Raw genomic sequence first — 72,089 nt, 5'->3', positions numbered from 1 at the left:
GCTCAAAATTCAGTTACCACAGTATATTAAATACTAGTAATTGAATTAAGCACAAACTGTACTAGTAGCTCACCATTCTATGAAAGACAGTGGAAATAATAAATGTGCAATCAGTAACCAATGACATCAATGATCAACCACAACACTTCTTTCAAAGCTTGTCAGTGACTACTAATTCCATGCACAGAGAGCAAATTGTGTACAGCTGGCGCTTGAATAATGTGATTTGAGCTACATGACTCCACTTATAGCTGATTTTTTTCAGTTAATACAGTCTACAGTACTACATGATCAGAGGTCAACTGAATCTGCACATGTAGAACTGTGGTTTTGGAGAGCCAACTGTGAAGTTATACATGGATTTTCAACTGCAGAAAGAGTTGGCCCCCTAACTCCAGATTGTTTCAGAGTCAACTGTACCCACATTATTTCTTTGTATTCCAATAATAAATCCATGTGGCATTTATATGGATTGTAGCATGTCAGGCTTTCCTGTCCTTCACTATATCTTTTGCTATCAAAATTTTCAAATTAATGTGCACAGATCAAAGTATATAGAATGCCATCAAAAAATTTTTAAGTATTTCAAGGTGCTTGTCAATTATATTTTTCACACAGGGTGATACTATCATATACCTGATGTTTCAAATCATTTTTGTCTGTATTCAGCTTTTGTAGCTATGTATGATTTATATAATTCCTTCCCAATCATCTCATGTACTAAGCTAGCTATTCAACACACACACACAAAAAAAAATGTTTTATGTATTTATAAATACATAAATCTAATAATTATGATTACCTGGCTCATATCTGAGATGATGTCATCAAATCATAGTGGAAAATATTTAGCATTTCTTACCTTATTTAAAATTGCTTGGTTTGGACTTCCCTGGTGCTCCAGTGGTTAAGACTCTGTGCTCCCAATGCAAGGGGCCTGGGTTCAATCGCTGGTCAGAGAACTAGGTCCCACATGCCATAACTAAGACTTGGTAAAGCCAAAGAAATAAATATTTTAAAATTTTAAAAATTGCTTGATCTATAACATCTACCATAATTTCAATGGATGGTTTCATATTTCATCCCCTAAATAATGTGCTACTATATTATTTGTTGTAAATGTTAGTCTTCTGCATAAATGTTCTATCATACTGATAGTGTTGGCATAATTTACATAATATCTGCCAAATGAAGAGAATGCTAATACATTTTCTTGGGTGGTGCTCTGAACGCTTGATTTTGTCCTATCAAGCATTCGATCATGCGTATGATGTATTCATTTACAGCATGTCGATATTTTCAAAATAGGCATAGTCCCACAGCGCTTCTAGTTTCACAATTGATCATATTTCATTTTGAATATTTATTATGTATTCAAACATTGTTAAGGAGTTTTAACTTCCTTTTGCTATTAACATGATAACTCTGCTGATCATCTACTCATTCCCTTTATTAGATAATTTTTTCATCACTAAAAGATTTTCAGTATAAATTTTAAAATAATAATAAAGAAATACATATAGGATTTTAGAAAACAGAATCTAGTTATTTTTCACCAATTGAAAAATTTGTGTTAATTGATGTTATGTTTATATATATATATAGTCATATACTGACTATACTCACTGTAGTCACTATATTGAGTGGTGAACACCACTAAGCCATAAAAAAGAATGAAATAATGCCATTTGAAGCAACATGGAAGGAACTAGAGATTGCCATACTAAGTGAAGTAAGTCAGAAAAAAGAAAATCAAACATCATATGATATCACTTACATGTGGAATCTAAAAATGACTGAAATGAATGTATCTGCAAGGCGGAAGCAGAATCATGGACATAGAGAACAAACTGTAGCTGCCAAGGTAGAGAGATGGAATGGGAGGTTGGAGTTAGCAGATATAAGCTTTTATTTAAAGAGCTTTCCATTCTACATATAAAACAAGGTCCTACTATATAGCCCAGAGACCTATAGTCAATATCTTACAATAAATATTTTTAATATTGCATATATATGAATAACTGAATCACTTTATTGTATCTCAATAAGTAACACAACATTGTAAATCAACTATACTTCAATTAAAGGAAGAAGGAAGAATTTTTTTTTTATTTTTTTGAAAAGCGTCATATCTTTCTTAATCTTTTTACTGAGCATTCAAAAATGTACCCAATCATACAGTTCATTGATATATCACAAATAGAACACATCTATATTATGCAATTCAGATCAACAAGTAGAATATCACTACTCCTGGGAAGACTCCATATGTCACTCCTTACTGCATCTCTCATTCCTAAACATAACCACTATTTTGACTTTTAACATCATAATTAGTTTTTCTCTCCCACTGTAGTATCTTCTGCCTAAAGAATATGCTTCAACATTTCCTTTTCTGATAACAAATTGCTTCAGTTTGCTCTTGTCTAAAACTAAGAACAGTATTTACCTTCAGTTTTGATGGATAGTCTCATTGACTACAGATTTCTAGATTTTCAATTTTATTGTCTTAGAACTCCGAAAACAGTATTGCATGCAATTCTGGCATACATTGTTTTCTTTGAGATGTCAGATGCTAGTTTAGTGATAGAAAACTAGTCTCTAGTCTCTGGCTATTATTAAAATATTCTCTTTGTTTTTGGTTTTTGGTAGTTTTACTGTGATGTATGTGGTATGATTATACACAGGAGGTGATGAATAGATTCACAGATTAGATCTGGTAGACGAGTGCCTAAAGAAGTTTGGATGGAACTTTGTAACATTCTACCCAGGCAGAGACCAAAATCATCCCAAAGAAAAAGAAATGCAAGAAGGCAAAGTGGTGGTCTGAGGAGGCTTTACAAATACCTGAAGAAAGAAGAGAAGCGAAAGGCAAGGGATACAGGGAAAGATATACTCAACTGAATGCAGAGTTCCAGAGAATAGCAAGCAGAGAGAGATAAGAAGGCCTTCTTCAATGACCAATGCAAAAATTAGAGAAAAACAATAGAATGAGAAAGATTAGAAATCTCTTCAAGAAAATTGGATGTAACAAGGGGACATTTCATGCAAAGATCAGCATGATAGAGTACAGAAACGATAAGGACCTAACAGAAACAGAAGATTTTAAGAAGCGGTGAGAAGAATACACAGAAAAACTATACAAAAAAGACCTTAATGACTCAGATAACCACAATGGTGCGATCACTCACCTACAGTCAGACATCCTGGAATGTGAAGTCAAGTGGGCCTTAGGAAGCATCACTACGAACAAAGCTAGTGAAGGTGATGGAATTCCAGCTGAGTTATTTCAAATCCTAAAAGATGATGCTTGAAAGTGCTGCACTCAATATGCCAGCAAATTTGGAAAACTCAGCAGTGTCCACATGACTGGAAAATGTCAGTTTTCATTCCAGTCCCAAAGAAAGGCAATGCCAAAGAAATTTGTATGGAGATCAAGAAGAAACAGTTGGAGCTCAATATGGAACAATGGACTGGTTCAAAATTGGGAAAGGAGAGTGAAAAGGCTGTATATTGTCACCCTACTTATTTAACTTCTATGCAGAGTACATCATGCAAAATGCCAGGCTGGATGAATCACAAGTTGGAATCCAGATTTCCAGGTGAAATGTCAACAACCTCAGATATGTAGATGATACCACTGTAATGGCAGGAAATGAAGAGTGCCGGGGTCCAGCCCCCGCAGGTTCTAGGGAAACCTGAAGGAAAAACCGTGTTGGTGGATGATTTAGAGAGAGATAAGGAAAGAATACTGTAGACAAGAAAATAGAGGCAAGAAAGAGGCTGATATTCCTTGGTTTACATAGAAAGCTAATAAAGTCTTAGAAGCCCAGGCAGAAAAGTGAATGCAGAGAGCCTCTGTGTTCCAAGGGATCAGCCTGAAAAAGAAAGTAAGAGAGCAAAAAAGAAAAACATGGGGTGACCAAGCTTCTTCAAGCGAGGCCCAATAGCTTTATTTTTAAAGGCATTTTTATACCTTGTCTTATACATAGAGGGAAATGAAAGATGCAAAGGCATACAGAGTCAGCCCAAACATTACATCTGTTTTGTCTTTATTGAAACCAGGGTTGGTTTTTTTTTTGTTTGTTTGTTTGTTTGTTTTCTTTTTGCAATCCTTTCCCATAGGTAATGTTGTGTACATTATCTTCTGGCCTTGGAGGCCTGTGGACATTTTATGACCCTCTTTTGATAAAGGCTGCTCAACCAGAAAACTTATTTTCCCTCAAAGTGTTTTTTCTTTGTATTTCTAATCTGTGTCAACCTCAGAAAGTATTAAACAAGTTACATTTCTCACGGAGCAAAAGTGCAGTGAGTTACAAGAAAGAACCAATTAGCTCAAAGTCTGATGTAGTTAATTTCAAGGCTGCACTTGTTTTTCTTACTTTCCAACTATGTTAACTAATGCACTCCCAGGTGCACAGTGGATAAGAGATATGGGAACTTAGCAACAAGCATTGGCCTAATAATGAAATCCTATGCCAGCACTACTCTAATAAATTTTAACTCTTTAAAAGGCTCTATGTTTTAGGCTTTCCATGCCTCTCATAGTTGGGAGGCTGTAAATAATCATATGCGTATCTGCAAGAGTCTGGATATACCTGCCAAGTAAGCTGGAATGCTAACAGAGGGATTTTGATTGGAAATATTCCTCTCATGTCCAGGAGACTTAGTAGCTATAGCCCTAAGTTAATTTTCTCCAGGGAAAGGTGGTCAGGAATAGCCCCCTGTTAACGTCAGAGGAATTGGTGAAAGTCATGAAATAGTAAAACAGACAGATTCTGGTTTTGGGGTAGTTGCTCGAGAAAGCCTAGGGAGCCCCTTGAGTTCTGAAGCCTTGCTTAACAGTTCTCTTCCACATGACCTTGTCAAGGGTGGGATCTCCCATGGTGGCTCCCGACATCTACCCCTTTTTTATTTTTTAAGACAGATGTAATTTGTCATGAGCTTTTGAGTGTTCTGTTGAAGAGTTTTGACAACACAAGGAAGAATATTTATGAGAAGCAGAATAAAAACGGCTAGTGCAGCATAACTAAAGACAGTAGACAGAATATTTTTTCCAGAAATGAAATTAGAAAATGTATGGGAAAAGGTCACTTGTTGCTTTTGTGGCAGTAAAATTTAATCCAGAGTGTTCCAAGGTCTCTACCTGACCGTTATGTTTTCCCAAATCTAAACTAATGTTGGAGCCGTTCCATACCCTGGAAACGAGACTTTTACTTCCCTCTTAGCTACAAATCTATCTCGTTTACCCTCAGGGGTGTCACATAAATTTACTGCAGTTGGCTCGACAGGGCAATGTCAACTCTACTTTTAAAACCTACAATTCAGGGGGCGGTCCTAAGATGTCAGAGGAATAGGATGGGGAGACCACTTTCTCCCTCACAAATTCATCAAAAGAACACTTCAACGCTGAGTAAATTCCACAAAACAACTTCTGAATGCTGGCAGAGGACATCAGGCACCCAGAAAAGCAGATTATTGTCTTCAAAAACAGGTAGGAAAAAATATAAAAGATGAAAAAAGAGACAAAGGAGGTAGGGAGGATGCTCCATCCCAGGAAGGGAGTCCCGTCCTCAGAAAAGACTCTTAAGAAGAGAGGTTTCCAAACACCAGGAAACATTCTCACTGCTGAGTCTGTGGCGAGCCTTGGAAGCACAGAGGGCAACATAACAGAAAGGGAAAATAAATAAATAATTAAAACCAACAGATTACAAGCCCAACAGTCACTCCCCCAGTGGAAAAGCAGTGCATATGCCTGCATCTGCCATTAGCAAGTGGGGGCTGGACAGGGAGGCCCAGGAGGTGCAGGCTGCAGTGCTTTTTTAAGAATCCGGCCGGAATACCTTGCGCATGACCAGAGCAAACTAACTTCGGCTAGCAAATCAGACTGTGGGATAGCTACCACCCAAAACACTCAAACATAAGACACCGCCAGGACCGCGCACAGAACAAAGGATGGAACGGAAATAGCCTGCTGCAGAACATCCCCCTCCGGTGACAGGCAGCCAGAGCCTTAAGGGCTGGAAGGGGGCAATCGCAGCCCAAGAGAGACATTACCTACCAAAATGTAAGCAGGCTTCTTTACTAACTAAGACTTCTGGGGGTTCTGGACAGTCATCATCTGCCTAAAAAGGAACACCGGTGGTACATCCAGAAAACTGAGCAGCAGGGAAAGGTGATAAGTCGCAGTGACTGCGCTCACCTAACTCCTAAGCTACTCGGACATGGGAAGGGCACAAAACGCAGGCCCAACCAAATCTGCATCTCTGAGGGCTACCTGAGCGCCGAGCCTGAGCGGCTTAGACCAGGGAGGTGCATGAAGCCTAGGGCAGGCCTCAGATGGTTCCCGAGGTCCCTGGTGGAGCAACATAGAGCCTGAGCGGTGTGTGCTGCGAGCAGAGGCAAGCCCAGCATGGATGAGACACTGCAAGTACACACCAGTAATATTTGTTTGCAGCATCCCTCCCTCCCCACAGCACAACTGAACAAGTGAGCCTAAAAAAAAAAGAAAAGTGTCCACCACCACCTCCCTGAGTCAAGACGGAAATCAGACGCTGAAGAGACCAGCAAACAGAAGAAATTAAACAGAGGGAACCGCCTTGGAAGTGACCCCACACTGCCCACAACACCAGGGAAAGGGCCAGATATATCTTTACTATTTTTACGATCATTCTTTTTTTTTTATGTTGATGTTGTTGCGTGATTGTTTTTTCTTCTTTTCTTTTTCCTCTTCTTTTTTTTAACTTTCTTAAATTTTTAAGTCCTCTACTTCTCTAATTTTTATTTTCATAACCTACTATTACTTTTCAAAAAAAAAAGACATTATTTTTAAAGCAAACCCGTACATAGTCTTTTTGTGGTTGATGTTATTGTTTTTTAATAATTCTTGTGGCTTGTTTTTTTCTTCTTCTTCTTCTTCTTTTCCTTAATATTGTATTTCTGAAAATCCAATCTCTACTCCAGATTTTTAATCTTTGCTTTTTTGGTTTTTGTTGTCAATTTTGTACATTTAAAATCCCAATCTTTAGTACCCAATTTTACCTGAGAGTGAGATTACTGGCTTGACCACTTTCTCCTCCTTTCGACTCTCCTTTTTCTTCACCAGGTGGCCTCTGTCTCTTCTCGCCCCCTTCTCTTCTCTGCCCAACTCTGTGAATCTCTGTGTGTTCCAGACGGTGGAAAACACTCAGGGAACAGGTTACTGGCCGGATCTGTCTCTCTCCTTTTCATTTCCCTCTTTTATCCTCCTGGCCACCTCTGTCTACTTCCTCCCCCTCCTCTTCCCTGTATAACTCTGTTAACACCACTGAGCAGTCCAGACTGTGGAGTGCACATAAGGAAATGATTACTGGCTAGCTTGCTCTCTCCTCTTTCTTTTTTTTATTTTTTTTATTTTTACTTTATTTTACTTTACAATACTGTATTGGTTTTGCCATACATTGACATGAATCCACCACGGGTGTACATGCAATCCCAAACATGAACCCCCCTCCCACCTCCTTCCCCACAACATCCCTCTGGGTCATCCCTGTGCACGAGCCCCAAGAATGCTGTATCCTGCATTGGACATAGACTGGTGATTTGATTCTTACATGATATTATACATGTTTCAATGCCATTCTCCCAAATCATCCCACCCTCTCCCTCTCCCTCAGAGTCCAGAAGTCTGCTATACACATCTGTGTCTTTTTTGCTGTCTTGCATACAGGGTCATCATTGCCATCTTTCTAAATTCCATATATATGTGTTAGTATACTGTATTGGTGTCTTTCCTTCTGGCTTACTTCACTCTGTATAATCGGCTCCAGTTTTATCCATCTCATCAGGACTGATTCAAATGTATTCTTTTTAATGGCTGAGTAATACTCCATTGTGTATATGTACCACAGCTTTCTTATCCATTCATCTGCTGATGGACATCTAGGTTGTTTCCATGTCCTGGCTATTATAAACAGTGCTGTGATGAACATTGGGGTACATGTGTCTCTTTCAATTCTGGTTTCCTCGGTGTGTATGCCCAGCAGTGGGATTGCTGGGTCATAAGGCAGTTCTATTTGCAATTATTTTTAAGGAATCTCCACACTGTTTTCCATAGTGGTTGTACTAGTTTGCATTCCCACCAACAGTGTAGGAGGGTTCCCTTTTCTCCACACCCTCTCCAGCATTTATTGCTTGCTGACTGGTGTGAAATGGTACCTCATTGTGGTTTTGATTTGCATTTCTCTAATAATGAGTGATGTTGTTGCTCTCTCCTCTTTGATCCCACCTCATCTCATTCCAGTCACCTCTAACTACCCCCTACCTCTTCTCTTCTCCATGTAACTCAGTGAACCTCTCTGGGTGTCCCTCAATGTGGAGACACCTTTCATCTTTAACCTAGATGTTTTATCATCGGTGCTGTATAGATGGAGAAGTCTTGAGGCTATCGTAAAAATAAAACTGAAAACCAGAGCAGGAAGCTTAAGTCCAAATCCTGAGAATATCAGAGAAATCTTGAATCCAGGGAACATTAATCTATAGGAGCTCATAAAATGCCTCCATAACTACACTGAAACCAAGCACCACCCAAGGGCCAACAACTTCCAGAGAAAGACATACCACGCAAATTCTCCAGCAACACAGGAACACACCCCTGAGCTTCAATATACAGGCAGCTCAAAGTTATTCCAGAACAATTGACGTCTCATAACCCATTACTGGACACTTCATAGCACTCCAGAGAGAAGAAATCCAGCTCTACCCACCAGAACTCCACACAAGCCTCCTTAACCAAGACACCTTGACAAGCCACTGATACAACCCCACCCACATTGAGGAAACTCCATAATGAAGAGAACTCTACAAGTTCCCAGAATATAGAAAGGCCACCTCAAATGCAGCAATATAACCAAGATGAAGAGAGAGAGGAATATCCAGCGGGTAAATAAACAGGAGAAATGCCCACCAAATCAAACAAAAGAGGAAGAGATAGGGAATCTACCTGAGAAAGAATTCCGAATATTGATAGTGAAAATGATCCAAAATCTTGAAATCAAAATGCAATCACAGATAAATAGTCTGGAGTCAAGGATTGAGAAGATGCAAGAAAGGTTTAACAAGGATGTAGAAGAAATAAAAAAGAGTCAATATATAATGAATAATGCAATAAATGAGATCAGAAACACTCTGGAGGCAACCAATAGTAGAATAATGGAGGCAGAAGATAGGATTAGTGAAATAGAAGATAGAATGGTAGAAATAAATGAATCAGAGAGGAGAAAAGAAAAACGAATTAAAAGAAATGAGGACAATCTCAGAGATCCCCAGGACAATATGAAACGCTCCAACATTCGAATTATAGGAGTCCCAGAAGAAGAAGACAAAAGAAAGGCCATGAGAAAATACTTGAGGAGATAATAGCTGAAAACTTCCCTAAAATGGAGAAGGAAATAATCACCCAAGTCCAAGAAACCCAGAGAGTTCCAAACAGGATAAACCCAAGGCAAAACACCCCAAGACATATATTAATCAAATTAACAAAGACCAAACACAAAGAACAAATATTAAAAGCAGCAAGGGGAAAATAACACACAAGGGGATTCCCATAAGGATAACAGCTGATCTTTCAATAGAAATTCTTCAGACCAGGAGGGAATGGCAAGACATACTTAAAGTGATGCAAGAAAATAACCTACAGCCCAGATTACTGTACCCAGCAAGGATCTCATTCAAATACGAAGGGGAAATCAAAAGCTTTCCAGACAAGCAAAAGCTGAGAGAATTCAGCACCACCAAACCAGCTCTCCAACAAATGCTAAAGGATAATCTTTACACAGGAAACACAAAAAGGGCGTATAAACCCGAATCCAAAACAACAACGTAAATGGTAACGGGATCATACTTATCAATAATTACCTTCAACATAAGTGGGTTGAATGCCCCAACCAAAAGACAAAGACTGGCTGAATGGATACAAAAACAAGATCCCTATATATGCTGCCTACAAGAGACCCACCTCAAAACAAGGGACACATACAGACTGAAAGTGAAGGGCTGGAAAAAGATATTCCATGTAAATAGAGACCAAAAGAAAGCAGGAGTAGCAATACTCATATCCTATAGAATAAACTTTAAAGCAAAGGCTGTGAAAAGAGACAAAGAAAGCCACTACATAATGATCAAAGGATCAATCCAAGAAGAAAATATAACAATTATAAATATATATGCACCCAACATAGAAGCACCACAATATGTAAGACAAATGCTAACAAGTATGAAAGGGGAAATTAACAATAACACAATAATAGTGGGAGACTTCAATACCCCACTCACACCTATGGACAGATCAACTAAACAGAAAATTAACAAAGAAATGCAAACTTTAAATGATACATTAGACCAGTTAGACCTAATTGATATCTATAGGACATTTCACCCCAAAACAATGAATTTCACCTTTTTCTCAAGTGCTCACGGAACCTTCTCCAGGATAGATCACATCCTGGGCCATAAATCTAACCTTGATAAATTCAAAAAAATCGAAATCATTCCAAGCATCTTTTCTGACCATAATGTATTAAGATTAGATCTCAGTATAGGATAAAAACTATTACAAATTCCAACATATGGAGGCTGAAAAACATGCTTCTGAATAACCAAAAAATCACAGAAGAAATCAAAAAAGAAATCAAAATATGCATAGAAACGAATGAAAATGAAAATATAACAACCCAAAACCTGTGGGACACTATAAAAGCAGTGCTAAGAGGAAAGTTCATAGCAATAGAGGCATATCTCAAGAAACAAGAAAAACGTCAAATAAATAACCTAACTCTACACCTAAAGCAACTAGGAAAGGAAGAAATGGAGAACCCCAGAGTTAGTAGAAGGAAAGAAAACTTAAAAATTAGGGCAGAAATAAATGCAAAAGAAACAAAAGAGACCATAGCAAAAATCAACAAAGCCAAAACCTGTTTCTTTGAAAGGATAAATAAAATTGACAAAGCATTAGCCAAACTCATTGAGAAACAAAAGGAGAAAAATCAAATCAATAAAATTAGAAATTAAAATGGAGAGATCACAAAACACAACACAGAAATACAAAGGATCATAAGAGACTACTATCAGCAATTATGAGCCAATAAAATGGACAACGTGGAAGAAATGGACAAATTCTTAGAAAACTACAACTTTCCAAAACTGAACCAGGAAGAAGTAGAAAATCTTAACAGACCCGTCACAAGAAATTGAAACTGTAATCAGAAATCTTCAAGCAAACAAAGGCCCAGATGGCTTCACAGCTGAATTCTACCAAAAATTTAGAGAAGAGCTAACACCTATCCTAGTCAAACTCTTCCAGAAAATTGCAGAGGAAGCTCAACTTCCAAACGCATTCTATGAAGCCACCATCATCCTAATACCAACACCTGACAAAGATGCTACAAAAAAAGAAAACTACAAGCCAATATCACTGATGAACATAGATGCAGAATTCCTCAACAAAATTCTAGCAATCAGAATCCAACAACACAATAAAAAGATCATACACCATGACCAAGTGGGCTTTATCCCAGGGATGCAAGGATTCTTCAATATCTGCAAATCAATCAATGTAATTCACCACATCAACAAATTTAAAAATAAAAGCCATATGATTATCTCAATAGATGCAGAGAAGGCCTTTGACAAAATTCAACACCCATTTATGATAAAAAAAAAAAAAACTCTCCAGAGAGCAGGAAAAGAAGGAACATACTTCAACATAATAAAAGCTATATATGACAAACCCACAGCAAACATTTTCCTCAATGGTGAAAAATTGAAAGCATTTCCCCTAAAGTCAGGAACAAGACAAGGGTGCCACTTTCACCGCTACTATTCAACATAGTTCTGGAAGTTTTGGCCACAGCAATCAGGGCAGAAAAAGAAATAAAAGGAATCCAAATTGGAAAAGAAGAAGTAAAACTCTCACTGTTTGCAGATGACATGATCCTCTACATAGAAAATCCTAAAGACTCCACCAGAAAATTACTAGAGCTAATCAATGAATATAGTAAAGTTTCAGGATATAAAATCAACACACAGAAATCCCGTGTATTCCTATACACTAATAATGAGAAAGTAGAAAAAGAAATTAAGGAAACAATTCCATTCACCATTGCAATTAAAAGAATAAAATACTTAGGAATATATCTACCTAAACAAACTAAAGACCTATATATAGAAAACTATAAAATGCTAATGAAAGAAATCAAAGAGGACACTAATAGATGGAGAAATACACCATGTTCATGGATCAGAAGAATCAATATAGTGAAAATGAGTATACTACCCAAAGCAATCTACAAATTCAATGCAATCCTTATCAAGCTACCAGCGGTATTTTTCACAGAACTAGAACAAATAATTTCAAGATTTGTATGGAAATACAAAAAACCTCGAATAGCCAAAGCAATCTTGAGAAAGAAGAATGGAATTGGAGGAATCAACTTGCCTGACTTCAGACTCTACTACAAAGCCACAGTCATCAAGACAGTATGGTACTGGCACAAAGACAGAAATCTAGATCAATGGAACAAAATAGAAAGCTGAAAGATAAATCCACACACATATGGACACCTTATCTTCGACAAAGGAGGCAAGAATATACAATGGAGTAAAAACTATCTCTTTAACAAGTGGTGCTGGGAAAACTGGTCAACCACTTATAAAAGAATGAAACTAGATCACTTTCTAACACCACACACAAAAATAAACTCAAAATGGATTAAAGATCTAAATGTAAGACCAGAAACTATAAAAACTCTTAGAGGAGAACATAGGCAAAAGACTCTCCGACATAAATCACGGCAGGATCCTCTATGATCCACCTCCCAGAATACTGGAAATAAAAGCAAAAATAAACAAATGGGATCTAATTAAAATTAAAAGCTTCTGCACAACAAAGGAAAATAAAAGCCAGGTGAAAAGACAGCCTTCTGAATGGGAGAAAATAATAGCAAATGAAGCAAATGACAAACAACTAATCTCAAAAATATACAAGCAACTCCTACAGCTCAACTCCAGAAAAATAAACGACCCAATCAAAAAATGGGCCAAAGAACTAAACAGGCATTTCTCCAAGAAGACATACAGATGGCTAACAAACACATGAAAAGATGCTCAACATCACTCATTATCAGAGAAATGCAAATCAAGACCACAATGAGGTACCATTTCACACCAGTCAGAATGGCTGCGATCATAAAGTCTACTAGCAATAAATGCTGGAGAGGGTGTGGAGAAAAGGGAACCCTCCTACACTGTTGGTGGGAATTCAAATACAGCCACTATGGAGAACAGTGTGGAGATTCCTTAAAAAATTGCAAATAGAACTACCTTATGACCCAGCAATCCCATTGCTGGGCATACACACCGAGGAAACCAGAATTGAAAGAGGCACATGTACCCCAATGTTCATCGCAGCACTGTTTATAATAGCCAGGACATGGAAACAACCTAGATGTCCATCAGCAGATGAATGGATAAGAAAGCTATGGTACGTATACACAATGGAGTATTACTCAGCCATTAAAAAGATACATTTGATTCAGTTCTAATGAGGTGGATGAAACTGGAACCGATTATACAGAGTGAAGTAAGCCAGAAAGAAAAACAACAATACAGTATACTGACACATATATATGGAATTTAGAAAGATGGTAACAATCACCCTGTATGGGAGACAGCAAAAGAGACACAGATGTATAGAACGAACTTTTGGACTCTGAGGGAGACGGAGAGGGTGGGATGATTTGGGAGAATGGCATTGAAACATGTATAGTATCGTGTAAGAAACAAAGTGCCAGTCTAGGTTCAATACAGGATGCTTGGGGCTGGTGCACGGGGATGATCCAGAGAGATGATATGGGGTGGGAGGTGGGAGGGGGATTCAGGCTTGGGAGCTCGTATACATCCGTGGTGGATTCATTGGTTTTGTCAATGTATGACAAAACCAATACAGTATTGTAAAGTAAAATAAAGTAAAAATAAAATTTAAAATAAGTAAATAAATCCTTCAGGAGACTCTCCAAAAAAATAAAATAAAATTTACAGTTCAGTCTCAACATGCATCATCGCCTCTTTCAGGGCATCCACCCCCACCTTTCGCTTCCCATTTACAACCTCTTGTGTTGCCAACACCAAAGAAATATTTTTGGACATAGTATCAACATACTAGGCAGTATGTACTTGTTGAGCCAACGACATCGCTGCTAAGCAACAATAACAGTAACATTAACAGTAACAGTAGAAGTAACAGAAGTAATTGCTGTTATTAAAGCAGATATTTTTAAGATAAGTAAGCCCATAAACCATCTTGATCGCATTAAATCTTGTAGTTGTTGTAGCACAGCAAAACCATGGTTATCATACCAATAAGTGGTTACAGTCACAAAGATTGGGTGGACGTTGCAATACCACAAAGGAGCAAAGATTATATTGAGAGTTAAACAAGATGAAAGCATACATTGTTTATAAAATATTACATTTGGTCTATCTGAATAATTTATTTGTACATTAAGTTTTTTTTGAGATCTCTGTTCTCAGTCGTCTTAGAGTCTGTTGGACTTTTCAGGTGGACAGCGGAGGCAGGGGCAGAGGAGTGTCTTTCTTCTTTTGTGGTCGAAGCTATGGGGGAACTGTATGTCTAGGGGACTGTGACATGGTGAATCAGTCTGTCTGGGATCCAAACAGGAGAAGTGGAATCCTGTAGAAACACACAAGCATACCCTTTCCCACAAGTCAGCAACACGTTTGGCCTTTTTTACTCTCTGGCAAGGAGGTCTTTTTACTTGACCAGGGTCCAAGTCGTAGCCCCTTCAGGAGTCCATTGCCTTGTCATTGCTGTCTGTCTCTGTGTGTCTATGTTTAAATGATTAATTACAAACAAAGCATGGTATAAAACATGATGTGGAGAGGAATACTTAAATTTTTCTTGTTTTAATTTAGCTCTCTGATTGACCAGCGTTGGCTTGGTAGGAATAGGGTTAATCTTTTTCAACAATGTAAGAGACATCTGTTTTAGTATCTAATAGCCTTGACATTTTATTTTCTTGAATTAAAAGATCTTTTAAAGGCCTTGGAGCTGTAATTTTTTGCACCCAAAAGTCTAGATCACTAGATTTAAATGTTCTGGGGCCCCTAGCTTGAGAAGTTAAGTTTATTTTTGTCTGATAATAAGGTAAAAGCAAAAGCTGTGTTACTTTATTAATTTACACAGTTTTGGTAGGCGGCAAGATCAAAACTTTAATTTCTCCAATATAATCAGAATCTACTACACCAGGCACCACCGAAATTTTTTGAAAACAAAGCTAGCTATGCCCTAGCACAAGTCTCACAACGCCCTCAGGTAGGGGGCTAGCCACTACCGTTGGAATCAGAGTAACCAGCACATCAGGGGTTAATATTATTGCCAAGTCTCCTTTTTGCTGTTCTGTTTCTCTCCTAGCCTGGGTGAGGCCCCCCTAAGCACGCTCTGCTTATTGTGCATGCGTCCGCTTTTAAAGTTACTTTGTTCAAAAAACTTTTTATCTTTTTCAGCCTTAGGCAATGCTTTAAGAGGCTTTGGGGACAAAGTGGGGAACTCCTGTACCCTGGGAGGTGCAAACGAGGCAGCAGCGATCTCACCTTAAATCAGGAAGTGGTGGATAAGTTTTTAAAGGTTTGTGTAGAGGAGAGGGGGCTCGCCAGGGTGCCTGGCCACAGCGTCCTTTAAGCCCTCTCCTTCTTCGGGAGGTAGAGCACAGTGTCCCTCTTTTTCTCTGTCAAACAGCAGAAAATATGATCTGCATAGAAGGTGGAGACCTATTACCATCCACCGTTATAGCCTCTCCCATAGGCTATCTAATAGCCTCATGACGGGGGGTCCAGGACATTTCTAATCATATTCCACAGAGCAAAAGCATCTACAGGAAACTTTTTCTGGCCCATGTAAAGTATAATAAGTTTTTTAGTTGTTTTCCTACCTTTTCCCAAGTATCTAAATTAACAGTGTCCTCTTCTGGAAACCAAGGACATTGTTCTTATACAAATGTAAAAAAGGATTGAACACTAACCTTTTAATTTTGATTCCTCTTTTGTTTAACAGTTGCAAAATTACTTCTATAAAGAGTTGTCATTCTTGTGACTCATTGTTACCCTTGTCAGAGATTTTTGTAGAGAAAGATTTAAGATTTCAGTACTGATTTCTACAGAGAAAGATTTAAGATTTCAGCAGAGATCTCTGTAAGTCTCCGAGAACTGCACTCTGAAAAGAACACTCAGGGACAGCCTCTAGTGGACTGACAAAGTTTATTATCCAATTGTGTAGTTTTATAATTTTCAGGTAATAGAGCATAAGGCTGACTTGCACGTAGCCATTCCAGATAAACATTAAAGCATTCAAGCATAAAATACAGTTCCCACCGCCTAAGCCATAACACAGCTTTGGCGAAACTCTAAGGGAGCCTTATCATAAAACAACAGTCCTTGCTCTCAGAAACAGGTGGTCAGAAGGAAGCCTTCGAATGCCTCATGGCTGGGCGTATAACCCTTCGTTATCCGTTCCCAGACTTGGGCCCTCGGTGAACGCTCATAACCCTTTGTTATGCTCATCCCAGCTTCCAACCTTCGTCACGAGTAAAGCAAATACATTCTCAGTATTTGCTCAAAGCCTTCCAGCTCCTCCACAGATCTCTTGTCTTATATTGCAAGAGTTAACACTGTAACACTGATTTCTTGTCTTATATTGCAAGAATCAGCACTTCAGGTTTCTTTCAACCTGTCAACTGGGTTTCTTTTAACCCAATACTTCCCATCCCTCTTTCCTACCTACCTTATGCAGAGGGGTCCCAGAAACCCTGAGTGGGGACCTAGCTGTTTCGAGTAACTGCACAATGGAGGAGGATTACCTTTTGGTTCCTGTTCGTGGCGCCACATGCCGGGGTCCAGCCCCTGCAAGATCCAGGGAAACCTGAAGGAAAAACGACATTGTGGATGATTTAGAGAGAGATAAGGAAAGAATACTGTAGACAAGAAAATAGAGGCAAGAAAGAGGCTGATATTCCTTGGTTTACATAGGAAGCTAATAAAGTCTTAGAAGCCCAGGCAGAAAAGTGAATGCAGAGAGCCTCTGTGTTCCAAGGGATCAGCCTGAAAAAGAAAGTAAGAGAGCAAAAAAGAAAAACATGGGGTGACCAAGCTTCTTCAAGCGAGGCTCAATAGCTTTATTTTTAAAGGCATTTTTATACCTTGTCTTATACATAGAGGGAAATGAAAGATGCAAAGGCATGCAGAGTCAGCCCAAACATTATATCTGTTTTGTCTTTATTGAAACCAGGATTTTTTTTTTTTTTTTTTGGCAACCTTTCCCATAGACGATGTTGTGTACATTATCTTTTGGCCTTGGAGGCCTGTGGACATTTTATGACCCTCTTTTGATAAAGGCTGCTCAACCAGAAAACTTATTTTCCCTCAAAGTGTTTTTTCTTTGTATTTCTAATCTATGTCAACCTCAGAAAGTATTAAACAAGTTACATTTCTCATGGAGCAAAAGTGCAGTGAGTTACAAGAAAGAATCAATTAGCTCAAAAGTCTGATGTAGTTAATTTCAAGGCTGCACTTGTTTTTCTTACTTTCCAACTATGTTAACTAATGCACTCCCAGGTGCACAGTGGATAAGAGATATGGGAACTTAGCAACAAGCATTGGCCTAATAATGAAATCCTATGCCAGCACTACTCTAATAAATTTTAACTCTTTAAAAGGCTCTATGTTTTAGGCTTTCCATGCCTCTCATAGTTGGGAGGCTGTAAATAATCATATGCGTATCTGCAAGAGTCTGGATATACCTGCCAAGTAAGCTGGAATGCTAACAGAGGGACTTTGATTGGAAATATTCCTCTCATGTCCAGGAGACTTAGTAGCTATAGCCCTAAGTTAATTTTCTCCAGGGAAAGGTGGTCAGGAATAGCCCCCTGTTAATGTTAGAGGAGTTGTTAAAAGTCATAAAATAATAAAACAGACATATTCTGGTTTTGAGGTACATGCTCGAGAAAGCCTAGGGAGCCCCTTGAGTTTTAAAGCCTTGCTTAACAGTTCTCTTCCACATGACCTTGTCAAGGGTGGAATCTCCCGTGGTGGCTCCCTGCAGAAGAAGAACTAAGGAGTCTCTAGATGAAAGGGAATGAGGAGAGTCAGAAAGCTGGCTTAAAATTCAACTTTCAAAATATTAAGATCATGGCACCTACACCTATCTCTTCATGGCAAATAGAAGGGAAAAAAGTGGAAGCAGTGACAGATTTTATTTTCTTGGACTCCAAATCAATACAGACAGTGAGTTCAGTTGAGTTCAGTTCACTCGTTCAGTCGTGTCCAACTCTTTGTGACCCCATGAATAGAAGTTAAATAAGCAGGGTGACAATATAGAGCCTTGAAGTACTCCATTTCTTATTTGGAACCAGTCTGTTCCATGTCCAGTTCTAACTGTTGCTTCCTGACCTGCATACAGATTTCTCAAGAGGAAGGTCAGGTGGTCTGGTATTCCCATCTCTCTCAGAATTTTCCACAGTTTCTTGTGATCCACACAGTCAAAGGCTTTGGCATAGTCAATAAAGCAGAAATAGATGTTTTTCTGAAACTCCCTTGCTTTTACCATGATCCAGCGGATGTTGGCAATTTGATCTCTGGTTCCTCTTCCTATTCTAAAACCAGCTTGAACATCTGGAAGTTCATGGTTCACGTATTGCTGAAAGCTGGCTTGGAGAATATTGAGCATTACTTTACTAGTGTGTGAGATGATTGCAATTGTGTGGTAGTTTGGGCATTTTTTGGCGTTGCCTTTTTTGGGGATTGGAATGAAAACTGACCTTTTCCAGTCCTGTGGCCACTGCTGAGTTTTCCAAATTTGCTGGCATATTGAGTGCAGCACTTTCACAGCATCATCTTTCAGGATTTGAAACAGCTCAACTGGAATTCCATCACCTCCACTAGTTTTGTTTGTAGTGATGCTTTCTAAGGCCCACTTGACTTCACATTCCAGGATGTCTGGCTCTAGGTGTGTGATCACACCATCGTGATTATCTTGGTCATGAAAACCTTTTTTGTACAGTTCTTCTGTGTATTCTTAACAATATGTATATATCAATCCCAATCTCCCAGATTATTCCTTCCCCTTTCAGCTGGTGACAGTGTTTGTTTTCTACATCTGTAACTCTATTTGCATCTTGGAAATATGTTCATTTTTACCATTTTTTAGATTTCATGTACAAGCAACATTGTATGCTGTCTCTCTCTCTGACATTTCACTCAGTATGACAGTCTTGGATCCATCCCTGTTTTACAAATTACATTACTTTGCTTTTTTTTTTTTAATGGCTGAGCAATATTCCACTGTATATATGGGCTACAAGACTTCCCTGGTGGCTCTGACGGTAAAGCAGCTGTCTACAGTGTGGGAGATCCGGGTTCGATCCCTGGGTTGGGAAGATCCCCTGGAGAAGGAAATGGCAATCCATTCCAGTACTATTGCCTCAAAATTCCCACGGACAGAGGAGCCTGGTAGGCTACAGTCCATGGGGTCGCAAAGAGTCGGACATGACTAATCGACTTACTTTCACTTTCACTTTTTTCTTTATCCATTCCCAACATAGAGATTTTTGTATGCTGTGTAGCTTTTTTATTGTTGTGGCCTGGACAGGCTCTAGAAGGACTTTTCTTCTAGTGTCCACTTGAGGCTTACTGTGCTAGGCTGCTGCTACTTAGGATGGTTTTGTCCAAGTGGCTATTTTTCATACAGATGAGTGTCCTAGGTCAGTTTCTAAGGAAACACACTCAGGTGCGTGCAGGAGGCTTGCTGGCGGTGCTCTCAGCAACAGGAGGACTGAGGAGAGGGTGAGTCTGAACTGTGCTGCAGATTCAGTAGAGGATCTAATCAAACTCACAGAGACTTCTGGAGCTAGGAGGACCCTTCAGAGACTTCCTAAAGCTAGGTAATGTGACGTACTTTTTACTCACATATTTGATATGTGCTTTCTGCAGGGCAGGGATGTTCCTAGGCCAAACCACTTCTTCCAGTGTAGGCAATTCCCAGAGAGGAGCACGTCTGTGAGCTGTCAGCAGCCAGCACTCCCTGAGACTGAGAAAACATGCCTGCTTATCTTGAAGGGGGTACACTGGTGGCTCCACAGCATCTGCTAGAGCAAGGGCGCATTTCTATGGAAGTAGAGATTTACTTGCTAAGCCTTAAATAAACACACAGACCTCAAAAAATCAGCATTGAAAACAGGCCACAAAGCAAATCTTAAGAAAATGTGTATGAGATTCTATAAACAATGGCCTTCAATTAGGTTGCCTCTGGATGAATGGCTGAGGCAAAGAATCTGTTAAAGAAACCAGAGACTCTTAGATATGGGCTATTTTAAAACACTGGTACCAGTTTTGCCCTTGTTTTCAGTTTGGACTAGGCGGGGAGCTTAGATAAGATATCTCAAATTTGGTTCCTTTACTATATTATTTTGAACTGGCTTCACAGTAAAGGAGACTTGTGAAGAAATTCACCTTGAATTCACACATTTTATATAGAAGCTCAGGGGTCACTTCCCATTATAGAGACTCAACTTGTTTGTTCCAACTCTGTTGTTGCCTGGATTCCTGAGACAGAATTCGAGGTGTACACATGGAAAGATGGTAGGTTTTATTAATAAACAATTTAAAGGCTTCCCTGGTGGCTCAGACAATAAAGAATCTGCCTTCAGTGCAGGAAACCTGGGCTCGATCCCTGGGTCAGGAATATCCCTTGGTGAAGGGAATGGCTACCCACTCCAGTATTCTTGTCTGGAGAATTTCATGAACAGTGGAGCCTGGCAGGCTACAGTGCATAGGATCACAAAGAGTCAGACATGGCTAAGTGACTAACATTTTCACTTTTTTCAGAGGCCTTCTGCTTCTAGGAATGGTGGACTATCCAATTTGAATCAACTCTTTTGTCAAAGAAAAGTAAAAAAAAAAAAAAAACAAGAAAATATGAAATAAAATCTGCCTCAAGACATTGAGGAACTAACAAAGGAGAAATAAATCACTGGCTTAATATCTAGGAGAAAATAGAAATTCACAGAATGAGTCTTATAGTTGAGCTCCTTTTCCACTACGATCATCTTCTGATTCCATGAGAGGTGCTGAAAGCACTGAAAAAGTTTATTTTAAGGAGTTGTTTATTGATGTTAGGAGAATGTTGCTTTTTATGTTTGAGCAAGTATTTCTGACAATGGATAATATTTGGTCAATATATAATGCACATATACAATGCACAGTAAGAGGCAGAGAGAAGGCCAAAAGGCAGAGACAAATTTTTATGTTTAAATGTCTCTTGTCTTGCCATACAATATGCATTTTACTCCACAAGTGTCCATTTCTTCTTGATCTTGTAAGGGGTCACATGTCTCACCAGGATGACACTTAGATCTGGATCATGTAAACTGTCAATAATACATCATTTAATCCACTTTCTTTTGTCTCCCAAATCTTCTGTAACTGTGCCTTGACTTCTAATGGGTGAAACAGTTCTCAGAACTTTCTGAGAACTTTTTTCTGGGTTATAATCCTCACATTTGGCTTGAATAAAATTTTCCATTTCTTTCTTAGAAAAACAAACAGAAAACCCACCGAGAAGCACATCAAAGCTTTCAACAGACTTGCAAATCTTTAAATGTATCATGGCCTGAACTTTGGGTTACAATCTTAAAGGGCTGCATCTGAAGTCAGTGTAGATCAGAAGGAGTGTAACTCTGCAGAGACTGTAACCAAGCTTCAGTTTATTGTAATTTCTGAAATTAATAAGGTGATTTTGTATTGTCAATACCCACAAATGATTCTAGGGGAAGGTAACATTTTCCTAAGCCCGAGATTTCTGTATACTTTTGAAGTGCAAATGATCAACACTAAAAAACAAAATTTAAAACAAAAACAAGTATAATATATATGAAATGAATCGCCAGTCCAGGTTCGATGCATGATACTGGATGCTTGGGGCTGGTGCACTGAGATGACCCAGAGGATGGTATGTGGAGGGAGGAGGGAGGGGGGTTCAGTATGGGCAACATGTGTATACCTGTGGCGGTTTCATGTTGATGTATGGCAAAACCAATACAATATTGTAAAGTAATTAACCTCCAATTAAAATAAATAAATTTATATTAAAAAATAAAAGCAAAACCCAAATACTGAGAAACATAGAGACAAGGTAAAATGAATAATTTTTCTTTAGAACAATGCAGAGAACAACACAGACAACAGATACAGGTTTACTACCATCCTAGATAATGAAGTAATCAGGCCCAGACTTTGAAATGAGTAGGCTTAACACATTCAAGAAGGTAAAAACAAGATTGAGAGTTTTGGCAGCTAAATGGAAGTTACATAGAGAGAAGCAAATGAACATTCTGTAATAGAAAAATAAAATGAAAGTAGCTAAAAAATGGATGAATATATTACCAGATAAGACCTCACTAAAGATGGAATTAGTGAACTGGAAGATAGATTGGAAAAATATATCTAGAATGAATTTTGAAGGAACAGAGTAGAAAATACAGAAAAGACAAAGTATGCAGCTGAGGAAATACCATATAAAGGTCAAATATGTGCATGAAAGTGAAGGCACTCAGTCGTGTCCGACTCTTTGCAACCCCATGGACTGTAGCCTACCAGGCTTCTCAGTCCAGGTTATTTTCCAGGCAATAGTAATGAAGTGGATTGCCATTTCCTCCTCCAGGGGATCTTCCCGACCCAGGGATCAAACCCGGGTCTCCCACATTGTAGACAGACGCTTAACCGTCTGAGCCACCAGGGAAGTCCCTTCAAATATATGCATAGCTGGTCACAAAGTGACTGAAGAGATGTAGGGATGAAATAATGGTTGAGAACTCCCCAAAAGAGAAAAATGGGATCAAGAATTCCAATGAAGAAGGAGAAAATGACAAAAACAACAAAAATGTCATAACAAATGTTGTTGTTCAGTCAGTAGGTCATACCCAACTGTTTGTGACCACATGGACTGTAGTAGTTTAGGCTCCTCTGTCCTCCACTAGCTCCTGGAGTTCATGTTGAGTCAATGATGCTATCCAACCATCTTATTCTGTGTCATCCGCATCTCCTCCTGCACTCAATCTCTCCTGGCCTTCTGGTCTTTACCAATGAGTTGGCTCTCTCATCAGGTAGCCAAAATGTTAGAGCTTCAACTTCAGCATCAGTCCTTCCAATGAATACTCAAGGCTGATTTTCTTTAGGATTAACAGTTTTTGACCTCCTTGCAGTCCAAGGAACTCTCACAAGTCTTCTCCAACACCACAATTTGAAAGCATCAATTCTTCAACACTCAGTCTTCTTTATGGTCCAACTCTCACATCTATACATGACTACTGGAAAAATCATACGGACTGACTATATGGACCTTTGTTGGCAGAGTAATATCTCTTCTTTTCAACACACTGTCCAGATTTGTTATAGTTTTCCTTCCAAGGAGCAAGTGTTTTTTAGTTTCATGGTTGTACCCACTGTCTGCTCAAAATTCTCCAAGCCAGGCTTCAGCAATACGTGAACTGTGAACTTCCTGATGTTCAAGCTGGTTTTAGAAAAGGCAGAGGAACCACAGATCAAATTGCCAACATCCGCTGGATCATGGAAAAAGCAAGAGAGTTCCAGAAAAACATCTACTTCTGCTTTATTGACTATGCCAAAGCCTTAGACTGTGTGGATCACAATAAACTGTGGAAAATTCTGAGAAAGATGGGAATAGCAGACCACGTGATCTGCCTCTTAAGAAATCTGTATGCAGGTCAGGAAGCAACAGTTAAAACTGGACGTGGAACAACACACTGGTTCCAAATAGGAAAAGAAGTAAGTCAAGGCTGTATATTGTCACCCTGCTTATTCAACTTATATGCAGAGTACATCATGAGAAACGCTGGGCTGGAAGAAGCACAAGCTGGAATTAAGATTGCCGGGAGAAATCTCAATTACCTCAGATATGCAGATGACACCACCCTTATGGCAGAAAGTGAAGAGGAATTCAAAAGCCTCTTGATGAAAGTGAAAGAGGAAAGTGAAAAAGTTGGCTTAAAGCTCAACATTCAGAAAACGAAGATCATGGCATCCTGTCCATCGCTTCATGGGAGATAGATGAGGAAACAGTGGAAACAGTGTCAGACTTTATTTTGGGGGGCTCCAAAGTCACTGCAGATGGTGACTGCAGCCATGAAATTAAAAGATGCTTACTCCTTGGAAGGAAAGTTATGACCAACCTAGATATCATATTGAAAAACAGAGACACTACTTTGCCAACAAAGGTCCATCTAGTCAAGGATATGGTTTTTCCTGTGCTCATGTATGGATGTGAGAGTTGGACTGTGAAAAAGGCTGAGCGCCGAAGAATTGATGCTTTTGAACTGTGGTGTTGGAGAAGACTCTTGAGAGTCCCTTGGACTGCAAGGAGATCCAACCAGTCCATTCTGAAGGAGAGCAACCCTGGGATTTCTTTGGAAGGAATGATGGTAAAGCTGAAACTCCAGTACTTTGGCCACCTCATGTGAAGAGTTGACTCACTGGAAAAGACTCTGATGCTGGGAGGGATTGGGGGCAGGAAGAGAAGGGGATGAGATGGCTGGATGGCATCACAGACTTAATGGACGTGAGTCTGAGTGAACTCCGGGAGTTGGTGATGGACAGGGAGGCCTGGCGTGCTGCGATTCATGGGGTCGCAAAGAGTCAGACATGACTGAGCGACTGACCTGAACTGAACTGATCCCACAGTTTGGGTTGCTATCTCACATAACTCCCTCAATTGTTTTCATGGCATTCAGGCCTGCATCTCCCTGTTGAGCCGCTGCTTGCTGGTAGTGGATGCGAGCGTCTGGGCTACTCTTCCACTGGGAGTTGTGGTTAGGTGCATAATCTGTGGGTTTTATTTATTTATATTTTCCTCCTGATTATGTTGCCCTCTGAGATTCCAAAACTCCCCACAGACCCGCCAGTGAGAGGTTTCCTGGTGTTTGTAAACTTCTCCTCCTTCAGGACTCCCTCCCTGGGATGGGTCTCCATCCCTAACTCTTTTGTCTCTCTTTTTACCTTTTATATTTTGTCCTACCTCCTTTCAAAGACAATATGCTGACTTTCTCGGTGCCTGGCATCCTCCACCAGCATTCAGAAGTTGTTTTGTGGAATTTGCTCAGTGTTCAAATGATCTTTCAATGAATTTGTGGGAGAGAAAGTGATCTCCCCGTCCTATTCCTCCACCATCTTAGGACTGCTTCCCCCAACTGATTATCTTCTTTGCAGCCAAAATGGAGAAGCTCTATACAGTCAGCAAAAACAAGACCGGGAACTGACTATGGCTCAGATCATGAACTCCTTATTGCCAAATTCAGACTTAAATTTAAGAAACTAGGGGAAAACACTAGACCATTCAGGTATTACCTAAATCAAATCCCTTATGATTATACATTAGAAGTGAGAAATAGATTTAAGGGACTAGATTTGATAGACAAATTACCTGATGAACTATGAATGGAGGTTCATGGCATTGTACAGGAGACAGCAATAAAGACCATGCCCAAGAAAAAGAAATATGAAAAAGCAAAATGGCTGTCTGAGAAGGCCTTACAAATTTCTGTAAAAAGAAGAGAAACAAAAACCAAACGAGAAAAAGAAAGATATACCCATTTGAATGCAGAGTTCTAAAGAATAGCAAGGAGAGATAAGAAAGCCTTCCTCTATGATCAGTGAAAGAAATAGAGGAAAACAATAGAATGGGAAAGACTAGCGATCTCTTCAAGAAAATTAGAGATACCAAGTGAACATTTCATGCAGAGTTGGGCACAATAAAGAACAGAAATAGTATGAACATAACAAAAGCAGAAGATATTAAGAAGAAGTGGCAAGAATACACAGAACTGTACCAAAAAAAAAAGGTCTTCACAACCCAGATAATCCTGATGGTGTGATCACTCACCTAGAGCCAGACAACCTGGAATGCAAAGACAAGTGAGCCTTAGGAAGCCTCGTTACGAATAAAGCTAGTGGAGGTGATGGAATTCCAGTTGAGCTATTTCAAATCTTAAAAGAGGATGCTATGAAAGTGCTACACTCAATATGCCAGCAAATTTGGAAAACTCAGTACTGGCCACAGGACTGGAAAAGAACAGTTTTCATTCCAATCCCAAAGAAAGGCAGTGTCAAAGAATGCTCAAACTATGACACAATTGCAATCATCTCACACGCTACTTAAGTAATGTTCAAAATTCTCCAAGCCATGCTTCAACAATACGTGAAATGTGAAATTCCAGATGTTCAAGCTGGTTTTAGAAAAAGGCAGAGGAAGCAGATGTCAAATTGCCAACATCCACTGGATCATTGAAAAAGCAAAAGAGTTCTAGAAAAACATCTATTTCTGCTTTATTAACTACACCAAAGCCTTTGACTGTGTGGATCACAACAAGCTGTGGAAAATTCTGAGAGATGGGAATACCAGACTTGCCTCTTGAGAAATCTGTATGCAAGTCAAGAAGCCACAATTAGAATTGGACATGGAACACATGACTGGTTCCAAATAGGAAAAGGAGTACATCAACACTATATATTGTTGCCATGCTTATTTAACTTATATGCACAGTACATCATGAGAAACTCTGGGCTGGATGAAGCACAAGCTGAAATCAAGATTGCCAGGAGAAATTTCAATAACCTCAGATATGCAGATGACACCACCTTATGGCAGAAAGTGAAGAAGAACTAAAGAGCCTGTTGATGAAAGTGAAAGGGGAGAGTGAAAAAGTTGGCTTAAAGCTCAACATTCAGAAAACTAAGATCATGGCACCTGGTCCCATCACTTCATGGCAAATAGATGGAGAAACAGTGTCAGACATTATTTTGGGGGGCTCCAAAAATCACTGAAGATTGTGATTGCAGCCATGAAATTAAAAAATTCTTACTTCTTGGGAGAAAAGTTATGAACAACCTAGACAGCATATTAAAAAGTATGGTGGGGTGGTCCTAAGATGGCCGAGGAATAGGACAGGGAGACCACTTTCTCCCCCACAAATTCATCAAAAGAACATTTGAACACTGAGCAAATTCCACAAAACAACTTCTGAATGCTGGCAGAGGACATCAGTCACCCAGAAAGGCAGACCATTGTGTTCAAAAGGAGGTAGGACAAAATATAAAAGATAAAAAGAGAGACAAAAGAGGTAGGGATGGAGATCCATCCCATGAAGGGAGTCTTGAAAAAGAGAGAAGTTTCCAAACACCAGGAAACACTCTCACTGGCAAGTTTGTGGGAAGGCTTGGAACCTCAGAGGGTAACATAACTGGGAGGAAAAATAAATAAATAATTAAAACTCACAGGTTATGAGCCTAAAGGCAACTCCCAGCGGAGAAGCAGCGTAGATGCTTACACTCACCACTAGCAAGCAGGGATTGGACAGAGAGGCGTGGGCTGCATTGCTCAGGGTAAGGACTGGGCCTGAATGCCAAGAAGGCAATCTGAGGGAACTAACTAGAGATAGCAACCTAGACTGTGGGATAGCTATCCTGCGAAAAGCCCTAACCTAAGACACTGCCAGGCCTGCTCACAGAACAAAGGACTGAGCAGAGCTAGCTGGCTGCGGACTGGCCCATCCCCCACCAGAGACAGGGGCAATCGCGGCCCCAGAGAGGCATCATTTATCAAACTGAAAGCAGGCGTCCTTGCTAACCAAGACTACTTGGGATTCTGGATGGCCGACATCCACTGGGAGGGTCGCAGCCAGAAATCAGCTTCCCCAGAGAGACACACAGCACACCTGAGTAGGTGCGCCAGTTGTGCACCCAGAAAACCGAGCGGCAGGGATGGAGGAGGCAATAAGTTGCAGCGACAGCGCTCTCCAAGCACCTGGTCACCTGAGCTCCTCGGACTAGGGAAGAGCACAAAATGCAGGCCCATTCAAGTCTGCACCTTTGTGGAGTATCCAAGAACCTGAACCTGAATGGTTCAGACCTAGAAAGTGCACGCAACCCAGGGCCAGCCTCAGACAGTTCCCAGCAGAGCAACCTAGAGCCTAAGCAGTGTAAATAGGGAAAGCACACACTCTGTAAGCGGGGGAAAACCCAGTGTTCGAGACACTGGGAGCACTCCCCACAGATGCCAGTGTTATTTGTTTACAGTGTTCCTCCCTCCCCACAGCACAATTAAACAAGTTAACCTAAAACAGTGTCCACACCACCACCCCCTTGTGTTAGGGCAGAAATTAGACACTGAAGAGGCCAGTAAACAGAATAAGATAAAATAAACAGAGGGAACCTCCTTGGAAGTGACAGGTGCAATAGGTTAAAACCCTACAGTTAGCACTGACTACATAGAAAGGGGCCTAGAGATCTTGAGAAGAGTAAGTTGGATCAATTAATGAACTGACCCCACACTGTCCACAACACCACCAGAGAAAGTCCTAGATATATTTTCACTATTATCATTTTATTAATTAATTTTTTTATTTTAAGTCCTCTAGTACTCCTTTAATTTTCATTTTTATAACCTACTGTTACTTTGCAAAAAAAAAGACCCAATTTTTAAAGCAAACTTATATATATATATAATAATGTTGTGACTTTGCTTTTTCCTTTAATATTGTATTTTTGAGAATCTAACCTCTACTCTAGATTTTTAATCTTTGCTTTTTGGCATTTGTTATCAATTTTGTACCTTTAAGAACCCAATCTTCAGGACCCATTTTTACTTGGGATTGAGATTACTGGCTGGATTGCTCTCTCCCCCTTTGGACTCTCCTTTTTCTCCACCAGGTCGCCTCTATCTCCTCCCTCCCACTTCTCTTTTTTACCCAACTCTGTGAATCTCTTTGTGTGTTCTGGGTTGTGGAGAACACCTAGGGAACTGATTACTGGCTAGATCTGTCACTCTCCTTTTGATTCCTACCTTTATCCTCCTGGCCACCTCTATCTACTTCCTCCCTCTTCTGTTCTCTGTGTAACTCCATGAACATTTCTGAGGGGTCCAGACTGTGGAGAGTACTAGAGAAGTGATTATTGGCTAACTTGCTCTCTCCTCTTTTGTTTCCTTCTCTTCTCGTCCTGGTCACCTCTATCTCCCTCCTCCCTCTTCTCTTCTCCATGTAACTCTGTGTACCTCTCCAGGTGTCCCTCACTGTAAAGAAACTTTTCATCATTAACCTAAATTTTTTATCATCCGTGCTGTATAGATGGAGAAGTCTTGAGGCTACTGTAAGAATAAGACTGAAAACCAGAGACAGGAGGCTTAAGTTCAAATCCTGAGAATACCAGAGAACTCCTGACTCCAGGGAACATTAATCAACAGGAGCTCATCAAACACCTCCATACCTACACTGAAACCAAGCACTACCCAAGGGCCAACAAGTTCCAGAAAAAGACATACCACACAAATTCTCCAACAACACGGGAACATAGCCCTGAGCATCAATATCCAGGTGGCCCAAAGTCACACCAAACCCACTGACATGTCAAAACCCATTACTGGACATTTCATTGCACTCCAGAGAGAAGAAATCCAGCTCTACCCACCAAAACACTGACACAAGCTTGCCTAACCAGGAAACCTTCACAAGCCACACATCCAACCTCACCCACAGTGAGGAACCTCCATAATAAAAAAAGAACCACAAACTGCCAGAATATGCAAAGGCCAACCCAAACACAGCAATATAAACAAGATGAAAAGGCAGAGAAATATTTAGCAGGTAAAGGAACATGATAAATGCCCACCAAACCAAACAAAGTAGTAAGAGATAGGGAATCTACCTGATAAAGAATTCTGAATAATGATAGTGAAAATGATCCAAAATCTTGAAAATAAAATGTAGTTACAGATAAATAGCCTGGAGACAAGGATTGAGAAGTTCAAGAAATGTTTAACAAAGACCTAGAAGAAATTAAAAAAGAGTCAATATATAGTGAATAATGCAATAAATTATATCAAAAACACTCTGGAGGGAATCAACAGTAGAATAACGGAGGCAGAAGACAAAATTAGTGAGGTAGAAGATAGAATGGAAAAGATAAATGAAACAGAGAAGAAAAAAGAATTAAAAGAAATGAGGACAACCTCAGAAACCTCTGGGACAATGTTAAATGCCCCAGCATTCAAATCATAGGAATCCCAGAAGAAGAAGACAAAAAGAAAGACCATGTGAAAATACTTGGGGAGATAATAGTTGAAAACTTCCCAAAAATGGGAAGGGAAATAGTCACCCAAGTCCAAGAAATCCAGAGAGTCCCAAACAGGATAAATCCAAGATGAAACACCCCAAGACACATATTAATCAAATTAACAAAGACCAAACACAAAGAACAAATATTAAAAGAAGCAAGGGAAAAACAATAAATAACACACAAGGGGATTCCCATAAGGATAACAGCTGATCTTTCAATAGAAACTCTTTAGGCCAGAAGAGAATAGCAAGACATAAAGTGATGAAAGAAAATAACCTACATCCCAGATTACTGCAACCAGCAAGGATTTCATGCAAATATAAAGGAGAAATCAAAAGCTTTACAGACAAGCAACAGCTAAATGGACACAAAAACAAGACCACTATATATGTTGTCTACAAGATCCCACCTCAAAACAAGGGACACATACAGACTGAAAGTGAGGGGCTGGAAAAAGATATTCCATGCAAATAGAGACCAAAAGAAAGCAGGAGTAGCAATACTCACATCAGATAAAATAGACTTTAAAACAAAGGCTGTGAAAAGAGACAAAAAAGGACACTACATAATGATCAAAGTATCAATCCAAGAAGAAGATATAACAATTATAAATATATATGCACCCAACATAGGAGCACTGCAATATTTAAGGAAAATGCTAACAAGTATGAAAGGAGAAATTAACAGTAACAGAATAATAGTGGGAGACTTTAATATCCCACTCACACCTATGGATAGATCAACTAAATAGAAAATTAACAAGGAAACACAAACTTTAAATGATACAAAAGACCAGTTAGACCTAATTGATATCTATAGGACATTTCACCCCAAAACAATGAATTTCACCTTTTTCTCAAGTGCAAATGGAATCTTCTCCAGGATAGATCACATCCTGGGCCATATCTAGCCTTGGTAATTTTTTTTTTTTAATGAACTCATTCCAAGCATCTTTTCTGACCACAATGCAGTAAGTTAGATGTCAGTTACAGGAGAAAAACTATTACAAATTCCAACATATGGAGGTTGAACAACACGCTGCTGAATAACCAACAACTCACAGAAGAAGTCAAAAAAGAAATCAAAATATACATAGAAACTAATGAAAATGAAAACACAACAACCCAAAACCTATGGGACACTGTAAAAGCAGTGCTAAGGGGAAGCTTCATAGCAATACAGGCATACCTCAAGAAACAAGAAAAAAGTCAAATAAATAACCTAACTCTATGCCTAAAGCAACTAGAAAAGGAAGATATCAAAAACCCCAGGGTTAGGAGCAGGAAAGAAATCTTTAAAATTAGGGCAGAAATAAATGCAAAAGAAACAAAAGAGACCATAGAAAAAAATCAACAAAGCCAAAAGCTGGTTCTTTGAGAAGTTAAATAAAATTGACAAACCAGAAGCCAGACTCATCAAGAAACAAAGGGAGAAAAATCAAATCAACAAAATAAGAAATGAAAATGGAGAAATCACAACAGACAACACAGAAATACAAAGGATCATAAGAGACTACTATCACCAACAATATGCCAATAAAATGAACAACTTGGAAGAAATGGACAAATTCTTAGAAAAGTATAACTTTCCAAAACTGAACCAGGAAGAATTAGAAAATCTTAACAGACCCTTCTGTGCTTAATCACAAGCACAGAAATTGAAACTGTAATCAGAAATCTTCAAGCAAAAAAAGCCCAGGACCAGATGGCTTCACAGCTGAATTCTACCAAAAATTTAGAAAAGAGCTAACACCTATCCTACTTAAATTCTTCCAGAAAATTGCACAGGAAGGTAAACTTCCAAACTCATTCTATGAGGCCTCCATTACCAAAACCTGACAAAGATGCTACAAAAAAAGAAAACTACAAGCCAATATCTCTGATGAACATAGATGCAAAAATTCTTAACAAAATTCTAGGAAACCGAATCCAACAACATAGTAAAAAGATCATACACCATGAGCAAGTGGGCTTTATCCCAGGGATCCAAGGATTCTTCAATATCTACAAATCAATCAACATAATACACCACATTAACAAATTGAAAAATAAAAACCATATGATTATCTCAACAGATGCAGAGAAAGCCTTTGACAAAATTCAACATCTGTTTATGATTTTAAAAAAAAAAAACCCTCCAGAAAGCAGGAATAGAAGGAACATACCTCAACATAATAAAAATTATATATGACAAACCCACAGCAAACATTATCCTCAATGGTGAAAAATTTAAAGCATTTCCCCTAAAGTCAGGAACAAGACAAGGGTGCCTACTCTCACCACTACTACTCAACATAGTTTTGGAAGTTTTGGCCACAGTAATCAGAGCAGAAAAAGAAATAAAAGGAATCCAGATTGGAAAATAAGTAAAACTCTCACTGCTTGCAGATGACATGATCCTATACATAGAAAACCCTTTAGACTCCACCAGTAAAATACTAGAGCTAATTAATGAATATAGTAAAGTTGCAGGATGTAAAATTGACACACAGAAATCCCTTGCATTCCTATACACTAACAAGGAGAAAACAGAACGAGAAATTAAGGAAACAATTCCATTCACCATTGCAACGAAAAGAATAAAATACTTAGCAATGAATCTACCTAAAAAACAAAAGAACTATATACAGAAAACTATACAACACTGATGAAAGAAATCAAAGATGACACAAATATATGGAGAAATATACCATGTTCATGAATCAGAAGAATCAATATAGTGAATATGAATATACTACCCAAAACAATCTATAGATTCAATGCAATCCCTATCAAGCTACCAATGGTATTTTTCAGAGAACTAGAACAAATAATTTCACAATTTGTATGGAAATACAAAAACCTCAAATAGCCAATACAATCTTGAGAAAGAAGGATGGAACTTGAGAAAGAAGAATCAACCTGCCTGACTTCAGGCTCTACTACAAAGCCACAGTCATCAAGACAGTATGGTACTGGCACAAAGACAGAAATATAGATCAATGAAACAAAATAAAAAGCCCAGAGATAAATCCACGCACCTATGGACACCTTATCTTTGACAAAGGAGGCAAGAATATACAATGGATTAAAGACAATCTTTTTAACAAGTTGTGCTGGGAAAACTGGTCAACCACTTGTTAAAAAAAAAGAAAGAAAGAAACTAGAACACTTTCTAACACCATACACAAAAACAAACTCAAAATGGATTAAAGATCTAAACATAAGGCCAGAAACTATAAAACTCCTAGAGGAAAACATGGGCAAAACACTCTCTGACGTAAATCACAGCAGGATCCTCTATGACCCAACTCCCAGAATACTGAAATAAAAGCAAATAAATGGGGCCTAATTAAAATTAAAAGCTTTTGCACAACAAAGGAAACTATAAGCAAGGTGAAAAGACAGCCCTCAGAATGGGAGAAAATAATAGAAAATGAAGTAACTGACAAAGAATTAACCTCAAAAATATACCAGCAAACCCTCAGCTCAATTCCAGAAAAATAAATGACCCAATCAAAGAATGTGCCAAAGAACTAAACAGACATTTCTCCAAAGAAGACATACAGATGGCTAAGAAACACATGAAAAGATGCCCAACATCACTCATTACTAGGGAAATGAAAAACAAAACCACAATGAGGTACCATTTCACGCCAGTCAGAATAGCTGCTATCCAAAAGTTTACAAGCAATAAATGCTGGAGAGTGTGTAGAGAAACGGGCACCCTCTTACACTATTGGTGGGAATGCAAACTAGTACAGCCACTATGGAGAACAGCGTGGAGTTTTCTCTAAAAACTGGAAATAGAACTGCCTTATGACCCAGCAATCCCACTGCTGAGCAAACACACTGAGGAAACCAGAATTGAATGAGACATGTGGACCCCAGTGTTCATCACAGCACTGTTTATAATAGCCAGGACATAGAAGCCTCCTAGATGTCCATCAGCAGACAAATGGATAAGAAAGCTGTGGTACATATACACAATGGAATATTACTCAGCCATTAAAAAGAATACATTTGAGTCAGTTCTAATGAGATGAATGAAACTGGAGCCTATTATACAGAGTGAAGTAAGCCAGAAAGAAAAACACCAATACAGTATACTAACACATATGTATAGAATATAGAAAGATGATAATGATAAACCTTTATGTGAGACAGCAAAAGAGAAACAGATGTATAGAACAGTCTTTGGACTCTGTGGGAGAGGGAGAGGGTGATTTGGTTTGGGAGAATGGCATTTAAACATGTATATTATCATATGTGAAATGAATCGCCAGTCCAGATTCGATGCATGATATAGGGTGCTCGTGGCTGGTGCACTGGGATGACCCAGAAGGATGGGATGGGGAGGGTTGTGGAGGGGGTTCAGGATGGGGAACACATGTACACCCGTGGCAGATTCATGTCAATGTATGACAAAACCAATACAATATTGTAAAGTAATTAGCCTCCAAAAAAAAATAAAGAAAAAAACAGAAAAGAAAGAAAAGAAAAAGAATAAAACAAAAAGCGGAGATGTTACTTTGTCATCAAAGTTCCATCTAGTCAAGGCTATGATTTTCCAGTAGTCATGTATGGATGTGAGAGTTGGACTATAAAGAAAGCTGAGTGCTGAAGAATTGATGCTTTTGAACTGTGGTGTTGGAGAGGACTCTTGCGAATCCCTAGGACTGCAAGGAGATCCAACCAGTCCATCCTAAAGGAGATCAGTCCTGAGTGTTCATTGGAAAGACTGATGTTGAAGCTGAAACTCCAATACTTTGGCTGCCTGATGCAAAGAGCTGATTCATTTGTAAAGACCCTGATTCTGGTAAAGATTGAAGATGGGAGGATAAGAGGACGACAGAGGATATGATGGTTGTATGGCATCACCAACTCAATACACATGAGTTTTGGTGATGGACAGGGAAGCCTGGTGTGCTGCAGTCCATGGGATCACAGGGAGTCGGACACGACTGAGCAACTGAACTGAACTCTTAATAACAGTACCAATGAAAAGCAGGTCAAAGAAACAGTTTCCAACATCGAGTCAAAATTAGTTATTCTCTGCAACAATTACTCCTTCTCTGCAACAATTACTCCTTCTCTGCAACAGTTATCCACTGTCAAAGTCCATTCCACAGTCTTGTGGAAAAAAGGGGTGGTGACCCTTCTGCTTTGTCAGAATGGATCTTTCTGGGAGTGTCTGCCATTGATGCCAGTGTTCCAATGTAAATTTGTCTTCTTTTTGTTTCTCTTTGGAAAGTGTCTATTTTATGCCTGTAGGCCTACTAGATCAAGTCCACTGACTCAAGGCTTGATATTTTTAATAAGTTCTGCTACCTGTCCTTAAACCACCCTGAATAATTAGGGCCTACATTCCACCTTCTTCTTTCTGTTTAAACACTTGGGGCAAAACTTTCACACCAATAGGCTTCCAGAGTTAGATAATAAGAATGGTCAGAGGCAAGTTTGAAGGTTTATAAAAAATTAAAATTAGAGCTGCCTTATGATTTGGCAGTCCAACTCCTGGGCATGTACCCAGACAAAACTCTAATCCAGAAAGACACATGCACCTCTATGTTTAGGGTAGCACTACCTACAATAGCCGAGATATGGAAACAACCTAAATGTCCATCAACAGATGAATGAATAAAGATGTGACACATGTATACAGTGAAACACTACTAGACCATAAAGAGAGAATGAAATAATGCAATTTGCAGCAGCATGGATGGACCTACAGCTTATCACACTGAGTGAAGTCAGAAAGAGAAAGAGAAATACGATGTGCTATCTCTTATATGTGGAATCTAAGCTATGACACGAATGAATTTATCTATAAAACAGGAACAGACTCTAAAGCATATAGATAGATTTGTGACTGCCAAGGGGGAGATAGAGTAGCGAGGGATGGATTGGGAGTTTGGGATTAGCAAATGCAAACCACTGTTTACAGAATGGATAAACAAAGTCTTATTGCATATCACAGGGAACTATATTCAATAAGCCATGATATAAGTGATATAATGATATAAGCTGTATTCAATAGACCACAATTCCATGTGATAAACCATGATGGAAAAGAATATGAAAAAGAATATTAAATATATATTAATATATATTCATTAAGTAATATAATAATTATATTATAAATAAATAAAATATATGTAATATGAAATATATTGAATATAAGAATATTCTCATATTCTTTTATATATTCTTGTGTGTGTGTGTGTGTGTATATATATATATATAACTGAATCACACTGCTTTAGAACAGAAATTCACACAACATTGGAAATCAACTATACTTCAGTAAAACAAAATTTAAAAAAAAAAAGAGCAATCAATGGAAAATTGCATCTGTTTCAATTCAAAGAAAATAACTAAAAAAGTGCAAAATTTCTTGCCAAAGTGAGACTTCTAACCAGACAAGCATCAGATGCCTTAACACAACAAAGATGGCAGAAAGGAAAAGAGCTTTAGAAGACTATAAATTTGGTGCAAATTCAACATAGACTTTTACTGAGAGCATAGTGCATGCAGGTAAGACAATTTGACAGGGATACAAATAGTAAAAAGACTTGGATGTTGCTCTCAAAAAGCTTAAAAATTAGAAGGGAAAAGGAACTTAAATAGCCACAACAAAAGGTCTAAAGTGAGGAGAAGATTTAGCAAAATCCAGTTAAATTGTGATAGTACTTTAGATGAGGCAGAGACAGCTCCCACTTGTGAATCAGGGAAGGTTTTCTTCAGGAAGTGGCATCTGAAATAAGCCTGATGGTCTATTCACATCTAAATACACGAAGGGCCCTTGGACTTAATTCCATTCAGAATTTAAATTATGAATTTTAAAGCCTTATAACACAGGATAGAAAAATAATTCTGCAAAATTACATTTAGCTTATATTGATCATTAAGTAGAAATAAACAACAACCAAAACAGGTATACAAGGAGAGTATGTATAACTCTCCTTGTATGTATGTATGACTATCCTATGTCTACATGTGTCCTGAGCTCTTGAGCTGCTGGAATCTCTTTCCAAAGGGAGAAGAGTGCTTGGGGGCTCACAGTGTGTCCTGATGAGAATAGAGATGGAAGTCATTCTACATGGGATGGAGGTGAGAAGGAAGGAGCTGATAGATAAGAAGGAAGGCGCTGGGAGGAGGAAAACAGAAAAGAGAGAGAAAAAGAGATGGGCAAGCAAGTGGAGACTGAGGGAAAATGTAGGAAAAATGGACACAACAACTCACCAGTGCTTCCTAAGCCAAAATGCAAGACCTGTTAGGAGTACCAGGGGCACAGTCACTGCCAAAATGATCCAACCCACAGAGCAGTGATGATCTGTGGATGGATGTGCACACAAGGGTGTCCTCTCAAACCGACCCACTGTTTTACTGCATTTCTGTGCCCTTCATTTGTTATTCAAGTATCTGCCTCAAAAATCTCCTTCTTCCCTATTTCCTCTCCTATCTCTCATCAGAGATGACTCCATCTAACCTCTTTCCTATATCTAAGGGGCTCTCATTGTCAACTCTCGTATTTCTTATTTTTATTCCTTTTGTGTCTGGAGTCCCTGGAATCCCCAAATTTTTCATCTAGCTCTCCTGCTCTGCTTGAGGACCACCTATTCCCATCCCAGTGGGACTCCAGTTCTTCCTCACCCCAGTAGACAATGATGTCTTGGCCTCCTATACTGCTGTGCCTCACCTGGCAACTCAGGCCAGATGCCTCACTGGCTTCCGCATCCAAGGAAACCCGAAGATACCACGTCCCATCAGCTTTAGGCAAGACATCACTTTTCTGAGTGCCCTATTGCTCCTGCTCACCCTGCATCTACATCACCCAAATGGGCTTTGGGTAGAAGCCAGAGGCATGACAAACCAGCATCAGATGGCCAGGGCCAGGACTGGAGCCACGGGAGAACTAGGCCTCTGGTCTTACTGCATAGGACAGAGAAAATAGTCCGATGAGCACTCTAGTACAGACTCAGAGGTTCAGAGCTTCACGTCATCTTAGATGGACATACTTTTCCCATCGTTAGCAGTTGTCACCCATTATCCCCTCCCCCACTTGGCTCCTTATTAGGAAGATGAGAAGGTGTTATTTTAGAACAAAAAATTTGTGGAGAGAGAGTACAGGATTGACCTCAACTCTGGAGACATGCCTTGCCTGCCTCAAGAAGACCCAAGAGGAAACATGGGCAGATGTCACTCAGCAGCTTATGTATTTCCTGGGTGTGTCCGCAAAAGCTGAATAGTCTGCTGACCAACATGACTTGTCTGGAAGCTCAGCAGTTCTGATCCTTGATAAGCAAACCACACAAAGTCTATTGAGGCTTCACCAGCATGCAACTCACAGCCTTCTGTTATCTGTATTTCAAAGGGATCTAGGGAAGAGGAGTTACCAATCAGAGAAAATAGGACATTAAAAGGAAAAAGTGAATCAAAAGATGATGGAAGCAGAAAGAAGAAGTTTAGAAGATTTGAGGAAATGAAGCAAGATTGGCTTGACAAAGTTTCAAAGAAAAGGAAATTGGTGGAAGTTGGAGATTGAGAAAGAGATGAATGGCATGAGGAGAAAAGTATTTGAAGAAGGCAATATAAAGGGTGTGGATAATGGATAATATAATAAGGAAGGACTTAGTGTGAGACAGTGGGGAGTATAATAATCAAGAGTGAGTGGAATGCAATAGGTTATATTGAGTATGTAAATAGAGATTGCTGAAGAGATTGAATGGGGAAGAAAGTCACACTTTAAGGAGTCCATCACAGAGTGAGGAAACTGAAGGTATCTAGTCAGAGTCAAGTGGAAGGGGCTGTCACAGGTGACCACTATTGGAATATAATAAACCACAAGCCTTCAGTCAATGAGAGGGAAATGTATAAGTAAATAGCAGAAGTCTTGAACATTATGGGAAGACAGGGTCTGGATTACACCCTTTGCCCAACTGCTGTTCTATGGTAGGGAGAGGTAAGGTTCAGAATTGAGTGGAAATTGATTGGAGGATGTATATTAGAGAAATACGAAACTCAGAGATACACACACACACACACACCTCACACTGTATCCCCAATACCCATTGAGGGAACTGAACTTACGTTCAAGATGCCATTGATTGGCACTGTTGTGAAATGCCTGCAAAACTATAGTGAATCTCCTGTGAGATACACTTTGCAGTTCCATTAACTCCTCATTGTTGACGTTGCCCTTGGACCAAGGCCAAAGGTCAATGACTGTGTGAGAGCTGCTTTTCCAGCCATGAGTCTGCAAGTCACCCAACTAAGCTGAGCCCAGATTTTGACCCAGAAATGGTTATAAAATTATAAAATCCAAATGAAATAGAAGGAGATTGGCTCCTGGAAGGGACATTGGGAAGGAGAGAGAATGGAGAAAGAAGGTACTAAAGAGGGGAAACTTGGTATATAATAGAAAAGGCAAGCCATCGGTATCTCAGTGGACATTTGGCTGCCCCAGGGTCCCAAGAGTTAGTTATATGCAGCTTTCAAGAGAGCACAGAGACCTGGAGTCGGGGATACTTAGAATGGAACTGGGCTGATAGCTCTCAATCTCCAGCTTGGGGAAACCATTACACAGGCACACACGCATGCATGCGTGGGTACACACACACACACCTTCCTGGATAACAGCTCTTACCCTCTTCATTGTCACCACCTGGGAGGAGAGTAAGGAACAATGAAAGTTGCAAAAACAGCATCTCATTTGCAGATGTCCTTTCTTACAGAAAAGTAGGTCTTTGATTTCTGTTCTAAACAAACCTACCCCAAAACACCTCTGTTCTGACTTCCTCTTCCTGCCAACAGGCAAACCTTTCTTTTAGTCACTGACTGAAGAAAGAAAGCTTGCTCCTTCCCTAAGTCCTGGACCGCATACTCAGATATTCATTTCCCTTCCACTTCTGATACTCCTCTCTGGATTCCAGTGTCTCTCCTTGTCACCAACATCCATTCTGCTCACCTTTCTATGATTTAACTGCTAGGGACCAAATCTTGTAGGAAAGTCAATGTATTTGTAAGGCCTCTTTTCTCATTCATACAATAAAAGAATGAAACTAAACGTCTTCTTAACATCCTATCTAATATTCTCATGCCCCTGCTCTTTTCCATCAGTCTTTCTCTTGCCTTTCTGAATATTTCCTCAAATATTCTCTTCCTGTTTCTCACCTTCACCTCACCTCATTCATATCTCTGACTTTTCTTGTTTCCTTTATTAGCTTTTTCAGAATCCCCTATGAGTTCTCTGAGAAACAGTATAAGCTGACACATATTCTTCATTATTCTTAGGGAATAGCCAGTTCAGTTCAGTTCAGTTCAGTCGCTCAGTCATGTCCAACTTTTTGCGACCCCATGAATCGCAGCACGCCAGGCCTCCCTGTCCATCACCATCTCCCGGAGTTCACTCAGACTCACGTCCATCGAGTCAGTGATGCCATCCAGCCATCTCATCCTCGGTCCCCTTCTCCTCCCGCCCTCAATCTTTCCCAGCATGAGAGTCTTTTCCAATGAGTCAACCCTTCGCATGAGGTGTCCAAAGTACTGGAGTTTCGGCTTTAGCATCATACCTTCCAAAGAAATCCCAGGGTTGATCTCCTTCAGAATGGACTAGTTGGATCTCCTTGCAGTCCAAGGGACCCTCAAGAGTCTTCTCCAACACCACAGTTCAAACGCATCAATTCTTCGGCCCTCAGCCTTCTTCACAGTCCAACTCTCACATCCATGCATGACTACTGGAAAAACCATAGCCTTGACTAGACGGACCTTAGTCAGCAAAGTAATGTCTCTGCTTTTGAATACATTATCTAGGTTGGTCATAACTTTCCTTCCAAGGAGAAAGCATCTTTTAATTTCATGGCTACAGTCACCATCTGCAGTGATTTTGGAGCCCAAAAAAATAAAGTCTGACACTGTTTCTACTGTTTCCCCATCTATTCCCCATGAAGTGATAAACTGACACATATTCTTCATTATTCTTAGGGAATAGCCAGTAGCCATCACAAAGACCACAGGAATATTGAAACATGTAAAGAAAAACCTCCTCTATTTGACCTTTATTGACATATATTCACTCACCAAAGAATCACTTAGCATCTGCCTGAAACCAAACGTCTATTACACCTGTGAATTGTGTTATGTAGTGGCTGAAAATACAAATCACTTTATTCAAGGATGTTTTAAATTCCTTGGGAAAGTAAACATCTAAAACAAGAATTGTAAATCTTGGCATGCTGGGACTTATTATAAAGTATAAAGTATATATATTATAAAGTATAAACTCTAAACAAACAACAACAAAGAAAAACAAAAACAGCCTCCTTGAAACATTTGCCAAAATGGTGGCCCTTAACTGTTTTGTTTACCCAACAGGATCTTGTCTTCAGACATTGCCTTGAGGTATTTGACCTATAGTCTGTTTAAAAAGTTGTTTTCACTGAGTAAATTTGAAGATCTAATGGCCTTTATTTGATGATTCATGAATTGGGCAGCATTCTTTCTAGCAGCTGGAAGGGTACACAGAGGAACAGTATAAAATGGAGGGTTTTTATAGGAAGAAAGGTGGTGCAGAGGAGCAATTTTCAAAAGAAAAGAAAGGGTTATTTTAAGGCAGAACGTATTTTTGAGGGGAAGGGAATGGCAAGAATTTTATCATGTAGATTGCCTCTTCTTCCTCTGGAAGTTGGAGAGCGCCTATCTGAAAGATTATCTCATCGGTGCCAATTCAAAATTACAAAATGGTTGATTATGATTACATTTCTGATGAAGGCCAAAACTGCAATTAAGTTAGATATTGAATCAAGGTTTGAACATTCTTTCAACTGCCCTTCTTTGAGACTGTAGTGAAAACACCCTTTCCAGACCTGTGGTCACTGCTGAGTTTTTCAAATTTACTGACATATTGAGTGCAGCACTTTAATAGCATCATCTTTTAGTTAACAACTAAAATTGTTAGTTTCCAGAATTCCATCACCTCCACTAACTTTGTAGTAATGCTTCTTAAGGTCCACTTATATGTGGGTCAACAGTGAGAACCTTACATGGAACAGCTGACTGGTTCAAAATTAGGAAAGGAGTACAATAGGCTGTATATTGTCACCCAGTTTATTTAACTTATATGCACAGTACCTCATGGAAAATGTCAAGCTAGATGAATCACAAGCTGGAATCAAGATTTCTGGGAGAAATATCAACAAGCTCAGATATGCAGATGTCACAACCCTAATGTCAGAAAGAGAAGAGGAACTAAAGAGCCTTTTGAGGAAGGTGAAAGAGGAGAGTGAAAAAGCTGGCTTACAACTCAACATTCAAAAACTAAAATCATGGCATCTGGTCCCATTACTTCATGGCAAATAGAAGAGGAAAAAGTAGAAGCAGTGACAGATTTTACTTTCTTGGGCTCCAAAATCACTGTGGATGGTGAATGCAGCTATGAAATTAAAAGATGCTTGCTCCTTGAAAGGAACGTTAAAACAAATCTAGATAGCATGTTAAAAAACAAAGACATCACTTTGCTGACCAAGGTCCGTATAGTCAAAGCTATGGATTTTCCAGTAATCATGTACAGATGTGGGAGTTGGACCATACAATAAGTTGAGCACCAAAGAACTGGTGCTTTCAAATTGTGGTGCTAGAAAACACTCCTGGGAGTCCTTTGGGCAGCAAGGAGATCAAAACCAGTCAATCCTAAGGAAATCAATCCTGAATGTTCATTTGATGGACTGATGCTGAAGGTGAAGCTCCAAGACTTTGGCCACCTGATGCAAAGGGCTGATTCACTGGAAAAGACCCTGATGCTGGGAAAAATTGAAGGCAAAAGGAGAAGGGGTGACAGAGGATGAGATGGTTAAGTAGCATCACCAACTCAATAGTCATGAGTTTGAGCAAACTCTGGGAAATAGTGAAGGACAGGAAGCCTGGTGTGCTATAGCCCATTGGTCCCAAAGTCAGACCCAACTTAGCAACTGAACAACAACAAAAAACCTTACTTGATGAAATGAGAAACTTTAGAGTGTTTTTTTTTTTTTACTAAAGTACATGCTAATAAGTATGATGTTTACACAAAAGATCCTGCTATAAATCTCTTATTAATGATGTAAAAATTAATAAACAAAAACCTCAATTAATTAAAGTCAGGAAACCCGAAGTGGGGGTTCTCAGTATTTCCCATGGCTTACCATGTTTGCAGATGCCAAATTGCAATTCTCTGTTCTTCCTGAATAAACCCATCTTGTCTTGGGATATATCTCGTCATCTATTTGTTTTAGGTCAACACATAACAAGAAACTAGTAACAATATGTGGGAAGTAAAGTGAATAGAATATTCTGGAGTCATTTATACAAGATTCTCTTCTTATTGGTCTTCCCTGAATGTTCCATGCTCGCTTTATCATATGCTGCTCTCTCCTGGAAATGCTGATCTCCCTCATTCATGGTGTTTATAACTATTCAAAGTCTCTTAAATATTTGTTTATGCTACTTATCACCTGGATAGATGCATTTAGGCTATTTATTTTATTATTTCTTAGTATGTAACTAATCAGAAATTATCTTGAGCTAATTCACAGAAGAAAACTTTTGGGAAAATTAAGATTAGAAAATAGAAACCTAGAAAGAGCTTCACTGGAATATTTGTAATTTTTAAAAGCTGGATAAGCAAAATCACAACTTTTCTTGAAACCATTACAATATTGAAGTATCAAGACCAACAATTAACCCAAAATTTAAGGAAAGACAGATTCTTCCAAGGAAATAAGAAAAGCAAATCCTTGTTTATTTTGGACAGATACCAGATGCTACACAAGACAGTAAGAATAATTCAGCTAAAACTGTTAATAAATTCCTAAAGGCTAGTGTGAATATATAGAACCCTTAGGATCCATAGACAAGGGAAATTCACTTTTTTCCATGTACCTCACCAAGGGCTCCTGAAAGACTGGAATCAAATATATAGACCAGAGAAATCCTTCCTCATGGTACAAGCCTGAATCTGAGAAAGGCAGGAAGTCCCAACCAGATCTTGCCCCACTATCTCCCATACAGAAAAGGAGGGAGGCTGGGAGCATGGGAGGGGGAACGGAAGAAAGTTCTATTGTCTTCAGAACATGGGTGAAGACACACAGCAGCTGGAGGAAGGAGAAAAGTGGAGAAGGGACGCTAAAAGAGCCTGTCCTCACCTATTAGAGATTCCATCCTGCTGAGAGCAATGTGGAAACACTTAGAAGGCCCAAATCCCTTAAGAATAAGACAGAGCCAGAGTAAGATAATGTCACTACTTCCCCTTCCAAGCAGGTGAGTGAGCAAGGAGTAGTAGGAACTTTTCACTGATGCAAGAGAGGCAATAGTGTGACCATAAATCTTCTTTAAGAACCTCACAAAGGAACTTTCCACTGATACAAGAGAACAAAGGAAATACCAAAGCCTGCAAGCCTGCAAGAGAACCAGGAAAGGCATTTCTCCCCTGCTTTTTAAATATGAGGTCCCACATTTATATTTGGTGCTGGACTCCAAAATTGAGTAGCCACCAGTGATTATACCATTCACTGTAGACTGGGGAAAAGCAAGGAGGAGGCAGTTTGAGTTTGGGTAGGAAGAAGAGTTAACTACCTGAGGAATGGAGGCTGGAAACAACAGGTTGGGAGCATGGCAGAGAGACCAAGGACATAACAGATGGAGGAGGAGAGGAGGAAGCCCAGAAGAGGAAGAAGAAGGGAGGAGGGAGGAACAAGAAGAAAGAGGAGGAGAGTGGCAGAGGCTGGGATGGGAGGAGGAAGGAGAGGAAGATGAGAGGGAGGAGCAGGAGGAGGATTGGAAAGAGAAGTGGAGCAGAGCCACTGGTTCTTCAACTCAGCTTCTGTGGGAAGCATTGGTCCTAATCAAGGAGCAGGAAGCAGCTGATACTTGAGTTGTGGCCCCACTGTAGACCTGCAGCTTTCCAGAGAGCTCCACTCCTGAGTATACACTCAGCTATGGTGGATGAAGTACAACTCTGACTGAGGAGAAAGGATAGGGGTTTCTCGGGAGCTGACTGAGAAATACTGAGAAATGGGGGAGCTGAGAAAAACCAGAATTGGAACCCAAACTCAAAGGATAAGGTGGGGGCAGGGGGGAGATGACTGTGACCAGAGGCGGGGGATGGGGGGAGAAAGAAAAGAACTAAGAGATCTGCTCCCTGAACCAGCAAAACCTAGAAGAGAAATCTAGGCATGTTGGGCTATAACTTAATTGTAAATCAAGTTGGTTGGATATCCTAGGGGAGTCCGGTATTCTTCCCTGGGTCACAAGACCTCCCTGAGTCACAAGACCTCCCTGAGGATCCTTCTTGATTCATTGATCAAGACTTAAATCATTGGTGCTTAGGCCACCAGCAATCTCATATTCTTTCTAACAACTGTCTCTTGGTGCTCTTCCATACACAATCTAGCTCTTTAATTCCATCCCCTCAGTACCCAGGTGTGAGCTCCTCTCCCTACACTATCTCACAGGCTTATCCTACATCTCCTCCACACCAAAAGAAACCTCAGCTTCCCTGATAGAGAAATCCACTGCCTCTTATAATGATGTGCCTTTTACTGGCCTGATTTTCCCTCCCACTCTGCTTCAAGATTCCCCTTCACTTTTCTGGCTTCATGCATCTGTTCTGTTTGCTTCTCACCCCTCACAGCAAATACTCTGCACTTCTGGTGGCTCAGATGGTAAAGAATCTTGTTTCAGTGAGGGAAACCTCAGTTTGATCCCTGAGTCAGGAAGATCCCCTGGAGAAGGGAATGGTTGCCCACTCCAGTACTCTTTCCTGGAGAATTCCATAGAGAAACCTGGCCAGCTACAGTCCACAGGGTGGCAAAGAGTCAGACACGACTGAGTGACTGTCACTTCACATTTCAAAAGGAGGTTTGGACTGAGAGCAAGATAAACTCCTGGATAGACACTTGCTGGATATAGCAGTATATTGGAGCGATCATAGCATTCTGGACTTAGTTTTCTTATCTGCAAAATAATTAAGTAAAAATAACTGAATATGTCCAGCAACACGATGGCTCCAACAATTTTGTGCCTTACTATGCTCCTACACCTTCTGACCAGTGTATTCTCCTCTGTCACTACTCTGCGTCTCCCTCCTCTCTCATTCTTCTGTGTCTTCCCTTCATTCTCCACTAAGCCTTTATCTCAACTCTTGGCCTTCCTCTCCATCTGTTCCAGCTGGTTTTAGAAAAGGCAGGGGAACCAGAGATCAAATTGCCAACATCCGCTGGATCATCAAGAAAGCAAGAGAGTTCCAGAAAAACATCTATTTCTGCTTTATTGACTATGCCAAAGCCTTTGACTGTGTGGATCACAATAAATTGTGGAAAATTTCTGAAAGAGATGGGAATACCAGACCACCTAACCTGCCTCTTGAGAAATCTGTATGCAGATCAGGAAGCAACAGTTAGAACTGGACATGGAACAACAGACTGGTTCCAAATAGGAAAAGGTGTACATCAAGGCTGTATATTGTCACCCTGCTTATTTAACTTCTATGCAGAGTACATCATGAGAAGCGCTGGACTGGAAAAAAACACAAGCTGGAATTAAGATTGCCAGGAGAAATATCAATTACCTCAGATATGGAGATGACACCACCCTTCTGGCAGAAAGTGAAGAGGAGCTAAAAAGCCTCTTGATGAAAGTGAAAGAGGAGAGTGAAAAAGTTGACTTAAAGCTCAACATTCAGAAAACGAAGATCATGGCATCCAGTCCCATCACTTCATGGGAAACAGACAGGGAAACAGTGGAAACAGTGTCAGATTTTATTTTGGGGGGCTCCAAAATCACCGCAGATGGTGACTGCAGCCATGAAATTAAAAGACGCCTACTTCTTGGAAGACAAGTTATAACCAACCTAGATAGCGTATTCAAAAGCAGAGACATTACTTTGCCGACTAAGGTCTATCTAGTCAAGGCTATGGTTTTTCCAGTGGTCATGTATGGATGTGAGAGTTGGACTGTGAAGAAAGCTGAGCGCTGAAGAATTGATGCTTTTGAACTGTGGTGTTGGAGAAGACTCTTGAGAGTCCCTTGGACTGCAAAGAGATCCAATCTTTCCATTCTGAAGGAGATCAGCCCTGGGATTTCTTTGGAGGGAATGATGCTGAAGCTGAAACTCCAGTACTTTGGCCACCTCATGCAAAGAGTTGACTCATTGAAAAACACTCTGATGCTGGGAGGGATTGGGGGCAGGAGGTGAAAGGGACGACCAAGGACGAGATGGCTGGATGGCATCACGGACTCGATGGACGTGAGTCTGAGTGAACTCCAGGAGATGGTGATGAACAGGGAGGCCTGGCGTGCTGCGATTCATGGGATCACAAAGAGTCGGACACGACTGAGCAACTGAACTGAACTGAACTACTCCTTGGAAGAAAAGTTATGACCAACCTAGATAGTATATTCAAAAGCAGAGACATTACTTTGCCGACTAAGGTCTGTCTAGTCAAGGCTATGGTTTTTCCAGTGGTCATGTATGGATGTTAGAGTTGGACTGTGAAGAAGGCTGAGTACCGAAGAATTGATGCTTTTGAACTGTGGTGTTGGAGAAGACTCTTGAGAGTCCCTTGGACTGCAAGGAGATCCAACCAGTCCATTCTGAAGGAGATCAGCCCTGGGATTTCTTTGGAAGGAATGATGCTAAAGCTGAAACTCCAGTACTTTGGCCACCTCATGTGAAGAGCTGACTCATTGGAAAAGACTTTGACCCTGGGAAAGATTGGGGGCGGGAGGAGAAGGGGACGACCGAGGATGAGATGGCTGGATGGCACCACAGACTCGATGGACTTGAGTCTGAGTGAACTCCGGGAGATGGTGATGAACAGGGAGGCCTGGCATGCTGCAATTCATGGGGTCACAAAAAGTTGGACACGACTGGGAGACTGAACTGAACTGAACCCTACAACCTAATCTCACCTTTCTTCCTGAGTCATTTTCAAATCTAAAGCACTGTTTTATCATGTTATTCTTGGATTCCAGCGTTCTGTTCAGTTCAATTCAGTCGCTCAGTCGTGTCTGACTCTTTGTGACCCCAGGGACTGCAGCACGTCAGGCTTCTCTGTCCATCACCAACTCCCAGAGTTCACTCAAACTCATGTCCATTGAGTTGGTGATGCCATCCAACCATCTCATCCTCTGTCATACCCTTCTCCTCCCACCTTCAAACTTTCACAACATTAGGGTCTTTTCTAATGAGTCTGTTCATCACATCAGGTGACCAAAGTATTGGAGCTTCAGCTTCAGCATCTGTCCTTCCAGTGAATATTCAGGACTGATTTCATTTAGGATGGACTGGTTGGATCTCCTTGATGCCCAGGGGACTCTCAAGAGTCTTCTCCAACACCACAGTTCAAAAGCATCAATTCTTCAGTGCTCAGCCTTCTTTATGGCCCGACTCTAATATCCTTACACGAATACTGGAAAAAACATATCTTTGACTATATGGACCTTTGTCACCAAAGTGATGTCTTTGCTTTTTAATGCACTGTCTAGGTTTTGCATATCTTTTCTTCCAAAAAGCAAGCATCTTTTAATTTCATGGCTGCAATCATCATCTGCAGTGATTTTGGAGCCCCAAAAAATAAATTCTGTCACTGTTTTCACTGTTTCCCCATCTATTTCCCATGAAGTGATGGGACCAGATGCCATAATCTTAGTTTTCTTAGTATTGAATTTTAAGCCAACTTTTTCAATCTCCTCTTTCACTTTCATCAAGAGGCTCTTTAGTTCTTCTTTGCTTTCTGCCATAAGGGTGGTGTCATCTGCTTATTTGAGGTTATTGATATTTCTCCCAGCAATCTTGATTCCAGCTTGTGATTCATCCAGTCCAGAATTTCTCATAATGTACTCTGCATATAAGTTAAATAAGCAGGGTGACAATATACAGCGTTGATGGACTCCCTTCCTGATTTGGAATCAATCTGTTGTTCCATGTCCTGTTCTACCTGTTGCTTCATGACCTGAATATAGGTTTCTCAAGAGGCAGGTCAGGTGGTCTGGTGTTCCCATCTCTTTCAGAATTTTCCAGTTTATTGTGATCCACACAGTCAAAGGCCTTGGCATAGTCAATAAAGCAGAAATAGATGTTTTTCTGGAACTCTCTTGCTTTTTCCATGATCCAGAAAATGCTGGCAATTTGATCTCTGGCTCCTCTGCCTCTTCTAAAACCAGCTTGAAAATGTGGAAGTTCACAGTTTATGTATTGCTAAAGCTTGGCGTGGAGAATTTTGAGCATTACTTTACTAGCATGTGAGATGAGTGCAATTGTGCGGTAGTTTGAGCATTCTTTGGTATTGCCTTTCTTTGGGATTGGAATGAAAACTGACCTTGAAATGAAATGAAAATGTCACTTGAAATGTCACTTGAAACTGACCTTGAAATGAAATGAAAATGTCACTCTTCCATACACACACACACATACACATAGCTAAAACCTTAAACCATTACTTCACAAAACAGTGTATATAAATGGCTCAAAGGCATGTGAAAATATGTCAAGTACCATTAGCCATCATGGAAACATAAACCAAAAAATTTGGATACACTATACTCCCATTAGAAAGGTTAAAATTTAAAGGGTAAATACATCAAATATGAGTGACAATGTTGAGAAGATGAAAGGTAGATTGGTATAACCACTGAAAACTTGTTTGCCACTTATCTATTAAATGTGAAAAATACATATAAACCGGGCTCAGCAATTTCATTTGTATGTCTATTTCCAAGAGAAAGGGCTGTTTATGTTTGCAAAAAGACATGTATACAAGTGTTCAAAGCAACATTATTCAACATAACTAAAATCTGGAAACAGTGAAAATGTCCATCAACAGTAGAATGGCTAAATGGTGGTACAGTCACACAATGGAATGCTACACACCAATGGAAAATAACGAATTACTGCTATATGTTACAACATGAATAAATCTCACAAAAACAATGTTGGCTGAAAGAAGGCAGACAAAAAATAGGTTTTACAATATGACCCTAGTAACATGAAATTCAAAAACAAATCTAAACTCTGGTCATAAAAATTAGAACATTTGTTGCCTTTAAAAAGATATTGAATACAAAATGGGTGTTGACTGGGAATTAGAAGCATGAGGGAAAAAAATTCTATGGGCTGAAAATATTCTATACCAGGGTAGTGAATTATGCTTAGATTCCCTCCAGAAAGCAGACCTAATTCTGGAGAGGAGAGAACATCAAAGTAAACTATATTGAAACAAGAAACGTTATATATAACATACTATCTATAATGCTAAGACGAAGATATGGAAAATGTGAGAGAAGAACTAGACTTGTAGATTCATGAGATGATGACCCGTTTAGATTTGTTTGTTTTTATTAGGCTGGGTCAAGTCCTAGTTGTAGCACGCAGAATCTTTTCATTCCAGCACCCAGGCTCTCTAGTTATGGTGCATGGACTTAGTTGCTCCATGGCATGTGGGATCTTAGTTCCCTGACCAGGGGTGGGACACATGAAACCCATGTTCTCTGCATTGCAAGGCATATACTCAAAAATCCATAAGAATGTGTTCTATGCAATCTCTTTGCCTTGACCTCACTTCAACCTCAGGATCAACATTCTTGCTCTCTTTTCTTGATCATCTTCTTTTCTCTTCAGGGACACACTAGCACTACTACCTCTCAGATGTCACCCATATCAGTGCTTCTCAAATTTTAATGCATTTATAAACCCTGCTGATTTTGCTGAAATACAAATTGTGTTTCAGGAAGTCTTAGCTGAGTTCCAAGATTCTATATGTCTAACAAGGTGATAACTCTGTTCCTTATCATTGAAACATTTTAAATAATATGAGTCTACATTCTGTCTTCTGCCTTTCATTTAAAATACTTATAAATCAATTTGTTCAATTGCTCTCATGTTCAATTCTTTGTGACCCCACAGACTGCAGCAGGCCCAGGCTTCCCTGTCCTTCCCTATCTCACTATTGTTCAAACTCATGTTCATTGAGTCAGTGATGCCATCCATCCATTTCATCCTCTGTCCTCCCTTTCTCTTCCTACACTCAATCTTTCCCAGGATCAAGGTCTTTTCCAATGAGGACACTCTTCGCCTTAGGTGGCCAAAGTATTGTCGCTTCAGCTTCAACATCAGTTTCCAATGAACATTTAGGATGGATTTCCTTTAGGATTGACTGGCTTGATATCCTTGCAGTACAATGGACTCTCAATATAAAGAAATGTTTTCATTCAAATTAATCTCTAGAGTTAAAAAATAAGAATGGTCAAATATAAAACTGTGTTTCTCCTCAAGGGCTCAGAAAAATGACTAAAAAATAAGATCACTAAGTGCAGTCTCTTGGCCAAGTGAAAAGACTTTTAACCAGAAGAGCATCAGATATCTCAACTACTACAAAGATGACAGGAAGGAAAAAAAAAAAAATTTTAAGATCATAAGTTCAGAATAAATTCAATCCAGATTTTTACTTACAACATACTACATACAGATAAGACATTTTGCCATAGATACAAATAGTAAAAAGACACGGACTTTGTTCTCAAGAAGCTTATAAAATAGAAGGGAAAGGGGAAATAAATCGCTACAACAAAGGGTCTAAAATGAGGAGGACTTTAAAATTCAGTTAAATTACAATAGCAGTTCAGACAAGGCAGAGACAGCTTCCACTTGTGAATGAGAAAAGACCCTCTGGAGGAAGTAACATCTGAAATAAGCCTGATGATGCACTCACATTTGAATACGTGAAGGATCCTAGAACCTTATTCCATTCAGAATTTAAAATCCCCAACACAGGTTAGAATGACAAATTCTGCAAAAATGCATTTAGCTTAATTGACAATTGATCATTAAGCAAAAAAACACAACAACTAAAAACTCTCTGTAAGGAAAGTGGAAAGGCCATCATCACCTAAGTCTGTTTAGATGTGTCCTGAGTTCCTGGGCATCTGGGATCTCATTCCAAAGGGAGACTAGAGCTTGGGGATTCACGGTGTGTCCTAATGAGAACAAAGATGGAAGTTACTCTACATGGAGTGGAGGTAAGAAACGACTGCTAAGAAGAAAGAGGTCTGGAAAACTGATGAGAGAGAGAAGAAAAAGGATGGACAAACAAGTGGGGGCTTGAAAAAGGGCAGGAAGGATGCACACAAAGAACTCACCAGTGCTTCCAAAGCCAAAATGCAAGACCTGCCATGAGCACCAGTGTCACTATCACTGCCAAGACGATCCAGCCCACAGAGCTGTGATGATCTGCGAACAGGACACACACAGGTTTCCTCACAACCCCACCCACTGTTTTACTGCATTTCTGTGCTCTTCCTTTGTTACTGGAGTGTCACCTCACCCTCTCCTTCTTCCCTATTTCTTCTCTCATCCCTCCTTCATCTAACCTCAAGATTTCCCTATGTCTCTAGGGTTCTCATTTTCAACTCCTATATTTTTTATTTTATCTTTATTCCTTTTGGGTCTGCAGTCCCTAGAATCCCCAATTTTTCACCTGGCTCTCTTAGTCTGCTTGAGGACCACCTATTCCCATCCCAGCAGGGCCCCAGTTTTTCCTCACCCCAGTGGAGGATGATGTCCTGGCCTCCTAGACTGCTGTGTCTCACCCGGCAACTCAGGCCAGATGCCTCACTGGCTTCCACATCCAAGGAAACTCGAAGATATGATGTCCCATCAGCATTAGGTAAGATGTCATTTCTCTGAGTGCCCTGTTGCTCCTGCTCACCCCGCATCCACATCACCCAAATGGGCTTTGGGTAGAAGCCAGAGACGTGACAAACCAGCGTCAGTTGGCCAGGGCCAGGACTGGGGCCCGGGGACAGCCAGGCCTCTGGTCGTACTGCAGAGGACAAGAAAGATGGTCAGATGAGGACTCTAATGCAGACCCAGAAGTTCAGATTTTACATCAATTTAGATAGGCACACTTTCCCACATTGACCCTGGCCTGATTCCTGAATCAGGAAGATCCTCTGGAGAAGGGATAGGCTACCCCTCCAGGATTGTTGGGCTTCCCTTGTGGCTCAGCTGGTAAAGAATCCACCTGCAATGCAGGAGACCTGGGTTTGGAAAATCTGGAGAAGGGGAAAGGCTACTCACTCCAGTATTCTGGCCTGGAGAATTCCATGGACTGTAACAGATCATGGGGTTTCAAAGAATCAAATACAAGTGAGCAACTTTCACTTTCCCATATCTAGGATTGTCACCCATTATCCTCTCCACCTCTTAGTTCCATGTTAGGAAATGAAAAGGTGTGATTTTAGAACAAAATATTAATGGAAAAGGGTGTGGAACTAACCTTGTCTCTGGAGATATGCCTTCCCAGCATCAAGAAGACCCAAGAGGAAACGTGGGCAGGTATCACTGAGCAGCTTGTGTATTGTTTCCTGGTTTCCTTTGAACAAATTGAATAGTCTTCTGAGGATCTGAGCCCTCCTTCCACCCTCTGGAGAGGACACCCATGACTTGTTCTGAAAGCTCAAGAAGTCTGATCCTTGATAAGCAGTCCGAATAAAGCCTACTGGGGCTTCCCCAGCATGCAGCTCACAGCCTTTTGCTATCTGTCCCTCAAAGGGATCTGGCAAAGAAAATTAGAGAAAAGAGGGCATAAAAAAGATAAAATTAATCAAAGGACGATGGAAACAGAAGGGAGAATTTTTCAGATATTTCATCAGATATTTCATCAGATATTCAGAGAAAGGGGAATTATTGGCAATTGGGAATATAGGAAGAGATGAATGACATAAGGAGGAAGGTAAAATATTTAAAGAAGGCAGTGTAAATTATGTGAGCAAGAGAATAAGGAAGGACTTAAAGTGAGAAAATGGAGGTTAAGATAACCCAGGATGAATGAAATGCGATAGATAACGCTGAATATATAGGCATCTATGCCTAGTTGGAAACTGGAGAAAGAGGCTGTTGCAAGGGACCAATGAGGCAAGATAATAAAGCACAAGCCTGCAGTCAATGAGAGAGGAGTCTGTAAATAGCAGAAGTCTTGAACCTTCTGAGAAATCAGGGTCTGGATTATACCCTCTGCCCAAAAGGATACAATTGCAATTCTATGGTGTGGAGAGTTAAGTTTCAGAATTGACTGTAGGCTGTTTCTTAGAGAAATAAACTCATTAAAACACACACCCCCTACCATATCCCCAATCCCTGTTAAGGAAAATGAACTTACATTCTAATTTCCATTTCTTGGCAAGGCTGTAAAATGCCTGAACAAATCTAACGAAGCTCATGTGAAAAAAATTTTGCATTTCCATCAACTCCTCATTGCTGAAGTTGCCCTTGGACCAAGGCCACAGGTAAATAATAGTGCCAGGGTTGTTCTTCCAGCCATGAGTCTGCAACTCACCCAACCAGCCTGAGCACAGACTTTGCACCCAAGAACTGTTGTGAAAGGATAAGACACAGATGACTTTGAAGGAAACAGGCTCCTGAAAGCCTGTGGGGAAAGAACAAAGACAATAAGGAGGGGCATTGGGAAGGAGAGATTGGAGAATGAAAGATGCCAAAGAAAGGAAACTCAGAATCTAGATGAAAGGCAAGATATCTCAGCAGACACATGCCTGCCCCAGGGCCCTATGTGCTATATATGAATATAATCTTCAAAAGAGCACAGGGGTCTGTGTCAGGGATACTCAGAATGAAACTAGGCTGATACTCTCAATCTTCTGGTTTGGGAAATAACCCCATACACACAGGTATGCACGTGCGTGTGCACACAAACACACACAGTCACACACACATACATCTACCTTCTGGAACAGAGTTCTTATTCTCTTCATTGTCTCCACCCACGAAAAGAGCCAGGAGCAATGGAAGTTGCAGAAACAGCATCTCATTTGCAGATGTTTTTTTCTCTCAGAAAAGTTGCTCTTTGATTTCTGTTCTAAGCAAACCTACGACACAACACCTCTACTCTAACTTCCTTCTCTTACCAATGAACCTTCCCTTTATTCACTGTCTGAAAAAAAAAAAAAAAAAGACAGAAAGAAATCTGCTTCTTCCCTAATCCCCAGACTGCCTACACAAATGCTCATTTCTCTTCCAGTTCTGACTCTTCTCTAGCTTCCAAGTTCTCTCCTTGTCACCAGCTTCCATCCTGTTCATCTTCCCCAATCTAACTGTTATGGACCAAGTCTTATGGGTATTGAAAAGTCAATGTACCAGTAAGGACTTTCTCAACCATGAAATAAAAGCATGAAACTAAATGTCTTCCCAGCAACCTGCTTAAAGTTCTCATGCCACTGCTCTTTTCTGTTACTCTGTCTTTCTCTTGCTTTTTTTAAAATATTTCCTCAAATATTTTCTCCCCCTTTCTCACTCCCACCCATCTCATTCACACCTCTGAGTTCTCACTCATTGCTTTTCTAGCTTCTTCAGGATCCCCGATGATTTCCCTGAGAAACAGTATAAACTGACACATATTCTTCATTATTCTTAAGGAGCAGCCAGTAGCCATCACAGAGATCACAGGAGCATTGCAACATAAAGAAAACCCTCCTCTGTTTGACTTGCATTGTCATATAGTCACTCATCAAACAATCACGTAGCACCTGCCTGAGAAAGAGTATCTGTTACACTTGTGAATCATGTTACACACAATGCAATAACCTTATTCAAAGACTTTTTAGATTCCTTGGGGGATAAAACACTGAAACAAGAATTGCAAATCTTGCTGTGCTGAGACTTATTATAATGTATAAACTGTAGACCAAACACACACACACACACACACACACATACACACACATTCTTGAAACAACATTTTCCAAAATGGTGACCCTTAACTGTTTTGTTTACCCAACAGGATCTTGACTTCAGAGGTTGTCCTGAGGTGTTACATCTATAGCCTGTGTGGAAGGAAAAAAAAAAAGTTTTAACTGAGTAAATTTGAAGATCTTCTGGCTTTATTCAATGATTCATTAATTGGACAACATCCCATCTAGCAACTACAAAGGCACTCAGAGAAACAGCATAAAATGGAAGGTTTTTATAAAATGGGCAGGTCAGGTGAGCTATTTATCAACAGAAAAGATTATTTTAGACTAGGACAACTTCTTTTTGAGGGGAAGGGAATAGAGAGAATTTTATCATGTAGATTGCATCTTCTTCCTCTGGAGGATGGAGAGGGCCTCACAGGGAGATTATCCCATTGGTGCTGATCAGAAAATTACAAAATAGTTGATTAAGATTACATTTCTGGTGAAGGTTGGAAATGCAGTTAAGTCAGATATTGAATCTAGATTTGGCATCATGCACTTTAGCCAAGTGACTCCAGTATGGGCCTGTGGTTTTCTCTTCAACAACCCCTACTGTACTGGATCCCCAACATCTAACAGAGTGCCTGGTAAGTGGTAGGTGCTCAGTGAATATTTTTTAGTGTTGGCATAATTTGATACAGGCATCAAATGATATTGTACGTTATAGTGATCTTCAACATAAAATTATTCAAGAATCAGAAAACGTTATTTACCCCTACTTGATGAAGTGAGAAACTTTAGAGTTTTACTTCAGATTAAAGTATGTGCTAATAAACATGAAGTTTACAGAAAGGTTCCTGCTGTAAATCTCTTATTAATGATGTAAAAAATAATAAACAGAAATCTCAATTAAATAGAGTTGGGAGAACCAAAGTGGGGACTCTCAAGCTTTCACATGGGTCACCATGATTGCAGATGCCAAATTGCAATTCTCTGCTCATCCAGAATAAACCCATCTTGTTTGGGGATATATGTGGTCATCTACTTGTTTTAGGTCAACACATAATAAGAAGCCACTGAGAATATATAGGAAATAAAGTTAATAGAATATAATGAAGTCATTTATCCAAGATTATTTTCTTACTGGTCTTAACTGAATGCTTCGTGCTTGCTTTATCATATGCTGCTCTCTACTGGAAATGCTGATCTCCCTCATTCATGGTGTTTGTAACTGTCTAAAGTCACTTAAATATTTGTTTATGCTACTTATAACCTGGATAGATGTATTTATGCTATTTATTTTGTTAATTCTTAGTATATAAGCAAACAAAAGTTATTTCAGGCTAATTCAAGGAAGAAATTTTTTTTTATTAAGATAAGAAAATAAAAAGCTAAAAAGAGTTTCATTTGAATATTTGTAATTTTTAAAAGCTGGACAAGCAAAATCACAACTTTTCTTGAAACCATCACAGCACTGAAGTATCAGGGCCATCAATTAACCCAAAACTTAAGGAAAGACAGATTCCTCCAAGGAAATACAAAATGCAAATCCTTGCTTGCTTGGGACAAATGTCGGATGCTACAGAAGCCAGCGAGAATAATTCACATAAAATTGTTTATAAACTCCTAAAGGCATGAGTATCTACACACTGAGAGTTACAGATAAGGGAAAGTCACTCAGTCGTGTCTGACTCTTTGTGACCCAATGGACTACCAGGCTCCTCCATCCATGGGATTTTCCAGGGAAGAATACTGGAGTGGTTGCCATTTCCTTCTCCATACAGATAAGGGAAATTCACTTTTTTCTATGGACCTCACCAGGGTCTCCTGAAAGATTGAAATCAAGGATATAGGCCGGAGAAATCCTTCCTCATGGTACAAGACTGAGATCTGAGATAAGCAAGAAGTCCCAACCAGATCTTCTCCACTATCTCCCACACAGAAAAGGAGGGAGAGTGGGAGGGTGGGAGTGTGGGAGGGGGAAAGGAAGAAAGCTCTGTTGTCTTCAGGACATAGGTGAAGACACACAGCAGCTGGAGGAAGGAGAAAAGTGAAGAAGCGACACTAAAATAGCCTGTCCTTAATTTTTAAAGGTTCCATCTCACCAAGAACAAGGTGAAACACTTAGAAGGCCTAACCCCCAAAACTGAAAGACTAGGCACCTGCCTAAGAATGAGACTGAGTCAGAATAAAAATAATGCTCCTACTCAGTCTCCAAACCAGATGAGCCAGCATGGAATAGTAAGAAAGTTCCACTGCTGCACAAGAGGAAATAATGTGGTCATAAATCTTGAAGCACCTCACAAAGGAAATACCAAAGCCTGTGAGTGAAGCAGACATTAAGAAAAATTCTCTATCCACACTGAACAAAGTAATGCTAGAGGAATTTGAAGACTGTTAAAACAACAACAAAACATGAATCCACTTAACACCGAATTGACAGAAATCTACACACTCAGTGTTTCACAAAAGTCTATTTCAAGACCAAAAAATTAAACAAAAACACTGTTTACTTCAGCGTCTCTTGTACACAATATGATTACATTTCAACCAGGAGTTATTAAACACACACAAAAAAAGTCATGAAAATAAAGCACCCAGGAAACTAAGATAGTCTGCACTTGCCGAAAGATGTCCTTTGCCCTAGAGACTGTGACTCTAACCAATTAAAACAGACAAACAAACCAAAAAAAAAAAAAAAAACTAAACAAACATAGCTTGAAAGACAGAGAGACAGAGAACGAAGTTGACTTCAAAAGAAAAGGAAAAAATTGATGTCTTAGGACCATTAAAAGCCCTTTTTCCCTGCTTTTTACATATGAGGCCCCATATTTACATTTTGTTCAGCTCAGTTCAGTCAGTCATGTCTGACTCTTTGCGACCCCATGGACTGTAGTATGCCAGGCCTCCCTGTCTATCATCAACTCCTGGAGTTTACCCAATTGAGTCGGTGATGCCATCCAGCCATCTCATCCTCTGTCGTCCCCTTCTCTTCCTGCCTTCAATCTTTCCCAGCATCAGGGTCTTTTAAAATGAGTCAGCTCTTCACATCAGGTGGCCAAAGTACTGGAGTTTCAGCTCCAACATCAGTCCTTCCAATGAACACTCAGGACTGATTTCCTTTAGGATGGACTGGTTGGATCTCCTTGCAGTCCAAGGGACTCTCAAGAATACTAGGCCCCAAAACTGTGTAGCCACCAGTGCTTATATCCTTCACTGTGGACTGGGGAAAAGCATGGAGGAGGCAGTTTGAGTTTGGATAGGTAGAAGAGAAGCAAGAGTTAATTAACTGAGGAATGGAGTCTGGGACCAAAAGGTGAGGAGCTGGGCAGAGTCACCAGGGGACGTAACAGGTGGAGGAGGAGAGGAGGACCCTCAAAAGAGGAAGAGGATGTAGGGAGGAGGAGGGAGGCAGAGGCTAAAAGTGGAGGAGGAGGAAGAGGAAGCTGACCGGGAAGAGTGGGAAGAGGACTGGAAAGAGAAGTGGAGCAGAGCCCCTGATTCTTCAGCTCAACTTCTATAGCAAAGTTGATCCTAGTCAGGGGGCAGGAAGCAGCTGGTAATTGAGTAGTGGCCCCATCATGGATCTGCAGTTTCACCGGCCACTCCACCCCTGAGCATAAACTCAGCTATGGTGGATGAAGGACAGATCTGAAGGAGGAGAAAGGACAGGGGCTTCTCAGGAGAGGCCTAAGGAATTCTGAGAACTAAAGAAGCTGAAGAAAAGCAAATCCAGAGGTCAACTTCAAGGGCTAAAGTGGGGCCAGAGGGAAGGTTACCATGACCTGGGGAGGGGGGCGGAATTGGGAGAAAATAAGGTGGTCATATAGGTCACTGATAACTATGTGCTCCCTGGACCAAGAAACCCCAGAAGAGAAAAACAGAATAGGTGAGATAAACCCTAATTAGAATTCAAATTGACAGGATACAAGGGAGTCAAGTATTCTTCCCTGGGTGACCAGACCTCCCTGGGTTCCTCCCTCTTGATTCACTGGTGCTTGAAGTGAAGTGAAGTCGCTTAGCCGTGTCCGACTCTTTGGAACCCCATAGACTGCAGCGTGCCAGGCGCCTCTGTCCATGAGATTTTCCAGACAATAGTACTGTAGTGGATTGCCATTTCTTTCTCCAGGGAATCTTCCCAACCCAAGGCTCGAACCCGGGTCTCCTGCATTGTAGACAGACACTTTACCGTCTGAGCCACTTAGGCCATCAGAATTCTCATGTTCTTTCTAACATCTCTTATTTAGTGTTCCTCCAAACACCAAACACCATCACAACTCTTGAGTTCCTTCTCCTCAGGACCCAGATGTGAGCTTCTCTCCCCACACTGTTTCACAGGCTCATCTTACATCCTTCTCCCTGCCCAAAGAAACACCAACTTCCCTTCTAGAGAAATCCACTGCCTCTCATAACAGTTTATCTTTTACTGACCTCATTTTCCCTCCCACTCTGCATCAAGTTTTCCCTTGCCATTTCTTTCTTCAAGCATTTGATCTGTGTGCTTCTCACCCACCCCACCCCCCGCCACAGAAAATATTTTCTCAAAAGGAGCTTTGGACTGAGAGTCAAGACGAACTCCTGAGTGGATACCTGCTGGACACAGTGTGTTGGATAAATTATATCAGCATTCTGAGTTCAGTTTTCTTACCTGTAAAAATGACTGAGTGGAAAAAGCTGAGCGTTTTCTAATATGAAATTTGGCTCCAAAGTTTTTGGTCCTTACTGGACTCCTGCTCTTTCTCACCTGTGTGTTCTCCTCTTTGCCATTCTACTCTTTCCTTCTTCCTCACTCTTCTGTATTTTCCTAGTCATTCTCCACTAAGCCTTTATCTCAGCCCCCAGTCCTCTTCTCCATCTTCTTATTGCCCCTACCCATTGAATCCAATTACAGTATTCCTTTCTAACTCACTTTCAAATCTAAAGTGTTGTTTTGTCACATGATTGTTAGATTTCTGTGTATAAGTACATGAAACACAGTTATGAATTCTTTTCTCTTTTTGTTAGAAATATTTTTCAACAAATGCCCGGTACTATTTTTTAAATTTTTATTTATTTATTTATTTGACTGCTCTACGTCTTGGTTGCTTTGCATGGGCTTTCGCTAGTTGCAGCGGGTGAGGGCTACTCATTATGGTGGTTTCTCTTCTTGTGGAGTATGGGCTCTAGGTGTGAAGCCTTCAGAATTTGTGGCACATAGTCTTAGTTGCTCCGTGGCATATGAAATCTTCCATGACCAGAGATTGAATGCATGTCCCCTGCACTGGAAAGCAAATTCTCATACATTGTGTCACCAGGGAAGTCCACAGTTATGGATTCTATTTCTGGCAAGATGGCACATTGTATAACTTGAATAGACTAAGAAATTCAAGATTAAAAATGTCTTTTCATTCTTTTTTGAATACATAGCTGTGCTCTTGATGAAATAAGGGAATCAAACAGAAAAAAAAAAAAAAAAAAACAGAAACCCAGAGATATAAACGGGAAATGATGCTCGGGCATACAAGACATTCTGTGTATTCCTTAGGGGGTTGGCTATTGTGGTTACTTAGATCAGGAAGCAAGGCCTCGGGACTTCCCTGGCAATCCAATGGTTAAGACTCTGTGATCCCATGCATGGGGAATGAGTTTGATCCCTGGCTGGAGAACTAAGATCTCACATGCTGCACAGATAGCCAAAAAATAAAAAAGGAGAAAAGGCCTTGAGACTTTGCCTCAAATAAAGGGAAATTTGAAACTAAGTTTCCTGCTATACACTGGTCTCAGTGACAAAATTGATTAATATCTACCTAATTGTCAGGGAAGGAAGTGTGCTTGGCTGGGTAATCACTGAATATTGGCTTGTTTGCTTGCTTCTCATTCTGAGAATTACTGATCACAAGTCTGAGACTGGTGCTCAAAAATATTCTCCTTGTGTGATCTTAGAATACACAAACCAAAAAATTAAAAGGTGATTCCAAGTTTGTGATATCTCTGCGACACTTAGTGAATGAAAATTCTGGGTGGCCTACCTGCTTGTGGGGTCTTAGGTCCCAGGCCCAGGACTGAACCTGGGCCATGGGTAGTGAGAGCACCAGTCCTAACCACTGCACTACCAGGGAATTCCCAACACTGGGTAAAATTTAAAGCAAAGTTTATTTTAAGAACACTCAACACAGTCTGTAAAAAATTCCTACACATAAAGCCTTTCCTAATATGAGTGCATAATCCAAAATTACAGCATACGGAGAGAAATAATTCAGCATGAAGAAAGTAGACAGACAAACAAATAAAGGCTAGATCCCTCAAGAAATCACACACTGAAGAAATTGTATTTTTAAAGCTTAAAGATGTGAAAAGAAACAACACCAGAAGAGAAAGCAACATCAAAAAACACCAGGAAGATTAAGCTTCCAGACATGAATATTCCAAATACCATAATTTAAAACTTGATTCATGGATTAAGCAAAAAACAAAAAAAGCAATTTTTGAATATTTCTAAATTGAGAGAGATGAAGAATTTTTTTATAGCACAAGACAGAGCTAAATAGCTGTTGAGTACAAAGAAAAAAGTTAAGAGATATGAACACTAACATGAAATCCAAGATAAGTCTAATAGGAAATTCATTAGGAGACAAAACAAATAAGGAGCAAAGGAAATATTTTAAGAAACTGTGGCTGATAATTTTACAGAATCAATGAAAGGCATAAATCTTTAGATTCAGGAAAGACAAAAGCTCCAAAGCACATTAATAAATTTGAAAAACAATGTTTATTTTTCATAGTGAAGAAAGCAACACAGAATTGTAGGCAGCTTAGAATATAAATCAATTTAAACCAAAGTTATTTCCTTTAGATTTCCATATGTCTTAATTCAATCAGTATTTAATAAACACCAAGGGATATGCTAAACACTAAGATGAGAAATGGAAGAATACAGAAGCTCTAGAGAAAGAAACAGGTAAACCAACCATAAATGTAGAGAGTATTTCCCTTGTGAGAGAAAATATAGAGATGCGATGAACCTCATTAAGTCTTCATTAAGGCATTTCATCTGTATTTGTGCTGCTTACATGGTCTTGTTCATTCAGAGACCCAAATACTGGCTACAATAATCAAGCAGGAGCAGTGAGATTGTACATCCATGAGAATATTTCAAGTGGCTTTCAATTTGGAAACTGATGAAGATATGAAGATATTTGAAACTGAACCTACATAATGAGCACTGTGTATAACACCTGGCACATTAGATATCAACTTCTAACTTCTCTGCAGGAAACTGATGAGAATCTTAGACAGTCAGAGAACATTCTCTTGGCCATTTTGTTTACTGGATTTTACTTGTTTCAGCAATCACTAGGTAATATGGATAATAGTTAACACATTTATGAGGTGCCTATTCTTATACCAACTGCATTAAATACTTTTTTTCCATTTTATTTTTGAGGACACTTATAATCAAATAGGGGACTTATCTGGTGGCTCAGATAGTAAAGAATTTGCCTGCAGTGCAAGAGACCCAGGTTCAGTCTCTCGGTTGGGAAGACCCCCTGGAGAATGGAATGGCACCCCACTCTAGTATTCTTGCCTGGAAAATCCCATAGACTGAAGAGCATGGTGGGCTACTGTCCATGGGGTCACAGAGAGTCGGACACTACTGAGTGACTAACTCTTTCATGATCAGATGGATAGTAGGTGAAAATGTTTTTGCTCTATGCTTACTCAGAATTCTCCTTAAGAGCATCCTCTATAAAAACTGTTTTAAGACAATGTTGATTTTAATATGTTCTGAAAATTCTAAGTTTTTAACTATTATCCTACAAAGTTTATGTGCTTGTTTACTTGTCTACTTTGCCTCATGACTAATCATCTAGAAGAAAAGTTTGCCAACCCTGCATGTATTAGTTTGCTAGTGTTGCCATAACAGTTACCACAGACTGGGTAACTCAAACAACAAAAAAAATTTTCTCACTGATCTAGAAGCCAGAATTCCAAGGTCAAGTTGTCAGAAGGTTTGATTTCTCTTGAGGTCTCTCTCTTCAGCTTATAGATGGCCATCTTCTCACATCAGTGTCTTCACACCATCTTTTCTCTGTGCATGCACATCCCTTTTGACTGTGTATGTGCAAATCTTCTCTTCTTGTAAAGATACCATTCAAATTAGATTAGGGACCTCACTAATAGCCTCATCTTCATTTAGTTTCCTTCATAAAAGGCCCTCTTTCCAAGTACAGCTGCATTATGAGACACTAGGCATTAGGGCTTAAATATATGAATTTTAGGAAGACATGATTCAGCCCATAACACTGGATACATTCACTTTCAAAATCTTCTTCACTTTACTTCTTATTGACTTTCAAATATATGTGTGTATGTGTGTATTTTTAACAGAAATGTCTTATAGATATCCAGACTTCAAAGACTGTTGGTATGGCTTAATAAAGTAACCTGTAACTTCCAAAATGTCTATAACTCTGTATTGTTTCTTATTAATAATTGTTACCCCAGTATTTACATTTAAATAGACATATCTGCTTTCTAAATTGTAGAGATAATTCTGAATTTTCTTTTTCTGACTTTTCTTCATTAAACATAAAGGAAAACAATACATTTTCTTTTTGAAATGTAGACAGTAGAAAGAGTTACTCTATTGGTGATCAAGGTTTATAATAAACCTAGAGTAATTAAGATTACTACATTGCGTTGACATAAGGATAGACTTATAGAAGAAAGGATCAGAATAAGGGGTCCAAAGACAGACCTATGTATATACAGATGGGTTCCAAGGGGTTGCAAAGGGTCAGACATGACTTTACAACAGAACAATATATACATAGGGACACTTAAAGTACACCATAATTATTACTTCATATCAGTATTACTAATCAATAAGTAAGACTGAAAAATGCAATTTTACCTCCATGTCACACCACACACTAAAATCAAGTCTAAGTATATTATATTGTGTGCTCAGTCTTGCCCAACTCTGTGGCCCCATGGACTGTAGCCCACCAGGCTCCTCTACCCATGCGAATTTCCAGGCAAGAATACCAGAATGGGTGCCATTTCCTACTCCAGGGGATCTTCTCGGCCCAGAGATCAAACCCACATCTCTTGTGTCTCCTGCATTGGCAGGCGGATTCTTCACCTCTAGCACTACTACTAGCTTTGACTAGTCTGTCTAGTCAAAGCTATGGTTTTTCCAGTAGTCATAGATGAATGTGAGAGTTGGACCATTAAAAAAGCTAAGCACTGAAGAATTGATGTTTTTGAACTGTCGTGTTGGAGGAGACCCTTAAGAGTCTCTTGAACTGCAAAGAGATCAAACCAGTCAATTGTAAAGGATATCAGCACTGAATATTCATTGGAAGGACTGATGCTGAAGCTGAATTCCAATACTTTGGCCATCTGATGTGAAGAACTGACTCATTGGGAAAGACCCGAACGCTGGAAAGATTGAAGGCAGGGGGAGAAGGGGATGACAGAGGATGAGATGGTTGGATGGCATCACCGATTGGATGGACCTGAGTTTGAGCAATCTACGGGAGTTAGTGATGAAGAGAAAAACATGGTGTGCTGAAGTCCATGGGGCAGCAAAGAATCGGATATGACTGAGCAACTGAACTGAACTGAACACCACCTGAGAAGTCCCAGGTATAGTGTAGATATAAACATAAAAGGTAAAGTAATTAAGCTTCTCAAAGATAAAATAGTAAAGTACTTTGCAAGGTGGGATTCCCAGATGAGTGGAATCAGCATCATCTGGAAGTCATGAGAAATTGAGTTCTTAAACTTTTTCCCTGACCTGAAGAATTAAAAACTCTGGAGGTTTGTCTCAACAAATGCACTTTAAAAGTGCTTCTAGATGATTCTGATGTCCACTCAAGTTTGAGAACCAGAGACTGAGACTATTTCACCATGACCACCAGGTTTGGGTAAATAATTTACAAGAGTAGAATAAAATAATCATAAATAAAGATATCAATGAACTGCAATCCATTAATAAGGAATAATTTTCATCAAAATGCAACTTGAAGACAGTGAAAAGTATCCAGAGACTGGTAGATATGCTCACAATCCATATCAAACAAAAGATTAGTATAAAAAACTTATAAAGAACTTCAATTCAATAAGTTAAATACTGAATTGTTTTTCAGTATGGTAGGAAAAAATGGTGGTGTGGTCTCTTCCTCACCACACACATACACATAGCTAAAACCTTAAACTGGTACTCCACAAAAGAGTGTATCCAAATGGTTAATAGGAATATGAAAAGATGTTAAGTACCATTAGTTAACAGGGAGAAATGAAACAAAATAACAATTGGATGCACTACACATCCATCAGAAGTTTAAAATTAAAAATGTTAATATATCAGTATGATTGAGGATGCTAATAAGATGGAAGGTAGATTGGTATAAACACTATGAAAATCTGTTTCTCAGTATTTATTAAATATAAAAAGTGTATATAACCTGTGAATCAGCAATTTTATTTATATGTATATACCCAAGATGTTTATGTTCACAAAAGATGTGCAAAAAAGTGTTCAGAGCAGCATTATTCAATACAGCTAAAATCTAGACATAATTCAAATGTTTATCTATAGTAGAACAGGTAGATTGTGGTATATTCACACAATGAAATACTACATAGCAATGAAAAACAATAAATTACTGCTACGTGTAACAACATGAATAAATCTCACAAAAATGTTAGGGAGGTGGTCCTAAGATGGCAGAGGAATAGGGCGGGGAGACCACTTTCTCCCCCACAAATTCATCAAAAGAACTTTTGAACGCTGAGTAAATTCCACAAAACAACTTCTGAATGCTGGCAGAGGACATCAGACACCCAGAAAAGCAGCCCATTGTCTTTGAAAGGAGGTAGGAAAAAATATAAAAGACAAAAAAAGAGACAAAAGAGGTAGGGATGGAGTCTTGAAAAAGAGAGAAGTTTCCAAACACCAAGAAACACTCTCACTGCCAAGTCTGTGGCAAACCTTGGAACCACAGAGGGCAACATAACCAGGAGGAAAAATAAATAAATAATTAAAACCCACAGATTATGTGCCCAACGGTAACTCCCGCAGCAGAGAAGCAGCACAGACACCTGCATCTGCCACTAGTGAGTGGGGGCTGGGCAGGGAGGCGCGGGCTGCATTGCTTAGAGTAAAGACTGGGCCTGAATGCCCCGAGGGCAATCTGAGGGAACTAACTTGGGCTAGCAAACCAGACTGTGGGATAGCTACCACGCAAAAAGCCTTAACCTAAGACACTGCCAGGTCCACTCACAGAACAAAGGACTGAGCAGAGCTAGCCAGCTGCAGATCATCCCCCCCCCAGTGATAGGCAGCCAGAGCCAGGAGGGGGCAATCGCAGCCCCAGAGAGACATTATCTACCAAACTGCAAGCAGGCTTCATTGCTAACTAAGACTTCTTGGGATTCTGGACGGTCAACATCCACCTGAGAAGGTGTGCCAGTTGTACACCCAGAAAACCAAGCAGCAGGGATGAGGGAGGTGATAAGTTGCAGCGATTGCACTCGCCAAACACCTGGTCACCTTAGCTGCTTGGACCTGGGAAGGGCACAAAACGCAGGCCCAACCGAGTCTGCACCTCTGAGGACTACCCAAGTACCTGAACCTGAGCGGCTTAGACCTGGGAAGTGCATACAACCCAGGGCCGGCCTCAGACAGTTACCGGCAGAGCAGGGAAAGCACACACACCGTGAGTAGGGGCAAACCCAGTGTGGCTGAGACACTGCAAGCACATGCCAGTGTTATTTGTTTGCAGCTTCCCTCCCTCCCCACAGCATGACTGAACAAGTGAGCCTAAAACGGTGTCCACCACCGCCCCCTTGTGTCAGGGCAGAAATTAGATACTGAAGAGACCAGCAAACAGAAGAAGCTAAACCAGAGGGAACCTCCTTGGAAGTGACAGGTGCAATAGATTAAAACCCTGTAGTTGGTACTGACTACATAGGAAGGGGCCTATAGATCTTGAGAGATATAAGCCAGATCAAGGAACTATCTGAAAATGAACTGACCCCATACTGCCCACAACAACACCAGAGAAAGTCCTAGATATAGTTTTACTATTTTTACTATCATCTTTATTTTTTTTATTTTTTTTTTTTAATTTTTAAGTCCTCTATTAGGGCGGTGACCCTGAGGAGCCATCCCAAGCCCGAGGCTAGGGACGGCAGCTGGAAGGAGCCACCCACGTGCCCGAGGCCAGGGCCCGCAGCTGGGAAGAGCAACCTGAGGAGTGGTGGCTGCGCAGGCACAGGAGGGCCTAGAGGAGCTATCCCACGTTGAAGGTCAGGAACGGTGGCGGTAAGGAGATACCCCTCATCCAAGGTAAGGAGCAGTGGCTGTGCTTTGCTGGAGCAGCTGTGAAGAGATACTCCCATGTCCAAGGTAAGAGAAACCCAAGTAAGATGGTAGGTATTGCAAGAGGGCATCAGAGGGCAGACACAATGAAACCATACTCACAGAACACTAGTCAATCTAATCACACTAGGACCACAGCCTTGTCTAACTCAATGAAACCAAGCCATGCCTGCGGGACAACCCAAGACAGGCGGGTCATGGTGGAGAGGTCTGACAGAGCGTGGTTCACTGGAGAAGGGAATGGCAAGCCACTTCAGTATTCTTGCCTTGAGAACGCCATGAACAGTATGAAAAGGCAAAATGATAGAACACCAAAAGAGGAACTCCCCAGGTCATTAGGTGCCCAATATGCTACTGGAGATCAGTGGAGAAATAACTACAGAAAGAACGAAGGGATGGAGCCAAAGCAAAAACAATACCCAGTTGTGGATGTGACTGGTGATAGAAGCAAGATCCGATGCTGTAAAGAGCAATATTGCATAGGAACCTGGAATGTCAGGTCCATGAATCAAGACAAATTAGAAGTGGTCAAACAAGAGATGGCAAGAGTGAACGTCGACATTCTAGGAATCAGTGAACTAAAATGGACTGGAATGGGTGAATTTAACTCAGATGACCATTATATCTACTACTGCAGGCAGGAATCCCTCAGAAGAAATGGAGTAGCCATCATAGTCAACAAAAGAGTCCAAAATGCAGTACTTGGATGCAATCTCTAAAATGACAGAATGATCTCTGTTCATCTCCAAGGCAAACCATTCAATATCACAGTTATCCAAGTCTATGTCCCAACCAGTAATGCTGAAGAAGTTGAAGTTGAACGGTTTAATGAAGACCTGCAAGACCTTTTAGAACTAACACCCAAAAAAGATGTCCTTTTCATTCTAGGGGACTGGAATGCAAAAGTAGGAAGTCAAGAAACACCTGGGGTAACAGGAAAATTTGGCCTTGGAATGCAGAATGAAGCAGGGCAAAGACTAATAGAGTTTTGCCAAGAAAATGCACTGGTCATAGCAAACACCCTCTTCCAACAACACAAGAGAAGACTCTACACATAGACATGCCCAGATGGTCAACACCGAAATCAGATTGATTATATTCTTTGCAGCCAAAGATGGAAAAGCTCTATACAGTCAACAAAAACAAGACCAGGAGCTGACTGTGGCTCAGATCATGAACTGCTTATTGCCAAATTCAGAATTAAATTGAAGAAAGTAGGGAAAACTGCTAGACCATTCAGGTACGACCTAAATCAAATCCCTTATGATTATACAGTGGAAGTGAGAAATAGATTGAAGGGCCTAGATCTGATAGATAGAGTGCCTGATGAACTATGGAATGAAGTTCGTGACACTGTACAGGAGACAGGGATCAAGACCATCCCCATGGAAAAGAAATGCAAAAAAGCAAAATGGCTGTCTGGGGAGGGCTTACAAATAGCTGTGAAGAGAAGAGAGGCGAAAGCAAAGGAGAAAAGGAAACATATAAGCATCTGAATGCAAAGATCCAAAGAATGGCAAGAAGAGATAAGAAAGCCTTCTTCAGCGATCAATGCAAAGAAATAAAGGAAAAGAACAGAATGGGAAAGACTAGAGATCTCTTCAAGAAAATTAGAGATACCAAGGGAACATTTCATGCAAAGATGGGCTCGATAAAGGACAGAAATGGTATGGACCTGTTAGGTAGGTAGAATAGGGAAAAGGAGTCCAAAATGGCAGCGGCTAAAAGACAAGGAAGGGAAAAGCCTGTGAAAATAGAACAAAAGAAGGTCCGAGGACCAGAGTGAAGACTTCAGGTAGAACAAACAGCACTCCTGGCTAAGCCCAATTTGCATAGGGCAGGCCCGGGGGAGGAAAACATATAAAAGGAGGAACCAAAGCCTTGTGCGTGCTCTCTCTCCCTCTCTCCCTCTCTCCCTCTCTCCCTCTCTCCCTCTCTCCCTCTCTCCCTCTCTCCCTCTCTCCCTCTCTCCCTCTCTCCCTCTCTCCCTCTCTCCCTCTCTCCCTCTCTCCCTCTCTCTCTCTCTCTCTCTCTCTCTCTCTCTCTCTCTCTCTCTCTCTTCCTCTCTCTCTCTCCCACGCACTCCTCCACTCTCTTCTCTTCAAGTCTTTGGGTTGGCATGCCCTCACGCTTCGAGGATGTATTCTCCTGCTATCTTCTAAATAAAATAGAGCTGTAACACTGATTTGCCTAAGAGCTATAACGCAGTTTGTCCAAGACCCGAGAGCTGTGACGTGCCGAGGGCTTTAATGTCCGTCGCCCCAAATCTTTGTTGTGACGAAACAAAGAACCGAGGAACATACACTAGCGTGACATCTATGGTGCCGTGACTCAGATATAACCTGGCTGAAACAACCTCCACGCGGAAGAGGCCAGGCACAGCAGGAGCCCAACTCAGCGAAGCTCCCGTGGTAGAGGCGGAACGTGAAGAAAATCCAGCGCAGGGGAAGGCCCATCGTGCTGGAAACTGGGACAGCGAAAAACAAACTCAGCAGAAAGCTCACGTGGCCCAGTCTCAGATCCCAGAAGACCTCTGGTTAAGGTAAGAGGTCCTCGCTGGAGGGACATGCCTAAGGAAATCTTAATTCCCTTACAATCTCTTGTTTCTTGTTCCCTCAAACCTCCTGCGAACAGGCGGGTGGCAGGGGGCACAATTGATTGACTCTGGAGAGGCTACTCCTCAGCATGTCCCAAAGGCGCTATCTGCTGAGCCCCAGAAGCTGTTACACAAGCTGGTGGGGGGTTCTTCTGTCCTTTCTCTTCTCTGTGCCAAGGATCAGACCAATGAAATTGTGAGCACCGGTCAGATATTTAGCAAATTTTCCAGCGAGCTATGAAGGGGATTCCTTGGCACGTTTTTCCCTTGCTTTTTTCTCCTGTCCTTCAGCTCTCTCCCGGGACTCAAGCTCGGCCAAAACTAATGAAACTCAGGCCCTGATGTCTCATTGCAAAAATTCATTGAGAAACAAAGCAATAAGAGGTAGATTTGTTAGGATCCAGAGAGAAGCCACTCTTCAGGGTGTGAGCCATTGCCAAGGGCAAGGGCTGGGGCCACGGAATTAGGCCTGGCTAGGTTTTGTAAAGGGATGGAATTCATATGCTAATGAGTGGGAGGATCATCCCTACCATTGGGGAACCACCCACTCCTCCCTTTTTAGACCATGCCTTGGAGCTGTCCTGCCACCACTGGGTGTGTCTGTTGGCTTATAGATTAGGGATTAAGTACTTTAATTTTACTTTTCATCTTGGACCCAGTTGTTTTTAATTGGTTTACATTATACCCTTGTGCTACGTCATTCTTTCAAAGGTTGTGCTCTTCCCCCTTTCCTCCTGTTTCATGCTCTTTGCCTGAGCCCCATCCAGACCCACAAGGTTGCCTCTACAATCTTCCAGAGAGACAACCAGAAAATAGCTGGCCTTGGGAGGGAAATACTGTATAATATCCAACCCCCTAATCCTGCCCAGTACTGGTTACACTGGAGACCTTGCGGATGCCCAAACTCCAGTCCAGGGGTCCCAGGAGGTCATCACACCTTGACCTGCCTAGGGATCAGGTCCTCAAAAGGTTGTCACACCTCAACCTGCCCAGGGATCCACTAGTCCCGGGGGTCCCAGGAGGTCATCACGACTTGACCTGCCTAGGGATCTGGTCCTTGAAAGGTTGTCATGCCTCAACCTGCTCGGGGATCTGCTAGTCCCAGGGGTTCCAGGAGGTCATCACGCCTCGACCTGCCCAGGGACCCAATTCTCAGGAGGCCGTCACGCCTCGATCTGCCTGGGGATTCGATCTCTAGGAG

At 40.3% G+C, this 72,089-nt stretch overlaps 1 protein-coding gene and 1 pseudogene across 3 annotated transcripts; both read right to left on the bottom strand.

The window, feature by feature from the left end:
- Window positions 1–14,475: 14,475 nt before the first annotated feature.
- On the bottom strand, window positions 14,476–55,161 carry LOC138416238 (T-cell surface glycoprotein CD1a-like). 3 transcript variants are annotated; one of them, XM_069545092.1, is made up of 8 exons: window positions 54,975–55,148; window positions 54,395–54,661; window positions 53,513–53,791; window positions 52,778–53,056; window positions 52,374–52,464; window positions 16,908–16,969; window positions 16,074–16,205; window positions 14,476–14,725 (listed from the first exon to the last, which is right to left on the bottom strand). In XM_069545092.1, the coding sequence occupies exons 1-7, from the start codon at window positions 55,054–55,056 to the stop codon at window positions 16,120–16,122; spliced, it is 1,146 nt and encodes a 381-aa protein (XP_069401193.1). In that variant the 5' UTR covers window positions 55,057–55,148; the 3' UTR covers window positions 14,476–14,725; window positions 16,074–16,119. The 3 variants fall into 3 exon arrangements, with proteins under 3 accessions (XP_069401193.1, XP_069401185.1, XP_069401194.1); XM_069545084.1 differs by lacking the exon at window positions 16,074–16,205; XM_069545093.1 differs by lacking the exons at window positions 14,476–14,725; window positions 16,074–16,205; window positions 16,908–16,969 and adding an exon at window positions 51,655–52,211 and having other exon boundaries at window positions 54,975–55,161.
- Window positions 32,140–39,913, bottom strand: LOC138428964 (T-cell surface glycoprotein CD1a-like; annotated as a pseudogene).
- Window positions 55,162–72,089: the final 16,928 nt, after the last annotated feature.

This window comes from Ovis canadensis, chromosome 1 (genome assembly GCF_042477335.2).
Source record: "Ovis canadensis isolate MfBH-ARS-UI-01 breed Bighorn chromosome 1, ARS-UI_OviCan_v2, whole genome shotgun sequence".
NCBI lineage: Eukaryota > Metazoa > Chordata > Mammalia > Artiodactyla > Bovidae > Ovis > Ovis canadensis.
The sequence above is the reverse complement of the archived record's forward strand: the minus strand, read 5'-3'. Positions and strand labels throughout refer to the sequence as shown.

Bases quoted from the DNA above. Each gene is read 5' to 3' on its own strand.
- LOC138416238 (XM_069545084.1), bottom strand. From the start codon at position 55,056: ATGCTGTTTCTGCAACTTCCATTGCTCCTGGCTCTTTTCGTGGGTGGA. The intron at 52,465-52,777 runs GTGAGGAAAAAC...TCCTGTTCGCAG, and splicing joins GGACATCATCCTCCACTGGG to ATCATCACAGCTCTGTGGGC. The intron at 16,970-52,373 runs GTGAGTTCTTTG...TTTTTCCTTCAG, and splicing joins TTTTGGCTTTGGAAGCACTG to GTTTCCCTGGATCTTGCAGG.